Source organism: Rana temporaria, chromosome 2, assembly GCF_905171775.1.
Source record: "Rana temporaria chromosome 2, aRanTem1.1, whole genome shotgun sequence".
Taxonomy (NCBI): domain Eukaryota; kingdom Metazoa; phylum Chordata; class Amphibia; order Anura; family Ranidae; genus Rana; species Rana temporaria.
In genome coordinates this window covers 152,508,510-152,580,598 of record NC_053490.1, presented here as the reverse complement: position 1 = coordinate 152,580,598, position 72,089 = coordinate 152,508,510, and positions in this window count along the sequence as shown.

The window sequence follows — 72,089 nt, the reverse complement described above, 5'->3', positions numbered from 1 at the left end:
AAACAAACTTTAAAGCGGTCACAAAATATTTAGCTATCCGGCTATGACTTTTCAGATCGTTATCGTTTACAATTTTTTGGTGAAAACGCAATTTACGTTTGGCGAATTTTGCACAAAAATGCAATCGGTTATAATGTAATCCTATGGAGGGGATTTAGAGTCTGTCATGTGACCTTAACATTGGAGATCTTTGTAATTAAAAATATCTTTAGAAAAAGGGGAAACAAATTGGTCTCACGCCCACAAGATCTACTTTTCATACACAATTTTTATATCAAAACGTAGCTATGCTTGTCTGGTTTATGGCAATGTGATCAATTCTGCGATACGTATTTTAGTTTTAGTTATTGAAGCAACAGCCAGAAATTATGTCTCATAGACTCTCATGTTAAATTATCTAAAAAATGTTGCTGCAGAACTCACAAAGACGCTCTTTTCTAAATCGCAGACATGGCCACATTTTTAAGTTTATCAACATAAATTTCATATCGATGTGTTTACAAGGGCCGTGTATTTCAAACGGTGTAGTCGTTGTATCGATCGCATGTACGGTTGAGGATTTATTAAGCTTTGTTTGGAGGCTTAAATCATGTATTAGATCTGTGAATTAAAAGCGTTTGTAATGTTATTTCTTTCCATAAATAACTTTCCTGACCTCAGTGCAATATTCCTCCTCACTGACCTGGGGGGGAGGGGAAACCTATTGAGGGGGGAGGGGCGACCAGGAAGTCAGCATACTCTATACTTTGCAGATAGAGAAAGAAGCTGTGTGTCCTAAAGATAGTGTAGTGGTTATGGTGAATGTCTTTGGCAAGGGGCTCACCAATTAAGCTATTCAGCATTCCCACTCGCATTTTCCTCAGGAAATGCATTGTCTAGTTATATTATATTTTAATACTCCAGCTGCTGACTCCATGCTGAGTAAAGCTTCATGACCTCTCTGGCACAGCGGATCCACCAACAGCCTCCGCTACAAGCTACCAGACCGGATCTAAACAGCAAGTGTAACTATAACAATGAACCTTATGTTAAACCCTGTTTTGCGGCATTTATACTGCAACCATTGGGCTGTCTGCAAGAGCTCATCTGCATTCTCTCTCTCTTTCTTGCTCTCCCTCTCTCTCTCTTTGTATATATATATATATATTGTTGCTTTTGTTATGTTCATTTTTCAACAGTTTATTTTGTGTTCGTCGTGTCTGTGTCGTGTGCTTTAGTTTGTCCTAGGTTACTGTTAAATAAAATAATAGTATAAAATGTTTTTGCTTATTATGAAGTTAAATGTGTTGATGTTGATTTGTTTGATGTGAAGTTAGATGTGTTGAAAAACCTACAAATCTATCTCAAAAAGAAATGAAACATTTCCAAAAAATACGATTTTTTAATAAAAAAATAAATTCAAATATAACTATCAATGCGTTTCTGAATCCGTTCCAGTTCCGCAATATGTTCGGATTGCTGCTGCTCTAGCAGAGCATTTTGTTGCGTCAGGTAGCGGATCTTGCGTTGGTTTTGCAGGATCCTCTGGTGGGTCTTTTTGATGAGTCTGTTCTGCCTTCTCAGATCTCTTGATGCTGTTAGGATATAATAAAAAAACATTTGGATTTCAAAGAACGTTACCAAATAAATAAAATATTTTTTTTGCTTATTAATCAATCATTATCATGTGTATACACTTGTTATGTGTCTAACACATCCCGGGAGTGCAGAATTATTAGGCAAATGAGTATTTGGACCACATCATCCTCTTTATGCATGTTGTCTTACTCCAAGCTGTATAGGCTCGAAAGCCTACTACCGATTAGGCATATTAGGTAATGTACATCTCTGTAATGAGAAGGTGTGTGGTCTAATGACATCAACACTCTATATCAGGTGTGCATAATTATTAGTCAATTTCCTTTTCTTTGGCAAAATGGGCCAAAAGAAGGACTTGACAGACTCTGAAAAGTCCAAAATAGAGAGATATCTAGCAGAGGGATGCAGCACTCTTAAAATTGCAAAGCTTCTGAAGCGTGATCATCAAACAAAAGAAGCGTGTGGAAAAACAAAGGTGCAAAATAACTGCCCATGAACTGAGAAAAGTTAAGCATGCAGCTGCCAAGATGCCACTTGCCACCAGATTGGCCATATTTCAGAGCTGCAACATCACTGGGGTGCCCAAAAGCACAAGGTGTGCAATACCCAGAGACATGGCCAAGGTAAGAAAGGCTGAAAGACGACGACCACTGAACAAGACACACAAGCTGCAACGTCAAGACTGTGCCAATAAATATCTCAAGAAAGATTTTTCTAAGGTTTTATGGACTGCTGAAATGAGAGTGAGTCTTGATGGGCCAGATGGAAGAGCCCGTGGCTGGATTGGTAAAGGGCAGGGAGCTCCAGTCCGACTCAGACGCCAGCAAGGTGGTGGTGGAGTACTGGTTTGGGCTGGTATCATCAAAGATGAGCTTGTGGGGCCTTTTCGGATTGAGGATGGAGTCAAGCTCAACTCCCAGTCCTACTGCCAGATTATGGAAGAGACCTTCTTCAAGCAGTGGTACAGGAAGAAGTCACCATCCTTCAAGAAAAACATGATTTTCATGCAGGACAATGCTCCATCACACGTGTCAAAGTACTCCACAGCGTGGCTGGCAAGAAAGGGTATTAAATAAAAAAAAGTAATGACATGGCCTCCTTGTTCACCTGATCTGAACCCCATTGAGAACCTGTGGTCCATCATCAAATGTGGGATTTACAAGGTGGGAAAACAGTACACCTCTCTGAACAGTGTCTGGGAGGCTGTGGTTGCTGCTGCACGCAATGTTGATGGTGAACAGATCAAAACACTGACAGAATCCATGGATGTCAGGCTTTTGAGTGTCCTTGCAAAGAAAGGTGGCTATATTGGTCACTGATTTGTTTTTGTTTTGTTTTTAAATGTCAGAAATGTGTATTTGTGAATGTTGAGATGTTATATTGGTTTCACTGTTAAAAATAAATCATTGAAATGGGTATCTATTTATTTTTTTGTTAAGTTGCCTAATAATTCTGCACAGTAATAGTAGTCACCTGCACACACAGATATCCCCCGAAAAATAACTAACATTAAAAACAAACTAAAAACTACTTCCAAAAAAATTCAGCTTTGATATTAATGAGTTTTTGGGGTTCATTGAGAACATGGTTGTTGTTCAATAATAAAATGAATCCTCAAAAATACAACTTGCCTAATAATTATGCACTACCTGTATACTTCTAGCATCAATACCATATTATGGTTCTACAATCTGACAGGTGCACTTTATATGTTGTCCATTTTTATATCTACATTTTATTGTTGAAATGTTATTAATCATTGTGCACATATTTACCTTCCTGAACGAGGCTCACAGGACCGCTGTCTTCCTCCTGCTCTTCTGCTTGAGAAGTTGGGGTTGTGGGGGGGGGAAGCTCCTCAGCTTGCTCCTCAACAGGAGCTGGGGTTGGGGAGTGGGAGGGCCCTGGCTGCTCCTCCTCATCCATCTCCTCCTCTGCTGCATCCTCCTCTGCCGCATCCTCCTCCTCCTCCTCATCGGCCTGGCGCCTTCTGCGCTTGGCGCGCACAACTGGTATTGGAGCACCTATAATAACACAATGTTCATATATTATAAAAATGTTTTCTAATGACGTATGCAAATTCTGTGTACTCTGCTGTATTGTTATATGAATACAAATTGATTTATATAGACAGTTAACCAATGGGACAATGTTATATTAAAGGGTCTTGTGGGCACTACAGGGGACTGAGCGTGAGCTGGGATGCCACCATGTTAAAAAGAGCTGTTTTTGTCTCCTTTGTTTTGTTCAGACGATCTCATGTTAAAAAAAGGGCCTGATGGAGCACACGGGATTACTATAACAACCCCACGCCTAACACAGGAATTTAGTGGGAATCTATATATATAAAACTCAACGTGTGTGTGCATGTATGTATGTATGTATGTATGTTCCAGCATCACGTACAAACGGCTAAAGATATTTACATGAAACTTGGCACACAGGTTACTTATATGTCAGCCACAAACATAGGATAGGTGGTTTAACCCTTACCCACCCCCATTTGCCATGGTCGGGGTTTTTCTTTAAAGTCCCATGCAAAGCAATGGGAAAAGTATGTTCCCACATAACTTCTGTGTTCCTGTCTGCTGTCCCATGTCTTTTTTCAACAGTACTATGAATACCTTGGCTGGTGGTGATATATGTTAGCACAACATGGCATCTTGGTTAACAACATCTGACCTTACATGAATTACATATGACCTTACATAACTGTCACCAAAGGAGCTGCGGTGGCTCCACGCGATTGCCACTGCGCTGACAAGTGATTCACCTCTGCAGCTAGGGGTTCGGATCCCGCTCTCGGCTACATGTGAATTGAGTTTGGTGGTCTCAGCCCCGCCCCCGGTGGGTGTGCTATGCGAGGTTGGGTTGGGAGGACCCCCTCACACCCGCCATTGCCACCCGGGGCATGGAGAAAGATGGCAGATTGCCTCTGGGGGAGGCCTCCCAACTCCTGCAGGCCGGCTCCTCTCTCTTTCGAGTTCACGCACAAAATACACTTTTGAAAAAAAAAACATAACTGTCAACAATAACTTACCTGGATGATATCTATCCCGAAGACGTCTGACCTGATCCATTTGGCGCCTCTTCAGGTCAGACCACTTCTTCACTATTGCCTTGTGGTCGTGTTGGCCGCCAAAGTCAGTGATTAGGGCGCTGACCACAGCCCTTTTCTCTGGCTGCCTGCGGAGCAGGTCGTATCCTGTTTCCAGGAACTTCTGCAAGATGAAGAACAAAGTATATTGTAATACTTCTGTTGACAGCCTTATGGATATATGACGTAAATGTATGCTATTCAACAATTGGAAGCATTCTCGCCTTATTAATCAATGACAGGGGTAACATGACAGATTTTATATCCTGCCATTTCGGTCGCCACCTTTTTTGCATAAATATAGCAGCCATTATCATTTGCATAATTATGAATATATTATTAACAACACAGGATACACGTATAGGGGAGATATGCGTTGCTAACTCTTTTCCCTGTCAGGAGCCTAACGCCCCGGGGGGTCAGAGACGGGACCTTTTCGGAGGACCACTGACGTATGCAACCGTCACAGTTTTTTGTGATGTGACTCTTTAGGTGTGTGCAAATTTTTCCTTGCACCGGGTGTAGTTTTTGGGTTGTGTTTTGCACGCCACAGGCTTTTCAACAGAAAAAAACCAGCTGGAGGCAGAATGGTTGCAAAACACTACGGGTTTGTTACCTAACTCTGGGTTTCAAGACCAGTCCACCTCCAGCTGTTGCAAAACTACTACTCCCATCAGCCACGGTCTGTCAGTGCATGCTAAGAATTTTACTTTTGCTGCATCTAGGGTGCCACAGTTTAGAGACCCGTGCATAAAGGCCTGAAAAATGGGGGCCTGCAGAACTTACAATACTAGAAGTGCCAGCATTCCCAGGCATGCTGGAAGTTGTAGTTCTGCAACATCTAAAGGGCAATATGTATTCGAACGTCCTTGGGCCTTGGGACTGAAGTCAGGACGTTCGCATACGTCCTATGTCCAAAAAAATGTTAAATTCATTATGCTAAATAACAAGGAAAAGTGCCTAAATACACATTTGCCAACCAGGGTGTCTGCAGCTGTCCAGGCATGCTGGGACTTGTAGTTTTTTAAAAGCAGGAGACACATTTTTTGTGAAATACTAATATCTGATCATATATACTAACTTTTAAACTAGACTAAAATGCAGTTGAAGATAATGAAATAACAGTGGTCAAAATACTTACACAAATCAGCATCTTTTCCTCAGATTTAGTGAAATTGCTTCCAACCATGTTGCTCTGTGATTGCGTTGCGATCATAAGTTGGAAACTGGCAAGGCTCCAGGAAATGGTCACGTGTTGTTCGCGCGATTGCGCATGCGCGATCGAAAAATCGCAATCGCAATATGTTTTTTGGTTAAAATATCATAAATATTCGATTTCAGAGTGCTGCTACAGCAGTTTTCGAAATATCTGCAATCAATTTCGCATTCGCATTTTGTGAAATTGCGTTAAAATATCTCGAATATTCGATTTCAGAGTGAGCCAATCAGAGCGCTCCTACAGCATTTCTCGAAATTGCGCAATAAATATCGCATTCGCATGTTGCGATATTTCGATAAAATATCACGAATATTCTGAGCCAATCAGAGCGCTCCTCCAGCATATCTCGAAATTGCGCAATAAATATCGCATTCGCATGTTGCGATATTTCGATAAAATATCACGAATATTCTGAGCCAATCAGAGCGCTCCTACCGCAGTTATTAAAAAAATCGCAATTATTTTCGCATTCGCAATAGCGAAAAATCGCAATCAATTAATTTCGATAAAATATCACGAATATTCGAATTTAGCGAATATATCTCGAATATTCGAATATATATTCGAGATATATCGCGAAATCGAATATGGCATATTCTGCTCAACACTAGTTCTGATGCATGCTCTTTCTTTAAATATCATCCCGGTGCTAAAAGTCATGCTTTTGTGGTTCTTGGCTCCTGACCCACTAAACTAGAAAAAGAGTCCACTGGGCACCTTTTTTAGATTAATTTGAATGTAAGATAAAGGAAACATAGTTATATAAGACATCCCCATTTTTCTAGCTTTTAAAATGAAACTCCAGGCAAACATCTAAATACACAGATAAAATGCATATAGTAGAGTTGTTTTACTTCCCACGGATTTGCATTTTTCTCTCCAGTCCTAAAATGTGCACAGCCCTGCCAGATAGAACATCCAGGGTGGCAAGTTGGCGATGTGACTTTTCTATACTATAATTAAGGTCCAGCTTTAGGCTATTTTTTTTTTTTTTATGTTCCTATTGAAATATAGCTTGTTGCTGCAATACTAACCTTTCAATATCCAGCTGTCCCCCACAGTGCCTTCTTTGACACTCGATGCCTTCAGTACATGTACTGGTTCTCATGGTTCCACCCCTAAACACTGATGTCATCACAGCAGTACTGCTCTATGTACTAATGTTAAACAAACACAAGAGGACCCCTCTATCTGAGGGTATGCTGATTTATTAAAAACAAGATATTAAGGAGCAAGGAGCACATGAAAGGGAAAACGCATGAAAGACAAAAACAAAACATTCCAGTATTCAGTAGCATTAGGACTGCAAGCAATACACATGGTGCCATGAAGAGGCAATGCAGCTTAGTCATGCATTTGCAAATGCATGCAAATTAAACCACTATGTTTAACGCAGACTGTTGGACAGGTTAATTTGGTCAGTTGGCAGACTGGTTGGTGAGTTGAGCTATGGAATGTTCTGTTTTTGTCTTTCATGCGTTTGCCCTTCCATGTGCTCCTTGCTCTGAAGGCCAGTTATAGGTGGGGCCAGGGGCCATTTGTTTGTTACTGATGTAAATATGGTTCGGGGACACACTGGGCACCTTTGCTGCCACTGTGCTGCTGCTGGGTGTCCAGTGTGCTCCTATTCCTTTAAAGGGGGATTGGGCTGGGCAGGGGCCATTTGTTTGTCACTTAAAAGTATGTCCATGTACAGTATAGTATGCACTCAATACTTGGTTAGGGCTCCGTTTGCATGAATTACTGCATCAATGTGGCCTTGCATGGAGGCGATCAGCCTGTGGCACTGTTGAGGTGTTATGGAATCCCAGGTTACTTTGATAGCAGCCTTCAGCTTGTCTGCATTGTTGGGTCTGGTGTCTCTCATCTTCCTCTTGAAAATACCCCACAGATTCTCTATGGGGTTTAGGTAAGGTGAGTTTGCTGGCCAATCAAGCACAGTGATAACATGATAATTAAAGAGGATGTAAACCTGATTCATGAAATTTAACCTAAGCACATATGTCTGTAGTGTTTTCTTATCTCCCTCCAAAGGCCTAAGTCCCATGTCTCGCTGCTGATCCATTCTTCTGTTATCAGCATGATTACTTCTGACAAGTTCTCCAACAATCAAGATAAAAGCAGTGTGAAATTTGTGTCAGGGAGGGTGCTATTAATAGATTGGCAGAGAGCTTGTCTTGTCACAGCAATAGCTCTGCACACCCCTTCCTTCCTTTACCTATGTGAAGGTGGGTGTTGGCCTGTTCTCCAATCAGATGTCACTCAGTGTATGCCAAGAATTCACACCCAGTGGTGAACAGGAAGAAAAAATCTCTAATACGATGTGCACATTCTAAAGAATATAGCAAGCTGAAGACAACAGATATGCATGTAAAATTTATGTAGGGAGATTTGTTTCATTCGTGTGTATCATCTGAGGCTGCTCACTTCACTGGGTATAGGAGAGGGTTTACATCCACTTTAAACCAGGTACTTTTGGCAGTGTGGGCAGGTGCCGACTACTGCTGGAAAATGAAATCAGCATCCCAATAAAGCTGGTCAGCAGAGGGAAGCATGAAGTGCTTTAGAATTTCTTGGTAGAGGGTTGCATTGACTTTGGACTTAATAAAACAGAGTGAACCAACACCAGCAGATTACATGGCTCCCCAAATCATCACTGACGGTGGTAAATTTACACTGGACCTCATGCAACTTGGATTCTGTGCCTCTCCACTCTTCCTCCAGACTCTGGGACCTTGATTTCCAAATGAAATGCAAAATTTTCCACAGTCTGTGAAGATTTGGGTAGACATGTCATCTGCTTGTGTTGGTCCACTGTGTTTTATCAAGACCAAAACCAATGCAACCCTCTACCAGGAAATTCTAAAGCACTTCATGATTCCCTCTGCTGAGTGCTAACCAGCTTTATAGAGATGCTGATTTAATTTTCCAGCAGGACTTGCCCACACTGCCTAAAGTACCAATACCTGGTTTAATGATCACAATATCACGATAACCATTGTATGATGTTGTGGGTGGGGTGTGTCATTGTCCATTTGATTACAACAGTATTCTTTTTGGTGTATATAAGAGCCTGCTTCCTCAAAAAAGATTGTCTATTCGTTTTGAACCAGAGAACAGAGCTGTGTGTCTCGTTTCTGGGGGAAATGCATATGGGTCCTGTTCGCCGGATTGTGGAGTGTCGATAAGCTGTCTTGGGTTCGGAATGGAATATCTTAAACAGCGTTAACCCCTGTCCCATTTGGGGTTCCGTTACATTGGGCATATCTGTTCTGCACTGGGCTACTTGCAAACTGATACACAGGTGCAGAGAAGTGCAACTGAGGCCCCATACACATGATAGAATTTATCCGCAGATACGGTTCAGCGGACCGTATCCGCGGATAAATCCTCTCTAAGATTTCAGAGGATTTCAATGCGATGGCGTGTACACACCATCGCATTGAAATCCGCGCTGAAATCCTCTGCCGATGACGTGTCGCGCCGTCGCCGCTATTATGACGCGGCGACGGGCGCGACGCTGTCATATAAGGAATTCCACGCATGCGTCTATTCATTACGGCGCGTGCGGGGAATCCCTTTGGACGGATGGATCCGGTAAGTCTGTACAGACGAGCGGATCCATCCGTTGGAATGGATTCCAGCAGATAGATATTCTGTGCATGTCGACAAATATTTATCTGCTGGAAATCCATTCCAGGGGAGATTTATTTGCGGATAAATATCCGTTGGCGTGTACACACCATAGGATCTATCCGCAGAAACCCATTTGATGGGATTTATCTGCGGATAGATTCTATGGTGTGTATGGGGCCTGAGGGTTACCTGCACTGAGCCATAGACTAGTACCTGCGAGTTTGGTGTGCTGAGAGTAGAGTGGGCTCTATAGAGCCAAGTGGGCTGCCATACATCCGCTCGGCTCAATGTGGCCCGCGACCGGTTACCAATCCGCTTAAGTGACCCTTGGTCTTCAAAAAATTGGGCACCCCTGCTGTACATAGACATACTTTTCAGTAAGCCAACATTTTTGTATTAAAAATCCTTTTTTTTTATTGGTCTTATATATTATTCTAATTGTCTGAGATATTGAATTTGGGGTTTTCACTAGCTGTAAGCCATAATCATTAAAATGAAAAAGAAGAAATGCTTGAAATGTATCACTCTGTGTGTAACACATCTATACAAAATATATGAGCCCCACTTTTTGAATTGAATTACTGAAATAAATATTTATGATTTTCTAATTTTATGAGATGCACCTGTATGTACCGTCCAAGACCACTCACCAATAATGAAGGGAACCCAGCACATCCGGTGACCAGAAGACATTAGAAAAAGAAATAAAAAAAAAAGCATGCAATACCTTTGAGGGGAGAACGTAGCTCACAATTTTGCACATAACAATATGCAAAGCAACATATTTTAAACTGAATGAGTTGTTTTATAAGGTGATCATTCACAATCACTTTAACCTAGATTTGTTCAATGAGTTGTAGGATATTTTGTAGCTTACCAAGCCACTTCTGGTTTGGAACTGAAGAAGTGGCTTATTAAGCTACAAAATGTCTTCAGTATTACAGAACAAGTTCAATTGAATGTGACTAACTACTACTAGGTATACCATGGCCTAAATTATTGAGAACCTTCACAGAAATCCAATGTTCAAATTGCTATATTAAAGCTATGTGAAATAAAAAGAAAGTTGAACTGAGTCTGAAATTGCTGATGTCTTCTAAAACTGTTGATTGTCTTTAATGCTGGTGACATAAATGCTGTTGTGACACTGATCTACAACAAGCATGCAAATCAGGACATTTAGGCTGCTTTCACACTGATCAATTTGTGTTAATTTGTTTAGAAAAGCAGAAACAAACTGCATCCCTTTAAATCCTATGTAGCTCTTCACACTGGACCATTGCGTTTCAATTGAAGCTTGGTCCAGTAAAAAAAAAAGCACCAAAAACACATACCTCCATTGAAATTAATGGAAATCACATTAAAAATGCAACGCACCTGTGAGAAGTTCTCAAGCCTGGGTTCACAGAATCTCATGACAAGGGAAATTACATTATACTCAATGGTGCCCTTCTAACTAACTTAGCACAGTGCAATTTTGGAAAAGATTCCTGGTGAAGTTCAGTGTGATTTCAGCCTCATAGACTTCTATGTTATCTCACAGAAGTTAAATTAGCATACACAAGAAGCATTCCTATGTGACTCTCATCCCTTTCCTTACTCTATTACTTTGATTGTTATATCCTTCCTTCAATCAAAAGATCAATCAAAATAAGGATCGAACAATCGAAAGAAAAATGGATCAATAAAAGGAAGGAAGGATTGAACGATTGATCGAAGCAAGGACCAAAACTGCTTCAGAGTGAATCTAGCCTTTAGTAAAGGGTTAAGAAAAAAACACTGATCCATCAAAGTTGCAATGGAATGCTTCTTATCTATGCGTATGTGACTGTGAGATAAAGTTTATTGTTTTGAAATTGCACTGAATTTGGAATATAACGTGATTTCCCTAAAGTCGCATCAAAGTTGCATCAATAGTCACACTGGAAATCACATGAAAATCACATTAGAATATGCATTCCATTACATTTAACTCGAAGCAGCGAAAAAGTGTGAAAGTAGCCCTAGGGCTTGTATACAATTGCTTGACTAACACTGTTTCCTTCAACATGCTTTTTTTATGTGTTTTTGATGCTTCTGGGATGCTTTGTGATGCTTTTTTAAAGCGTTAATGAAGCTTGGCAAATGACCTGTGTGTGTTACCCATGACTAAGTCATGTGTCTAGTGACGTTACGCGTGGGGGAGAAGCCTGAATGACGGGGTTGATGGGTCCTATGTCCGTATGAGGAGATCATCAACCTGAGCGGCTTTTAGGAGTGATATTTGGTGCCCTTTTTTTCCTGGGGATTCGTGAGTTTGCAATCATTATCAGCTGTAGTCTGTTGTAATCATGGTTCAGCAGCATTGCACCATGAGTCTTTGTTTTTTCTCTCTGTCTTGTATGAGCTGTGCTGCATAGAGGATCTGACATATGTGCATGTGAAAGCTGCCAGAATCACAGAAGGTTAATTCCACAGAGAAATCTCAAGTCTTCACCAGCAATTGTTTTTTCCTCTCCACAGAGGGTGTGCTTCACTGGGACAATTGAATTGAATTGTTTTTATTTGTGCTTCACATATATGTGTAATGTCCTATCTGGACTAGTATTACACTCTTTGCTATACACGATTTCACTACTTAAAGTGGAGGTTCACCCGAAAAGTAAATTTTTAACCTTAGATTGATGCTCATTTTGTCAAGGGGAATCAGGTAGTTTTTTTTTAAATCAAAGCCGTACTTACCGTTTTAGAGAGTGATCTTCTCCGCCGCTTCTGGGTATGGGCTGCGGGACTGGGCATTCCTATTTGATTGACAGGCTTCCGACAGGCTTCCGGCGGTCACATCTATCCCGTCACGATTTTTCGAAAGTAGCCGAACGTCGGTGCGCAGGCGCTGTATAGAGCCGCACCGACGTTCGGCTTCTTTCGGCTACTCGTGACGCGATGTATGTGACCGTCGGAAGCCTGTCAGAAGCCTGTCAATCAAATAGGAACGCCCAGTCCCGAAGACCATACCCGGAAGCGGCGGAGAAGATTGCTCTCTAAAACAGTAAGTACGGCTTTGATTTAAAAAAAACTACCCGATTCCCCTTGACAAAATGAGCATCAATCTAAGGTTAACATTTTTTTTTCGGGTGAACTTCCGCTTTAAGTTAATTTTTAGCGCATATTATTCATATATATTCTTCACATGTTTGTGTTAATGTTCTATTTCTTTTAAAGGGACCAGTAGAACCACAGCTCATTAGGACCCCTGTTCAGCAAGTCCCCAGTTTATTAGTACCCTCATTCGGCAGATCCCCTGCTCAGCAATGCCCCTGCTCTAACAATATAAAAAAGCCGCGCCCAATATCAAAACAAATAACTATGTAACATTGGACAGTCCATAGATAATGAGAGTGGTAATGGATTTCAACCAATCATCCAGCAAATAGTATCAGTAAAATGATCAGAGGCCGATTTGCATGTAGGAACATTAGCTTGTCAGATTTTCAATGCACCTGGTGACATGCATACAATCTGTGTTATCCCACCACCAGAAACATATATCAGCTTACCAGATGGCAAGCCTTTGGTGCAGTTGGCTATAGCCCAGCCACGGCCTTTTGATCCCCTGGACTAGGATACTCCGAGATTGCCAGCCAAATAGCAGCCTTAGTATGGAAAGTGATGAGTGTTTGCGGTTTAGGACGCAAACACAACCCGTCAGCAAAACAGCAGTGATAAACCAGTCCGATTCGCATGTAGCGGGAAAACAGAGAGGGACGCAATAGCGTGATACCGTAGGTATAACAAATTTATTTAAAACAGTAGTGTACTTACACTTAAGAAGTTTAAAAACAGCATGTAACAGGTAAAAAGCCGGCCGGCTTGAGGAGCCCTCCTCCTAGGCGTGGTGACGTCACTGATGCTGCCTCCAGACGCGTTTCGTCCTATTGGACGTTATCAATGGGGGTAGGGCTAGCAGCAGTGAGGCACCATAAATAGCGGCCACTCAATGTAAAGGGTGGTCCATGGAAACAGACCTCGCCATCTTTATTGAGGGAAAACTTGCCCATACAGCCGCGCGTGACTAGCGCGGCCAGGGGTAAGAATACACAGCATCCACCATTGTTTTTATAACGAAGATGGAGCTTTATTCTCTACGAGTTGGTAACAAAAATACAAATTAATGTGTTAATTGTATATAAATGAGATCCTACAACAAACAGGAGAACCAAGGGAAAAATCTATATATCCGGCACAGGATAGAAATCCCCTTGACTCAGTGTGACCATCTTGTGGATATTGTTAAAACCTCTTTTTGTATAAGAGGTAAAGTCATTTCAAACATTATAAGGCTAAGGAGAACCGAAGCCTCCAGCCTGCTCTGCTGATGCCCGACTCAGTAGTAACCCCCAGCTCTGCTGATCCCCCACTCATCTTTTGGTTTACAAATCCTCCTCTCTCTCTGGTCCCCACTCACCTCCCTCTATATTGCTCCCACGCATGTCACCATGTGTGACATCTGCTAGTTTCTCCTGCCCTGGTCCCCCAGGTTTGTTGATCCTTTGCTGCTCAGTCCTCTCACTTTAGGTCCCCACTCACCTTATGCTAAAAAATGTCCCATTTTTTTAAACCACAAGAGTAGTAATTGATCCTTTTTCCTGAAAATCCTGAAACATTTTGTATATTGCAGTACATGCCATGCAACTTCATTGTAAGCTTAATTCGCCACCAGAACAAAGCTAAATGTTTCTATTAAAAAGTTGTCAGCGGTATATGCATTAAGCTTCAAAACCATGTTTGACTCTGTCTATTACTTTTTGTTGTAATAATATATATGTGTAGGTATGTATGGCACAATATATTGTATTACATTACCGTATTGACCAGGAATTCAGTTGACCTGTCCAAGCCAGCTGAATTCTAACATATCAAAAGGTACAGAAGACCCTTAGATGTGTTAATCTTATGCAAGACTACCTAGGTGTGTGTGAGGTATGACCTGTTAACCTCAAAGGGTAAATTGTTTACATACATAAGGACGTATTTATTGATGGTAATTAGACTTGAGGGGGTATTCATTCATGAGAAACATTTGGTTGGGGTCATTATCTGTCACTCTGAAAGACAAGATGTAGATCAAAGACGGCCAATCAAGTTGCTCAGCTATTCGGTGGATAGGGAATATAATTCTGGAGATCAATCTTGTTAGTCAGAATATTCTCTGTGTATTCTCTGGGCATGGCACAGGTCTAGAGCTGATCTAGTCAGATGGGACTTTGAATTACTCTGTTGGATTTGTATCATCTGTGGAATTTGGACTTTATTCTGTATTGGAAGTCAAATAAATGCACTCTCTGTAGAGCCTGGTGTGTTGCTGCGGAACATAATTTATAGTCATCATACTAACACCTAAATATCAATTATCTAACCAGACTCCACTATATATGACTTCACTACACTTTTTAGTATTAAAGTGGTATTAAGCCCAAAAACAATGTTAAATGTGGTGGTTGTATTAGTTTTATGTTCTGTCTTAGGATTTCTCTTCTATCTATAGAGGAGCATTGAGGTCAACAGCAGCAATGTCTGAAAGGGGTAGGGTTAAATGGACCAGTAGATATAGATGTACTTAACAAAAACAGCATACAAATTAAATGATTGTAAACCCTCACCATGTAAAACAATTCATTCAGTTTAAAATTGACAAAACATTTGTGTATAGATAAACAAATAAATACATACACTGTACTTTTTTTTTTCGTTTTTTTTTATACGTTTTCACATTCCCTCTGTTCTCAGCTGGGGGGAGGAGAAGCAACAGTACACTGATCTTTCCAGTGAAAGGCTGTATGGGGGGCAGTGTTTTAGGACAAGTTTGATCATTGGAGGAGAACAGGCTGAGTTCCCAGCATAGCTAGAGAACTGACAGTGGTGTTTTATCCTGCTTAGTGTGGTTAGTTTTAATAGGAAAGCTAGGCGACTGGCAAGAGCACCTGGAATTTCACACAAAGGAAGCAATACAAATATAACAGGATACTTATTCATAGAAGTACATAGTACAGCAGGCACATATTCGGAGTATGAAATGATGGGGTAACAAAAACTTTAACGTCTAACTCCAGATAGCATTATAGATTATAAAATCATATTTTTTTCCCTTTTTACAGTAGATAAAGATGTTAACTAAATGAATTAACAATAACAATTGTAATCACCCCTTTCAGTGTCAACTGGTTTGTCTCAGTCCTTAAAGTGGTTGTAAACCCATGCCCAAGAGGGTAGACAACGGCGCAGGCTCACTTTAGAAATGGCATTGTGCCATTTCTAAAGGAGGATGTGCCGTGATTGGTGACTCCTTCGAGCATGCGCAGGAGTGGCGTCATCGCGGCTTCGGCAAATCACAGTGCCAGGGCCACTATACCCGGAACTCACTCCGGGAGAGATGGCGGCGACAGAGGAGGGCAACGAGGACTGCTGCGGGGGCTTCAATTTCAGGTAAGTAATTCATAATGAGCTAGTATGCTATGCATACTAGCTCATTATGCCTTTGTCTTGCAGGGTGTTTTATTTTTTAATTTTTTTTAGCAGAGGGTTTACTTCCTCTTTAACTTCCACTCTTACTGCACAGTTTGGTCTGTTGAAAGAAATTTGAACAATGCCAGCAGGATCAATAGGTAAAACAATAAGTTACAGTGGGGAATTGGAAAAACAAAAACTGCCCTGGTAATGCTAGTAACTAACTGCATCATATGTATGTGATTTGTGTTTTTTCCTTTGGTTTCCCTTTAGGTAATATGTGGTGTTTTTGAAATAGCAATAATCAAACTTAGAGCAATAATCAAACTTAGACACAGAAAGATCATTAAAGGCAATTAACATTTTCTTCTATTAGTGTTATCAGTTTTATTTGTTCAAGAAATGCCTAGTAAGGTATATATTTTCACAACTGGGTAACACAGTTTTTATATGGGTCAGTTTGCTAGACTTTTCAAATAAAATGTTAAGTTAAAAGCTAAGTTGTTTTGCTAATTTGTAAAACTTTCAAAACTGTAAAGGAACACAGCTAATTAAATCAAATGTTTGCAAAGAGCTAAAAAAAAATACTGACTGTTTTTTACATTTCTGAAAATATACAGTATATAGATATACAATATATATATATATATATATATATATATATATATATATATATATATATATATATATATTATATATATATATATGTATATATATATATATAATATATACACACAGTAACTCACAATAGTGAGTACACCCCTCACATTTTTGTAAATATTTTATTATATCTTTTCATGCGACAACACTGAAGAAATTACACTTTGCTACAATGTAAAGTAGTGAGTGTACAGCTTGTATAACAGTGTAAATTTTCTGTCCCCTTAAAATAACTCAACATACAGCCATTAATGCCTAAACCGCTGGCAACAAAAGTGAGTACACCCCTAAGTGAAAATGTCTAAATTGGGGCCAAAGTTTCAATATTTGTGTGGCCCCGCCGTTTTCCCAGCACTGCCTTAACCCTCTTGGGCATGAAGTTTACCACTGGAGTCCTCTTCCACTCCTTCATGACGACATTACAGAGCTGGTGGATGTTAGAGACCTTACGCTCCTCCACCTTCTGTTTGAGGATGCCCAGAAGATGCTCAATAGGGTTTAGGACTGGAGACATGCTTGGCCAGTCCATCACCTTTACCCTCAGCTCCTTTAGAAAGGCAGTGTTCATCTTGGAGGTGTGTTAGGGGTCGTTATCATGTTGTAATACTGCTCTGGAATTTGATCTCCTAAGGGAGGGGATCATGCTCTTATTCAGTACATGTTGGCATTCATGGTTCCCTCAATGAACTGTAGCTCCCCAGTTTCAGCAGCACTCATGCAGCCCCAGACCATGGCACTCCCACCACAATGCTTGACTGTAGGCAAGACACACTTGTATTTGTACTCCTCACCTGGTTGCTGCCACACATGCTTGACACCATCTGAACCTAATAAGTTTAACTTGGTCTCATCAGACCACAGGACATGGTTCCAGTAATCCATGTCCTTAGTATGCTTGTCTTCAGCTTCCTTCTGGGATGACAGCCATGCAGACCAATTTGATGCAGTGTGTGGCATATGGTCTGAGCACTGACAGGCTGACCCTCCACCCATTCAACCCCTGCAGCAATGCTGGCAGTACTCATACATCTATTTCCCAAAGACAACTGGTTATGACACTGAGCATGTGCACTTAACTTCTTTCGTCGACCATGGCGAGGCCTGTTCTGAGTGGGACCTGTGCTGTTAAACCGCTGCAGCTTAGTTTAAGGGTCTTGGCAATCTTCGTATAGCCTATGCCATCTTTATGTAGAGAAACAATATTTTTTTTCAGATTCTCAGAGAGTTCTTTGCCATGAGGTGCCATTTTGAACTTCCAGTGACCAGTATATGAGAGTAAGAGTGATAACACCAATTTCTTTACACACCTGCTCCTCATTCACACATGTGACCTTGTAGCACTGAGGAGTCACATGCCACCGGGTAGGGGAATGGTTAATTGGGCCCAATTTGGGCATTTTCACTTAGGAGGGGGAACTCACTGTTGTTGCCAGTGGTTTAGACATTAATGGCTGTGTGTTGAGTTATTTTAAGGGGACAGCAAATGTACATTGGTATACAAGCTGTACACTCACTACTTTACATTGTAGCAAAGTGTAATTTCTTCAGTGTTGTCACGTGACAAAATATAATAAAATATTTGAAAAAATGGGAGAGGTGTACTCACTTTTGTGATATATATATATTAGATAGATAGATAGATAGATAGATAGATAGATAGATAGATAGATAGATAGATAGATAGATAGATAGATAGATAGATAGATAGATAGATAGCCACAGTGCACACACATACATTTTTGTTTAAATGTTATTTTTCTCTAATCCATTCATGACTTGGGCAGCTTTACTGTATGAAATATAGAGGAGTGATATCCTTTTTTCTTTGCCCTTTACCCTAAACAAAATCTGTTAGCCATTACTGGAAAATTGATGGATGATATAAAATACTGCAAGATTACTCTACAGTTCTGCTGAGATGAGGATGTTTTATATGTTATCTGTTCAAGTGATTTAGATCCCACTGGATGAAAGGGGAAATGTATACTTATACTAGATGAATATTGGATATGGGCTGCTATAGTTTGTTTAAATTATATATATATATATATATATATATATATATATATATATATATATATATATATATATATTGATATATTGATATATTGATATACATATATTTTCCTTATTTTTTTATGGGCATGGATAAAATAATAACTTTTTAAATTATTTTTACTTTTTTAAATATTTGTTATATCCTTTATTTTAGCTGTCGGTTGTGCTAAAATAAGTTAATTGTTTACAGAACTCAAGTAAATCATCAGAGAATCATTGAAGCATTGTTTAGTAAGTGGACTGCTGGATAGACACGTGGTCTAAGAATTTTTTTAGTATTTGACAATAATTTGCTATCTGTGCAAGAGAATCATTTTAAAGGATTAGAGGATTTTCCTGTGTTTTTTTTTTTTTAAGATTATGGGGTTGATTTATTAAATGCAAACAGACTATGCACTATGAAAATGCAGCTGCACTCGTTTTTCTTAGAGCTTAGTGAATGTGGTGAAGCCCCTCTTTGAAAAGAATACCCAATTAGGTGCAAGGAAAATAAAAAAGGAACATGATTGGATTATGGAAATCAGCAGAGCTTTACAACATTCACTAAGCTCTAGGGAAAATGAGTGCAACTGCCTTTAGTAAATAAATCCCTATGTGTCTTTGAATAAAGGCTGATGCCGCACACACACGACCGTTTTTAATGTCATGGAAAAAACAACTTTTTTCTCGACGTGATTCTTGTCAAGCTTGCCTTGCATACACACGATCATGAAAAAAAAAATGCTTGACCAAAGCACAGTGATGTACAACACGTATGACGGCACTATAACAGGAAAGTTCCATTAGATTGGCGATACCCTTTGGGTTGATTATGCAAATTTCCCTTTTCATAACCTGCTTCTGAGCATGCACGTTTTTTCCCCGTCATTAAAGCCTACACACAACCGTTTTTCACGGCGTGAAAAACGACGACGTGAAAAATGACGCGACAAAATAGAGCATTTTCTAAATTTTTAATGCCCATTTTTCACGTAGATAAAAATGCTCGTTTTTAATGACCAATTTAAAAAATAGAATTTTTCTCGCCATGAAAAACGTTAATGTGTACGCGGCATAAGACAGCTAACGATTGGTCACTGTCTACCCCAGGGGGGTTGACCCCTGATAGTTCTGAAGCAGAAAATGTCTCCAGGGTAAAAGAGACCTGGGCGATGTCTGCCATGAGGCTGATAGGAGACACCTTAGACTAGAATAGATTAACCACTTCAGCCCCGGAGGATTTGGCTGCCAAATGACCGGGCCACTTTTTGCGATTCAGGACTGCGTTGATTTAACTGACAATTGCATACCTTTAATGGTTGGAGGATTTAATACTAAAATGTCATAAGGTAGTAGATCCAGCCCATGTGTGGAACTTCAAGTGAGCTTTGAAGTCATTGTTGAGGATAATGATGTCTTACTTACTCCGCTTCATAATGATTCCAGTTTGTAATTTGTCTGTAATGGAGGTTCCCATGCATTGTTAGAATAACTAAGGACTTTACTTACATTTTGTATTTCTTTGTAAAAAATTCAATAAAAACATTGAAACTAACTGACAATTGCATGGTCGTGCCACGTGGCTCTTAAACAAAATTTATATCCTTTTTTTCCCCACAAATAGAGCTTTCTTTTGGTGGTATTTGATCACCTCTGCGTTTTTTATTTTTTGCGCTATAAACAAAAATGCAGCGCCAATTTAAAAAAAAGCAATATTTTTTACATTTTGGTATATTAAATATCCCCAAAAGATATATTTAAAAAAAATCATTTTCCTTAGTTTAGGCTGATATGTATTCTTCTACATATTTCTGGTAAAAAAAATTACAATAAGCGTATATTAATTGGTTTGCGCAAAAGTTATAAAGTCTACAAAATAGGGGGTAGTTTATGGCCTTTTTTATTATTAGTTTTTTTTACTAGTTATGGCGGCGATCTGTGATTTTTATCGTGACTGCGACATTATGGTTGACACATCGGACACTTTTGATGCTATTTTGAGACCATTCAAATTTATACAGCGATTAGTGCTATAAAAATGCACTGATTACTGTATACATATGACTGGTAGGGAAGGGGTTACCCAGTAGGGGGCGGGGAAGGGGTTAAATGTGTCCTATGGATGTTTTATAACTGTGAGGGGGTGGGGCTTACTGTGACATGACACTGATCACTGCTCTCGATGAGAGGGAGCAGGCAGTGTCCTGTCACTAGGCAGAACAGGAAGATGCCTTGTTTACATCAAGTCTGCAGGTCCCATGGGCACGCGCGCGCCGCCGCTAGGCGGAAGATCCAAAGCAACGTGTATATATATGTCGCTTTGCCTGCCCTTGCCATTCTGCTGCCGATAAGTGCATGAGGCAGTCAGCAAGCGGTTAAAGGGTACTTGCAAAATTTAAATATGTATCTGTCCCTAATCATCTGTCTTGGCCAGTTTTCCCCCAAAAATGAATTCCCATGTGAAAGTGCCCTAAAACTGGACAAGGTGGCCTAAAGCTGACCATACACTAGTAGAAGTGTAGTTGAAAATTTTAATTTTCTGTTTGAATATTTTATTATGTTTTCATAAAGCATAGCAAAGGTCATAAGAATAATACCATTCATATTAGTACACTACAATATAAAATGCAAAACAGCAGTTATAACTATGCTTCTCTCATGAAGTATATAGAACCAAATGTAAGGAGTATTCCTTAAGCCTCGTACACATGATCGGACTTTCATTGGACTTTTCCGTGGATTTCTGTTCGAAGGGCGTTGTTCGTGAACTTGGTATGCATATACACGGCAGGACTTTTTCAGCCAACTTTCATCAGATCACGTGATTTTTCAGCTCTTTACCGCCCCCCTCTGGGCAACTTCTGCTATTGTTGGCTGATCTTTAGCATTGGTTCTGAGCATGCATGCTTGTACTTTGGACGTAAGTCTGATGGACTTGTGTACACACGATCGTATTATCCTCCATCGGACATTTGTTGCCGAGTTTGTCTGTTTCCACAGCGAACATTTGTCTGATGAAAAAGCGAAAACATTTGTCTGTTGAAGCGTACACACGGTCAGATTGTCCGATCAAACAGGTCCGTCGGACATTTGTTGTCAAAAAATCTGATCGTGTGTATGGGCCTTAAGTGTAACATTTCAGATATCATAACAATTTAGTGATCAATAACAATCAATAACAATCATATATCATCAAGATATGATAATATAAAAGGTAATATTTAGTTATAGCAAAAATGGAATTTGCTCGATATAGAGGGTCAAAATGACCTAAAATAGTTAGGAGAAATTTATGAGCTATTCCAGGGCCAAGTTCCTGCTAAATGGCTGGGCGTTATCTGGAGATTAAGTTATATTCCTAACTATCTCAGATGACCCTTGTTTTGATTGGTTAAACTTGTTTGTAAGAAAAATAAAGTAAAACTAAACCAGTTTGAGGTAAGGGAGTGGAGAATGAGGAATATTTCCAGAGAGGATATTTATAGGGCAAACTCCCTCATAGAGACAACAATGTTTTATCAAAAACCCAGAGGTAGGAAATGCTCAAACCACGGTCTCCACAAGACTTCATATTTGGATATATTGTCAAGAAAGATTGCTTCTGTTTTTGCATGAATCATGGATTGAGTAATCCTGTTTTTGGCTAATAAAATACATAGTAAATCAGATTTCAAAGTGTGGCAATAGTCTGCTTTGCTGCTGTGGTTACAAAGAGCATTAGTTTAAATTGATAATGTGATAGGGTGTGGGGTTTACTGTTCAGGAGTGCCGTATCTGGATCAGGCAGTAGAATACTGTTGAACATCGTGTTAAGGATTTGAAACACTTCTGATCAAAATGATTTGACTATTTTGCATTCCCACCATACATGCATTTGTGTACCAGGGGTAAGGCAGCCTCGGAAGCAGTGGGAAGAATTTTGTGGAGAGAATTTTGAAATTCTGGCAGGAACCAGGTACCACGTAGTGAGCACTTTGTAGTTTGTTTCAAGAGCCACTATATTCGGTGAAGCTGATTTGGGTCCAATTTATATCATCTGGTTGTAATTGAAGGTCTCTTTCCCAATTGTTGGTATAGGTTAGGGGAGAGGAAATGGTGTGTGAAAGTAATTGGTTATAGAAATCAGAAATTAGTCCACGCCTATGAGGATCAGTTTTACAGGCTTGTTCAAAGGTAGTGAGATTTGGGGATGTCGTGTCTGATGGTGCATTATTTTTAAAAAGTTTTCAAATTGCAGATACCTAAAGGTTTCCGTAATAGGAATATCATATTTTTCTTGTAAGGTTGGAAATTAAGTAATAGATGTAGATGTATAAAAATGATGTGCACAAGCCAATCCTCTCTTTGACCAAGCTGAAAAGGAGGCTGGGGAGGACCAGACTGGATAGAATGATGGGTTATGAAGAAAGGAATGTAGAGGATTGTGGCGAGATTGCAGGCAAAATCGCGTTTTCAATCTGTCCCAAATAGACAGGCTATGTTTGGTTATGGGGTTGTTCACCATCTTAGGAGTAGGAGAGAACCATAAAAGATTTGCAGTAGAGAGAGGGTCACAATCAACTGATTCTAATGCCACCCATAGTTGGGTTTCAGTCGTTGCATGATATTTAGGTAATAATGACACTTAGGCTGCATAGTAATATTTGGTGAAGTCCGGTACTCCCAGACCTCCCCGGATTCTAGGAGAATATAAAGTAGGTTTAGGTAATCTGGTTTTCTTCTTACCCCATATATATTGTAAAGTTTTCTTTTGTAGTATTCATAAGAAGTGTGATGGTATCGTGACTGGAAGAACTCTAAAAAAGTATAGGCCTGGTTTTAACAGACAGCAGGCGCACATTACGCCGCCGCAGCGCATCCCCCTGTGCGCTACGCCGACGCAGCGCAGAGAGGCAAGCACCGCATTCAGCAAGCTCTTGCTCCCCACGCTGCATCGGCGTGGCGTAGGTTTTGAAGGCGCAGGCCGGCGTAGGTGGAAGTGGGTGTGACCCCATGCAAATGATGGTCCGAGCGTGGTGCAGTGTTTTATGCCTGGCGTATCATGAACGGCGCATGCGCCAAGATGCGGACGTATGCCCAGCACCCCTATGCGCATGCTCACAACTACGCCGGTGCAACTGCCTAAGATACGCTGGCCCACCGGCTTACCCCAAGCACATAAATACGCCCAGCCATACGCCTGTCCAGCGCAAAAGTACACCAGCTTGTCTTCCGCTTGGTGCAGAGTACTTTTGTTGTCTGAGCCATGTCAGATAGTGAGGTGGACAGGGAGAGGAGAAAGAAAAATTTCTCATTTGAAGAGAGGGCGATCCTGACCTCAGCAATCGCCAAGTATGATGCCTACCTCCATGGCACACAGAGCGCCAGGACCAGCAAGGCCAGGAAACAGGAGATCCTCCAGAAGATCACCCTGGAGATCAATCCCCTTGGGCATGAATCCAGGACCTGCAAAGATATTCAGAAAAAGATTAACGATATGCATCGGCGTGTCAGGGAGAAGCTGGCCAAGTTTAGAAGGCACCTTAGGGGCACGGGAGGTGGACCAGCTTCTTCTGTCAAGTTGACATCTGAGGAGGAGGTGATTGCCAGCTGTCTGTAGCAGGAGCAGGTGGAGGGCCTGGAGGGCTTTGACTCCAGTGACCAGGACTTGAGGAGAGGTAAGTGTGTTTTATCCCCCATCCTGCATGTGAGGGGGTGGAAGGGAACATGTGACAAGTGTGTGAGTCCACCAACATGTGAATGCTTTGTGTCATCCACAGATGTGCTGGAGGGAGCTGGGCCATCTTCTGTCTGTGTCCGACCCATGCCATCCCCGGAACATCAGCCTCAGCCTGACCCCCTGGGAAGCCATGAAAGATCAGTGGAGGGGAGTGCCCACACCTCTGCTCTAGAGGTAGTTCTTGAGGAGCAGGTGGATCTCCATGTGGAGGAATGCCTCTACCTTGAGGAGGCTTCCATCTTCCTCGGACCCTCTGAGACCTCCACGCCCATCCAGGGGAACGCCCTCAAGGGCTACCCCATCCAGGGGAACGCCCTCAAGGGCTACCCCATCCAGGGGAACCCCCTGAAGGGCTACCCCGTCCAGACGGACACAAGCCTCTCCATCTCCACGGAAGGCTCTGAGGAAGACCTGTGGTGTAGCCGGATCCCTACAAGAAGGGCTGGAGAGAGAGCAGGCACGGCAGACACGGCACATGGCCAATATTGCATGTGACCTTCACCATGTGGCTGACAGCCTGGCCTCATTTGTTGGGTCCTCGGCGGAGACCCAGGCTGCATGTACAGTGGCTGTGCAGGGCAACGCAGCCGCTATGCAGCAGTGCCTCAGCCAACAGGCTGAGCATGCCAGCTCCATCACCGACTCCCTGCAGGAGGTAAACTGTGCAGCCATGGCCACATGCCTATGTGACCAATCGGAGACCCTTGAAGCCATGCGTCACCACATGTTAACAGGGGGTCCCTCCACATCTGGGGACCAGGCATCTGATGTGAAGGCCAGCCTAGATCGGAACACCATGGCTATGGGGGAGCTGCAGGCCACAGCAGCAGGCATTGTGGCGGAGGTTAAGAGCCTGGATGTGGTCGTGCAGGCCAACACTGCCGCTATCCAGATGGAGGGTTGCCAGAACAGGTGCACCCAGCGGCAGAACAACGCCCGGCAGTGTCAGTTGCAGGCCGATACCAACAGCATGCTGACACGCATTGCACTTGCCTTAGAAGGGATGCAGGCATCATCCGCCACAACCTCCAGGAGCGTCAGCCCAGGTGATGCCCCACCCGAGTCGTCAACACGACAGCTCCGGAGCCAAAGCCTTGGCACAAGGCCTGGCCCGCGAGAGGGCAAATGACTGGCCTGATGAAAAGTGCTGCTCAGAGTTTGAGCTTTTATTTTTATTTTTGGTGCCGTGCACCTGTAAGGGCATGCCATGGCTGTTAATGGCATGATGCCTTTTTTTTCCTTTCACGGATGTCACAGCACTATGCACACGGTGAGGAGTGCAGAATTAGTGCCTGGACACCGTTTTGCAGGGGCAGGGTTTGCCTGGTGAGGTCATTGCGTCCGTGTGACTGGTGTGTGAGTGTGTGTATGTGTGTGTGACATTCCTGCCAGCAAGGCATGTCACCTTGGATCGTCGGGGAGAGGTTATCCCCACGACCGTGTGAATGTGGTATAAATGGACAGCAACATCAAAGTCCCATGCGGTGGACTTGGGCTAAACCAATGTGAGGTGGATGTGGTGTGTGTGAGTTAGGGACCACAGTGGTGTGCATGCGTGCATTGTCCATGTGCCATGATGAATGTGTGTGTTTAACGTGCAAAGATACGTTTCAACGAGGCAACTCCTGACTGCTGTTCCTTCAGCAGATGGGGTAGCCTCGGGCAGGGGGGACTGTGTCCAGGCATCCAGGCATCGGAAACGGGACTTCAGGATGCCAAATGTGCGCTCTACCACTGCACGGGTGCGTATGTGTGCAGCATTGTATCTTCTCTCGCCTCTGGTTTGGGGATTCCGGTATGGAGTCAGGAGATGGGGCCCAAGTGCATATGCCGAGTCACCTGGAAGGGAAAAGACAGGAAGATGTTAGTCGTGCATGTGCCCTTCGTGATGTCTGCATCATGGGGTCGGACAGTCATGCCTGACTCTCATGTCACTCACCAACCAGCCAGCTGTCCCTGTACAGGTTCTGTTCGAATTCCGTTGGGATGTTGCTTTTATGGTATATGTAGCTGTCATGGCTGGCCCGGGGTGTTTGGCACGGACGTGCCATATGAGGCAATGGGCATCGGCTATCACCTGTACGTTGATGGAATGCCACTGCTTACCATTGCGGTATATGTGCTCTGTGGCACGGGGGGCCGTAGTGCTACATGTGTGCAATCAATGGCCCCCACGGTGCGTGGGAATCCGGCAATTCTGTAGAAATCCTGCATTGCCTTCTGCCGCAGATGCTCATGGGTGGGTTTGATGATGTGGTGGGACATGCGTGTGAGGATTGCGGGGACAACCTGGTGCACGCATCTGTTCATGGTGGATTGTGACATCCCAGACACGACTCCACTTGTACGTTGGAAAGATCCACTGGCGAGGAAATGGAGTGTTGCCAGTACCTTGACCAGTGGCTGCACTGCATGTGAGCATTTTGTCTGGCTGGTGATTTCATCATGCAGGGCTGTGGCTAATTCCAGGATGGCATCAGGGCTGAATCTGAAGATGCGATACACCTCCGATTTCCCCATGCCAAAGACGTTCATGCGCGTTTGGTATATCCTCTCCTGTGCCCTCCTCTGTGCCTGGGGATGCAGTAGTGCTATGACCATGGCTGCCCCTGGCATTTTGGCATATAGATGTCTTGTCCTGCAAGTGTGGTTGCTCAGCTCGTCCGTAACGGTGCTGCTGCTGCAGCTGTTCTCCAGCTGACCTGTGCATGTCTGTTGCTGAGTTACACCTCCTTTATGGGGAATAACTTTACGCCGGACGTACAACTTATGCGCACCGCGCGTAGCCTGCGCCGGGCGCAAGTACATTTGTGAATCGGTGTATTTACCTCATTTGCATATTTGAATGCCTAATCAATGGGAGAAGCAACATGCGTCCAGCCCATATTTGCACCCACGCTACGCCGGCGTGTGCAAGATACGTCGGTGTAGGATGGCCTGGTTTTAGGCGTATGTTGGTTTGTAGGTCTGGCGCACACATACGCCGAGCGCACATTTTCACTACGTAGGCGTAAAGTGATTTACGGCGGCGTAAGTGCTTTGTGAATCCGGGCCATAGTATTTTCGGGAGGATAGACATTTTTATTGCTGCAATTCTGCCCATCCACACTAGAGGTAAGGTTGACCAATTTGTGAAAAGTTTATTAAGTTGTGTTAGCATTGGTGGATAATTTGTTGCATAAAGCTCTGTAGGATTAGCCGTAAGATTAATTCCTAGATATTTGGAAAGGGGAGAGTATGGCCTCTTTTAAAGTAATACTATAAAGAGTAAGATGTGATCCCATTTAGTATATAAACAGTGGAATCAAGTTATAAAGATGCCGGTGGCTGCTTGAAACCAGCGGCATCCAAACTCAAAATTCAAGGGGAATGGGGGGAAGACAAGGGGATATTTGGTTTGGGATTTTCACGGCACTGATAAAGGACAAGGTAGTAAAAAATGACAATGTTTATTTAACATAAAATGAATACAATATAAAAACATTTTGGGACAGGCCCCACACTGCACATCAGAAAACAGAACCAACTGTGTCTTAGTGAAGGGAGCCAGTGACCTCAACCGGTTTTGCGGTGATACCGCTTCTTCAGGAGGGTCTAGAGGGTGTTTATAAAATACAGAATAAGCAAGCAAAAAGATACAATATATGTAAACATTACAATAGGAACACATCAGCATGTTACTTGAGGGAGCAAACACTCACCTAGATTGGTCACAAGGATCAAGCACGGGGCCTGGTAATGCCTTCTTTGGCGCAAGGAGGGGGATATTTAACAGAACGGATTCTAATAAGGTGAAAGGTATAATCAATGGGGTAATACAAATTAGTTGGTAGGGTCAAACACCCGATGTGCAATGTGGGGCCTGTCCCAAAATGTTTTTATATTGTATTCATTTTATGTTAAATAAACATTGTCATTTTTTACTACCTCGTCCTTTATCAGTGCCGTGAAAATCCCAAACCAAATATCCCCTTGTCTTCCCCCCATTCCCCTTGAATTTTGAGTTTGGATGCCGCTGGTTTCAAGCAGCCACTGGCATCTTTATAACTTGATTCCACTGTTTATATAATTCCTAGATATGTAATATATCTCTGTATATAGAGTATTCCTGTGCTACTATGGACAGAAACTAAAAATTCTAAAGGGTGCCACAAACACCCTGAGGGTCAAACACTACCCGCAAAAGAATCAAAAGAAAATCAAACAGTGGTGTTGCTCTCCCACACTAAATAACATATAAATATATGTAAATAGATAACAATATGCAGAGAGGATCAAATATATATTTGAATATATAAAGTGCTGATGTGCTGTAATCAGGTGACTTTGAGTGGAGCAATGATAATAAAACAATAAGGGCCAGATTCTTGTAGGAGCGCGTAACTTTGTGCGGGCGTAACGTATCTGATTTACGTTACGCCTCCGCAAATTAGACGGGCAAGTGCGGTATTCTCAAAGCACTTGCTCTGTAAGTCGCGGCGGCGTAGCGTAAATCGGCCAGCGTAAGCCCGCCTAATTCAAATGTGGGACAGGGGGGCGTGTTTTATGTTAATGCTATGTGACCCGACGTGATTGACGTTTTTCACGAACGGCACATACGCCGTCCATGGAAATCTCCCAGTGTACATTGCTCCTAGTACAACGCAAGGACGTATTGGTTTTGACGTGAACGTAAATTACGTTCAGTCCCATTCACGGACGAGTTACGCAAACAATGTAAAATTTTCAAAATTTGCCGCGGTAACGACGGCCAACATTGGTACGCCACACTTACGCCACCATATAGCAGGGGTAACTTAATGCCGGGAAAAGCCTAACGTAAACGGCGTAACTGTACTGCGTCGGCTGGGTGTACGTTCGTGAATTTGCATATCTAGCTGATTTACATATTTTGACACGTAAATCAGCGTACACGCCCCTAGCAGCCAGCGTAAATATGCAGTTACGACTTACGCCTGTCGGATCTAAGGGAATCTATGCGTAACTGATTCTAAGAATCAGGCGCATAGATACGACGGCGCAACTCAGAGATACGACGGCGTATCTGGAGATACGCCGTCGTATCTCTTTTGAGAATCTGGCCCTAAGTGTTCAAAATATATAGGAAAAAACAATGGGCCGGATTCAGTAGGAATTTACGCCGCCGTATCTATAGATACGCCGCGTAAATTCAAAGATGCACCGGCGTATCTTCTTTCTGTATTCAGAAAGCAAGATACGCTGAAATTAGGCTAAGATCCGACTGGCGTAAGTCTCTTACGCCGTCGTATCTTAGGGTGCATATTTACGCTGGCCGCTAGGTGTTGCTTCCGTCGTTTTCGGCGTAGAATATGCAAATGACCTAGATACGCCGATTCACAAATGTACGTGCACCCGACGGAATTTTTTTACGTTGTTTGCGTAAGGCTTTTCCGGCGTAACATTGCTCCTGCTTCTATGAGGCGTACACAATGTTAAGTATGGACGTCGTTCCCGCGTAAAATTTTGAATTTTTTACGTCATTTGCGTAAGTCGTTTGCGAATAGGACTGGACGTAATTTACGTTCATGTCAAAACCAATACGTCCTTGCGGCGTATTTTGGAGCAATGCACACTGGAATATGTACACGGACGGCGCATGCGCCATTCGTAAAAAACGTCAATCACGTTGGGTCACCACCCATTTACATAAAACACGCCCCCCTCATCCTCATTTGAATTAGGCGCGCTTAAGCTGGCCCCATTTACGCTACGCCGCCGTAACTTAGGAGGCAAGTGCTTTGTGAATACAGCACTTGCCTCTCTGATTTACGGTGGCGTAGCGTAAATACGATATGCTACGCCGCCGTAACAATGCACCCGGCTACCTGAATCCGGCCCAATGGGTGTAGAAATTATAAGATGAATGGAAATAAAGTCCATTATAAGTGTAGCAAAAGGTGCTGTGAGTGCTGGCGAATCTCAGAAGGGGAAAGGGGAATTCCCCTGGATCCAAAGTGCAGAGTGCAGTATACAGGTTCTCTGTAACAGTAACAGGTGGCACTGTGACTTCCGTAATAGGTGGCTCATTGGTGTAAGTAACACACGTAGGTGTACTACCTTCTTACCTTACTGCTGTAAGGTAAGCAGCATTAAAAGATATGGTGGAATGCTAGGTCATTCAAGTTGGGGATGGGGGTTACTTCCTTCTCCAGTGTTCCCAGTATTGTGTGGATGAGAGATGGGGGGGCGCTCGGGGGGGGGGGGGGCGCTCGGGGAGCCGAGTATAGATGGAGAGATAAGAGAATACAGAGCCTCTTGGTGTAGTGCATTTGGTTTTAAAATATTCACAATTTAGTAACAGCAGTAAGGTAAGAAGGTAGTATGGAATATATTCATATATATATTTTATCCTCTCTGCATATTGTTATTTATTTACATAGGTTTATATGGTATTTAGTGTGGGAGCGCAACACCACTGTTTGATTTGCTTTTGATGTAATATATGTCGTTGTCCATGTAAATAGTAAGGAATTAACTAATTGGGTTTGGATATCGAATGGTAGGGATACATTAAGGGCTTTGGATTTGTAACAAATCATTTTAAGGCCAGATACTTCTTCAAATTTAAAGAGGATATCTAGAAGAGTTGGTAATGATTTTTAGGGATGGGCTATACAGATAAAAGTAATTGAAAAAAATGGAACCAAAATGTAAAAAAAAAGCGTGGGAGTCCCCCCCAAATTCCATATCAGGCACTTCAGGTCTGGTATGGATATTAAGGGGAACCCTACTCCATTTAAAAAAATGGCATAAGGTTCGCCCCCAAAAATCCATACCAGACCCTTTAATGTCTGGTATGAATTTTAAGGGGAACCCTGCTCCAAGATTTAAAAAAAATTCATAGCAGACCCTTGTCCGAGCACGCAACCTGGCAGGCCACAGGAAAAGAGAGGGGTGAGAGAGCTCCCTCCTCCTGTACCGTACCAGGCCACATGCCCTCAAGATGTGGAAGATGTACCCATGTTGATGGGGACAAGAGCCTCGTCCCCACAACCCTTGCCCACGGTTTTGGGGGTCTGCGGGCGGTGGAGTTTATCGGAATCTGGAAGCTCCCTTTAACAAAGGGGAACTCCAGATCCCAGCCCTCTCCCTATGTAAATTGGTAATGGCAACGCTACAAAGGAGACGCCCGGACAAATGACTCTCATTTGGTGTAAGGTGTGATTGCTCGAGGCAGGATTATATCATTGGAACCTTTTTTTTTATTTATTTTTTTTAATAAAGGACTTGTCCCAAACTGTCTCCTGTGGTTTTTAAAATGTTGACACTTTTTTGTGAAATGGTAGGGGTACAACGTACCCTGTACCAATTCACATGGGGGGACGGCATCTGGAGTTCCCCTTTGTTAAAGGGGGCTTCCAGATTCCGATAAGCCCCCCATCCACAGACCCCCAAAACCACAGGGCAGGGGGGGGCTTCCAGATTCCAATAAGCCCCCATTCACAGACCCCCACAACCACAGGGCAAGGGTTGTGGGGATGAGGCCCTTGTCCCATGTTGAGGGCATGTGGCCTGGTATGGTTCAGGGGGGGCGCTCTCTTGTCCCCCCTCTTTTCCTGCGGCCTGCCAGGTTGCGTGCTTGGATAAGGGGCTGGTATGGATTTTTGGGGGAAACCCCACGCCATTTTTTTATTTTGGTGCGGGGTTTACCTTAATAGTCATACCAGACCCAAAGGGCATGGTAATGGACTAAGGGGGGAACCCATGCTGTTTTTTTAATTATTTTTATCTGTATTGCCGGGACCCGGCAATTTATTATCGCCACGAGTAGTTTTAAATTACTTTTTTTCCTTTAGAAATTTCATTTTGTGCAGGGACTTTTCTAAGCACGGGAAACATGCACTACTTTACAGGCATACTATAGACACCCCCCAGGTAAGACATTTCAAGGAATATTTATTGTTTCACTTTAAGCATTATTAAAATCACTGCTCCCAAAAAAACTGACTTTTTTTGCATTGATACATGTTCCCTTGGGCAGGACCCGGGTCCTCAAACACTTTTTATGACAATAACTTGCATATTAGCCTTTAAAACTAGCACTTTTGATTTTTCATGTTGGCTGTGTTTGCGTGTTCGAACAATTTTTTTGCCTGTTCGCATATTCTGCTGCGAACCAAACCAGTGGGTGTTCGGCCCATCCCTACTGATGTTATAGGTGAAGTAAGGAATAGTAGGACATCGTCTGCAAACATGCATAGCTTATGATAACAACCACCTAATTCAAATCCACTTATGTTTGGATTGGATTTAATGAGTTGGGCAAAGGGTTCAATTGCTAAATCAAAGAGGAGAAGGGAAAGGGGACAGCCTTGTTTAGTACCTCTTTCAATGTTAAATTTGTCAGATTTAAATCCCAAGTAGGTTATATATGTCTTAGGATGCTGATATAGAGTAGTGATCCTTCTCAGGAAATGAGGATCGAACCCACATCTACTAAGGATAGAGAGTAGGTAAGGCCATGACAATGAATCAAACACCTTTCGTATGTCCAATGAAAGGAAATATGCTCAAATTTGGCGAGTACGAGCCACATGAGCTAAAAATGTAGCTCAGTGTATATTGTCACCAGCCTGTCTTAAAGGAATAAATCCAGTTTTATCTTTGTGAATTAGAGAGTAGGGATGAGCTTCGTATTCGAGTTGAACTCATGTTCGACTCGAACATCGTATGTTCGATCGTTCGTCGAATTACAAAAGTTTTGGGCCGTTAGCGCTGAATTCGAGTTACGTTTCACAGACCATAATTCACTGCGGTATCGCAATGCATTGCTGGCTGATGATTGGCCAAGCATGCACTATGACCCGCATGCTTGGCCAATCACAGCTTGCAAAAAACGGAGAGCCATAATTGGCCAAAGCCAGGGTGGCTTTGGCCAATTATGGCTCAGGGAGTTTAGTACACGCCCCACACTATAAAAGGCCGCCTGCAGGTCAGCCTTGTGTAGTGTGTTGTGGTGGTTAAGAGAGAACAGAGAGAGATAGAGAGAGTGTAATTTTTTGCAGGTAGATAGAGCAAGCAGGCAGGCAGGCTAGTCAGTTAATGTTACAGTGTGTAGAGCATATATATACATCCCAGGTGTTGTACATATATTTATACACTGTATAGTTTAGCTACTTGGTGTGTACTGGCCGCGTGCTCTGTAGTTTGCACCTAAAGCTACGTGGTGTGTGTACTGTCTGTGTCTGTGCTATTTTTCTCAATGATTTTCATCCATATTGCAGGGACCAGACATTACATTAAAGCCGCAAGCAGTTTTAAATTACTTTTTTCTTATAATAATCTCATTTTGTGCAGAGACAGTTCTAAACACGTGCCACTTCACAGGCATACTATAGACGCCCAGCAGGTACAATATTTAAAGGAATTTTCATTTTTTTTTTATTTAAGCATCAATAAAATCACTGCTCCTGGAGCAGTGATTTTTTAATGATGCTTAAATAAAAAAAAAATATGAAAAATTCCTTTAAATATTGTACCTGCTGGGTGTCTATAGTATGCCGGTGAAAACATCTTTGAGAACCCGGGTCTTGCCCCAGGGAACATGTATCAATGGAAAAAAAGTTTTAAAAACGGTCGTTTTTTCTGGAGTCCTGAAAAAACTACAGTTTTTAAAACTTTTTTGTTCATTTATACATGTTCTCTGGGGCAAGGCCCGGGTTCTCAAAGACGTTTTCACAGGCATACTATAGACACCCAGCAGGTACAATATTTAAAAGGAATTTTTTTTTATTTTTTATTTTTTATTTAAGCATCATTAAAATCACTGCTCCTGAAAAAACAACCGTTTTTAAAACTTTTTATTCCATTGATACATGTTCCCTGGGGCAAGACCCGGGTTTTCAAAGACGTTTTACGACAATAACTTGCATATTAGGCTTTAAAATGAGCACTTTTGAATTCGAACGTTCGAGTCCCATATACGTCAATGGGGTTTTAAATGTTCGCGCAAACGTTCGGTCCATTCGAAGGTTCTGGTGCGAACCGTATGGGGGGGTGTTCGGCTCATCCCTTTTAGAGAGCCTATAATGGGGTTAAATCTGGAAGCGAGAATAATATCTTGATTTCTACATTAGGATTGATATTGGTCTATAATTAGACCAAGATGTATCATCTGTGTTAGGTTTGGGGATCATAGAAATAGAGGCAGTGAGTAATTCAGTTCGGAAATGGAGGCCATTAAGGAAGGAGTTAAATACTTCAATCATGAGAGGAGATAGTAGGGGCATGAAAAGTTTATAGTAAGTGGCTGAGAGGACTTCAATACCTGGTTGTTTTCGTAGCTTGAGTGATTTTATAGCGGCTTGCAGTTCTATTTTAGTGACAGGATTGTTTTAGAGTTTCCTGTTGAGATGGGGACAGTGAAGGAAGATGAATTGTGGATAAAAGTGTAGTCAGATGAGATTGATCGAATGTATTAGTATTCTTGTATAGTTCAGAAAGTTTTTTTATGGAATACATTAAGAATTTATAATGGACTACTAGTATAGACATCTTAAGTTATTTTTAAACAGGTTTTGGGGTATAATTGGTCTTTCTCAATGCCAAGGCCAAAAAGGTGTCTGTTAGCTTTCATATAGAAAGTATGTTTAGATCTACAAAGCGTTTTTTCAGCTGATTCCGATAGAAATATGTCAAGTTCCAATCAAGTTTCGTCATAAATAAGTTTATTTGATGGTGAAGGTATAGTCTGAAATGGTTCAGAAGCTTTATAAAATGCTTCCTCCAGACATTTGTGTATGTGTTGTTTTTTTTTTTGCGATGATGGGATTCATGACTGATACAAACCCCACTAATATAGGGTTTGAGAGCTTCCCACCGAGTTATGGGGTCTGTATCAGTAGCATTGTTGTGGATAAGATAATCCTAACAGCACTTTTCCAAAAACTGGCTCCATCTTTCCCAATTGAACATCTAGAAATGGACAGAATCCACAAGATCCTAACCTCATGTAAAGAAGAGGGCCCATCTAGAGATATGATACTGAAGATGCACCATTTTCGACTAAAGAACAATTAAAGTGGATGTAAACCCCAAAAAAATTTAAATGTTGATGTCACAATGTATGGTATAATATTTTCTATCATCTGTGCCCAGTCTTGCCACACAGAGTTAATTCAGCTCTGAGCAATCCTCTTTTATTGTTCAGTGAAAAAAAACAGACTTACAGAGAAAAACCTTAGTCCGTTCTGCCCCTTTGCTGTGAGTGACAGGTTAGTTACATATCTCATGCACTAGCCTGAGACAGAGGCACATCCTGTGTAAAAAGTTCACAATTTACATCCCTTTCCCCTCTACTCCTCTCCCTTCCAGCTCCCCCATGATTGGCTGCATTTACTGTGGTTTTACTGGATGTATCTCATCATGGGGTGTGATCCACAGTTCAGTTTGACGAGGAAATACATGTTAATTGCAGTGAAAACACAGAACAGAAAGCAGAATATACACAGTCAAGTGATCTGATTTAAGGTAGATGTATCTAGTGAGAGCTGGGCAGAGGAGAAACTTGAGTGATCTGATTGTTATATTGCAGTGTGTGTCTGAGGTCACCTGATCACAGTTGCAACATCAGGTTATTTACATATCTCATGCACTAGCCTGGAGACAGGCATTATTTTTTAATTCCCACCCCCACTCCTTTTCTGAAGTCATGTGGTTACTTTTCTGGATTTTGACTGGATGTTAGGAATCATAGCAGAATTTAGTGTAAGGAATACACAAGAGAAAATGCATGTTGATAAGGGGAGTGTAGAGGAGGGCGGGGAGTCTACTCACACCACGACTCCACCCACAGAGCTCCAGACAACAGACCCACCCACAGAATCTGCAGTTTTTCGGGTCTCATAACAGACAGAGGGGAGACATTTGACAGGTAAGGACACATGCAGGAGGCATGCATATCCTTATAGATCAGCACTATGGCAGTAGTTTAGAAAGGATGAGAGTGGGCTTACATCCACTTTAATGGAAACAGCAAGAAATAAAGAATCCCTGATTTTTCAAAGACACAAATATCAATTTGTTTAAGATTTATCTCAATTCACACTAATTAAATGCAAAGAGATGAAACCGCACCTGCAAGTTCTCAAATACCATCTTATATCATATTGATGTGGGTTCCCCTTCTCCCTGCGCTTCTCTTATAAGGGAACTTACTATACCTGCAAATAGACAAATTAACCTTTTGCCACCATTAGAGAACTCTGCCTGTCAGCACCCACAACTACAATAGATGGGCCTAAATATGGAAATAATTCTTCATCTGTATATATATATATATATATATATATATATATATATATATATATATTTTTTTTTTTTTTTTCAATTTTTACTATTTTATATATTCAATTCAAAGTTTCTTAAATTATAAGGGCTCCTTCAAGCAGTTTCATTAATGGGGCCTACTATTATTGATATTTGGACTCTTACTAGATATACCATATACAGTAAGAATAGCTTTAAAGTCTAGAAAAGTTATTCTACTTTTTTAACAGGAACTAAGTTGATTACCATTGATGAGTTGATTTGATATATGGCTTTATCTATAAATTGTTACAATATCAAATCTACTCAAAGGTTTAATTTTATAATGTTGTTTTTTATACTTTTAATTATTTTTTTTATTCATAATTATATAACTACTAGTTGGATTGTAATAGCGTTGTTCGATACTAATTGTACTTTCTAGCCACTTAAGGACCCGCTCATGTATATGTACGTCCTGTTTTTAAAGATGGATATCTCGGTAATTGCAGCAGCTGCTGCCACAACCGAGATATCCATCTTTTCAGTGAGCGGTCCTGTAAAAGATAACAGTGGACTTTGCAGCGGATTCGCCGCAAGATCACCGTTATCGGAGGCGGGAGAGGGGAAAAACATCACTTCCGCCCATGCTTCTTAAAGCAATATTTTCTTGTTGTCATTTTTTTTGCATTTAAGTCTAAATATGAGATCTGAGGTCTTTTTGACCCCAGATCTCATATTGAAGAGGACCTGTCATGCTTTTTTCTATTGCAAGGGATGTTTACATTATAGGAATAAAAGTGATCCATTTTTGTTTTCAGTGTAAAAATTAATAAAAAAAATAAAAAAAATACGAAAACAATTTTTTTTAAAGTGCCCGTCCTGACGAGCTTGCGCGCAGAAGCAAACGCATACGTGAGTATGAAAATGGTGTTTAAACCACACTAATTGCATTCTACGGGACAACACCATTTACCCCAAAAACATAACTCAAAGACCCTGAAGGTAGATACCTGATTCTATCTGGATTACTAATGAATAGTGAAATTACCAGGGCTTTTTTTCAGGGGGAACTTGGGGGAACTCAGTTCCACCACCTCTGGCTCAGACCCTTTTGTGCCTGCTCACCACAATCACTTGTAAACACAGAAGGCTAGTTTCTGTGTTTACAAGTGACAGCTCTGCATTCTGTGTGTAACCCATTGAACTCTGCACTCTGTATGTAATGCAATCCTGGTATTTAATTCCCCTTAAAGACCCTTCTACTGTTTTTGAAATCTGAACGGGGTCGTGGTTGAGTTCTTGCACCTATTTTCTGAGAAAAAAAGCTCTGGAAATTACGATTGTCTTTTATTATGCCCCTAACAAAAATCCGGTATAATTTCCTTCCCATCTATTTTCAGCTATCAGAAAACATAAAATATGTACTCTCGTAATTGGTGCTTACTCAAACAAAGTATTATACCCATTCCTTGACAAATCTCCAACCCCACTTAATGCACCTAAAAATTCTTAGCTTATAAACCAATATATTCTTCTTGATACTTGGCAAGAACATAACCCTGCAAAACAACAATACACTCATTATTCTTATCCTTGTAAATTACTTTACCGCATAGATCATCTTTTTGTTCCTGTTAGTACCTCAGCTCTCATTCTAGACTCACAAATTATTCCATGCACTTGGTCAGATCATAATGCGGTAATAACAACCCTTTCTTCCTTGCTTCCAAAGCCCAATCACCGAACTTGGTACATCAATGATAGTTTGCCAGCAAATTCTTCATATTAATTGAAGTTAGAGAAAGCCATAAAGGGTTGACTGTAAGCCTTCAATTTCTTCCAGTCGGTTTTGCAGAATAAAATAATCATCTTTAAGGGTTTCCAGTTCTTCTGTATGTGTTGATGTAGTTGATGTAGTAATGCACAGTTAGCATATTAGGCATTTCAAATTTGATTCTTCCTTTTTCCTCTCTCTTTTTCCAATGTTTTGCATATTTTTTCACTAGGTATCTGTGTTTTAAATGTTCTGCTTGGCCCGAGGGGGCGGACCCTCCCTTTCCAGCACAGTCAGATCCCATTAGGGGTGCTTGGGAGGTGGGTTTATCCCCACTACCGAAGATGGTTTTATCAGAATGGACCCACTGCGGGCACATATAATGTCTCTATTTTAGATATGCTTTCTGTTATATTCTGTACTACTTTGGTAAATGTTCCACAACGGTTTTACCTGTATTCATGTCAATATTCATGTGTTGATATTTCAATAAAAACTATCGAAAGAAAGTGCAAATGAGCAGGGTAGAAACTTTTTCTCAAATGAACAAACTTCTAACAGTGAATGCAGTTTTCATTTAAGGAAACACCATTTACTGTAAAATAGAATGTTAAAAGCAAATATTTTTAAAGTACTTTCAAATGACATTCATCATGACATCAAATGTACTGAGGAGAATTTGTGACTGAATGTTCCACAAAGATTCATACAAACACTCATTTGAATATCTGTTGTTACCCTAAAAAAAAGGATCATGTTCCTTTACAGTATAAATAACAGCACAGTGCTTGTATTTGCCCCCTGTATCACCTGAAATACCTGTCTGATCCTGCATGGTTCTCCCCTCCCCCCTGTAAACTGACTATAGTTTATGATGGCTTCTGAGCCCTGACACTGTGGTCAGTTTCCGTGCCTCTGTCATCTACAGCTATCTGCAGCTTTCCGCTGTCCTCTGTCCCCACTCCCCTCCCTGCCTGTCAGTTCAAGTCAGGGCCCATCCCTCCCCTCCTGCTTCTGAAATAACTTAGTAATTGTCAGGCAATCCTTTGTCTTCCATAATACTAAGTTCTCTGTATATGTGCCTTATTAAAAAATGCCATTCTATACCTTATTTCCTAGCGCCACTCAGTGCTCATGTTACTGGCCCGCCTTGCTCCTCCTCTCCTCCAGATCAATAGTAGAGGGGAAAGGTAGCCAGTCATGTGAGCACCAAATGGCACTAGGAAATAAGGTATAGATTTTTTTTTTAATAAGGCACATATACAGGGCACTTGGCAGAAGAACTTGGAAGACAGGAGACACGTGATTGCCTTATAATAACAAAGGGGTTTACAACCACTTTGAGAGAGAGATATGCTGGTGACCGCCTGTCAATGAGCTCTTTATGATTGGGTTATTTCTGACAAGTTGAAGAAAAGCCTTGAACGTGGGGACAAATATTAATGGGGAAAAGGGAAAGTCCATTAGTACCATTTTAACTGGAAAATGTTTGGGTGCTTTGTTAAGCTTTACCATGGCCCAAGGAGTAGAATAGAGAGGTTTTATCCAAGTATGCATATGCCTCTATTTTATTCCTTTTTATTTACAATTAAATTATCACATTTAGTTTTGCATATTTCAAGATTTTTTTATCTCTTCCTGTGACACTTTTAATAACACTACATAAAATATTAGAGAAGTTGCAGATTTAGTTTTTATTCCAATGACATAGTGCAGGATTGTTATTCAATGTCAAAGTGCACAGTAACAATAAATAATGGAGGAATTCATGCACTGTTGGTATCTTTAGTGTGTGCAGGTCTGCTAAAGGCATTTTCCTTTATTCTATGAAAGTGCAGAAGCCTACTACAATAGCGCTGTCAGACTACAAATACAGAAGCTTGTTGTAGAAAGTCTCCACGATCACTTAGACACTTTTTCAGGGGTACAAACTTAGCTGAACTTTGCACATGGATTTAGTATGCTTCAAAAGGTGTATCTAACTTGTACTCTTTCACAAAATACATATGACAGCTACCATCGCTCTTTGATGATTAAAGTCCGCCGTATGTGTTTTAAAGTCTGCAAGAATATGTTATCACTTAACAGACAATACTTTCAACTTCCTGACATTAAGTATGTAAGCAGAATATGAAATAAATCTTTTTTCAAGACATGCATTTAAATCTAAAGAAAATTGAATCACTACAGTTGCAATAAAAAGTATGTGAATCCTCTTGGAATGATATGGATTTCTGCACAAATTGGTCATAACATGTGATCTGATCTTCATCTAAGTCACAACAATAGACAATCACAGTCTGCTTAAACTAATAACACACACAGAATTAAATGTTACCATGTTTTTTATTGAACACACCATGTAAACATTCACAGTGCAGGTGAAAAAATTATGTGAACTCTTGGATTTAATAACTGGTTGAACCTCCTTTGGCAGCAATAACTTCAACCAAACATTTCCTGTAGTTGCAGATCAGATGTGCACAACGGTCAGGAGTAATTCTTGACCATTCCTCTTTACAGAATCGTTTCAGTTTAGCAATATTCTTGGGATGTCTGGTGTGAATCGCTTTCTTGAGGTCATGCCACAGCATCTGAATCGGGTTGAGGTCAGGACTCTGACTGGGCCACTCCAGAAGGTGTATTTTCTTCTGTTTAAGCCATTCTGTCGTTGATTTACTTCTATGCTTTGGGTCGTTGTCCCGTTGCAACACCCATCTTCTGTTGAGCTTCAGCTGGTGGACAGATGGCTTTAAGTTCTCCTGCAAAATGTCTTGATACACTTGGGAATTCATTTTTCCTTCGATGATAGCAAACCATCCAGGCCCTGGCGCAGCAAAGCATCCCTAAACCATGATGCCACCACCACCATACTTCACAGTTGGGAGGAGGTTTTGATGTTGGTGTGCTTTGCCTCTTTTTCTCCACACATAGTGTTGTGTGGTTATTCCAAACAACTCAATCTTGGTTTCATCTGTCCACAGAATATTTTTCCAGTACTGCTGTGGAACATCCAGGTGCTCTTATGTAAACATGCAGCAATGTTTTTTTTGGACAGCAGTGGTATCCTGTGGTATCCTCCCATGAAATCTATTCTTGTTTAGTGTTTTACGTATCATAGATTCTTTATCAGGGATGTTAGCATATGCCAGAGACTTTTGTAAGTCTTTAGCTGACACTCTAGGATTCTTCTTCACCTCATTAAACAGTCTGCACTGTTTAATGAGGCCACTCCTAGGGAGAGTAGCAGCAGTGCTGAACTTTCTCCATTTATAGACAATTTGTCTTACCGTGGACTGATGAATAGCAAGGCTTTTGGAGATACTTTTATAACCCTTTCCAGCTTTGTGCAAGTCAACAATTCTTAATCGTAGGTCTTTTGAGAGCTCTTTTGTGCGAGGCATCATTCACATCAGGCAATGCTTCTTGTGAAAAGCAAACCCTGAACTGGTGTGTGTTTTTTATAGGGCAGCTGTAACCAACACCTCCAATCTCATCTCATTGATTGGACTCCAGTTGGCTGACACCTCACTCCAACTAGATCTTGGAGATGTCATTAGTCTAGGGATTCACATACTTTTTCCACCTGCACTGTGAATGCTTACATGGTGTGTTCAATACAAACATGGTAACATTTAATTATTTGTGTGTTATTAGTTTAAGCAGACTGTGATTGTCTATTGTTGTGACTTAGATCAAGATCAGGTGACATTTTATGTCCAATTTGTGCAGAAATCCATATCATTCCAAAACGGTTCACATACTTTTTATTGCAACTGTACATGTTAGAGTATAAAAGTACATTAAATTAGTTTGCATGATGAATATTTGTTTATTACACACATTATCTCACATGAGCGTTATGTTTATAAAAATAAAACAATTTTCACAGGTAATCTCCTTGTAAAACCTTCTACTATAGTAGTTTAAACAACTATAAAACATTGTAGCCAGTAGGAGGGAAACGTTATTAAAGAAAATAATGCTATAGATCTTGAAGTGGAACTCCAATAATTATCATTATTGCCAACTTACATTGGTGGAGCTTGGCATGATGTAATTATCCATAACTTATATCTGGAAGCTTGTGAGGAATGTTGAAAAGCACTGTAGTAGCCTGTGATGCATACAGTAATATCTGCAATCTTCTGAGTCCCATTCAAGCTGCTGCCCCTCTGCCCACTAAACATAGAGGGTTGCTCAATCAGCACACTTCAGAAAATGCCTTGTATTATTTGTTTCCAATTATTACAAGCCATTTTTGATTGGATCAGGGTAGCTCATGGTGTGTCATCACTGTTTCAGATAATGGCATACATTATGCATATATTGGCAACATTAAAAATAAAAAACAAGCCCCCAAGTGTTGATTTTATTATTATACTCTCTCTGATTAGCACAATGGACGGAACATAACTTTGTGATTGTAACTGTTAATTTTAGGGGTTAGCTGCTTAAAATTAACAGATAGATTAGCATGTGATATTGCTTATCTTTGCCCATATTCAGATGCATGCAAATCATGAACTTAAAAATTTACCCTAAAGAGTTGTTGCAAGAAAAGGAGGTGAGGAGAAATTGTCAAAAAAGGCAAACCTGTTCTGGTAACAACTGTCTAAGAGGGAACATCCCTTTACTCATAAAATATTTCCTCCCATTTTCTGCTATGCTCTTGGAACAAGAAGTAAAAGAAAATATCCCCAATCAGACACACATATAGCAAAATAAATACCTGTTAGTAACTTAACCCCTCTCTCTGCTACCTAAAACGTAACCCCTCTGCATTGCTTTTGTCTCCCTTCAGCAACAGTAAATCTTAATGCTGTCAGCTGATCAACCTTTAGTGGCTCTGATTTTAGGAACAGTGCCAAGAGTAGAGAGCAACTAGGCATGTGCAGAGCAGGCTGAGACAGCGCATTACTGGATTTTAAAAAGTATGGGCACTTATTTTTAATTGTCTACATAGCTCTACCTGCAAATTTTACCAGCCTGAATTATGTTCCATTTTAAAGTTAGGTGTTCAGACCATTTTTGCAATTTTTCCCCCCCAAAAAAAATATTTTTCACTTATAGCTTTTATAGTTCGTAAAAGATCAAGGGGCAGATCCACAAAGAAATTACGCCGGCGTATCTATTGATACGCCGGCGTAATTTCAAAATTCCCACGTCGTATCTTTGTTTTGAATCCTCAAAACAAGATATGACAGCATCTCGGTTTGATCCGACAGGCGTACGTCTTTGTACGCCTTCGGATCTTAGATGCAATTTTTCGGCAGCCGTTAGGTGGCGTTTCCGTCGTAATCCGCGTTGAGTATGCAAATTAGCTATTTATGGCGATCCACGAACGTACGTCGGCCCGGCACATTTTTTTCCGTTGTTTGCGTTTGGCTTTTTCCGGTGTATAGTTAAAGCTGCTATGTGGTGGCGTACTCAATGTTAAGTATGGCCGTCCTTCCCGCGTATAATTTTGAATTTTTTGCGTCATTTGCGTAAGTCGTTCGCGAATAGGAATTTGTGTAGAATGACATCACCGTCATAAGCATTGGCTGGTTCCGGTTTAATTTCGAGCATGCGCACTGGGATACCCCCAGGGACGGCGCATGCGCAGTTAAAAAAAAAACGTAGATTACGTTGGGTCACGATGTACTAACATAAAACACGCCCCCATCACAGCCATTTGAATTCCGCGCCCTTACGCTGCGAGAGATACAGTACGCTGCCGTAACTTATGGCACAAATTCGTTGGGGATTCAAACCAACTAAAAGTAAGTTACATCGGCGTAGCGTATCTTAGATACGCTGTGCTTGGCGCAGATGTATGTGGATCTGGCCCCAAGTGATTATGCGTGGTCTATAAGTTTCTTTTGGGTTTCACATGTGATGAGTTGAAGATATATGGGAAGCAAGGGCAAAAAAAGGATAAAACACACAGTTGGTGATTTTGACAGTTTATTGGATCCATTTGGCATACGTGGATTGGAAATCTGGTGAGAGGCTTGGAAAATAATCTACAGGATAATACTCACCTTGTATAATTGTTTCTGAAACACTGAACATTCTCTTGATTTTTTTTTTCTGTAGGACCATATGCCATATGGACATAGCAGCTAAAGGGTTAATATGAACTAAAAGCAATGCGAACAGAGATACAATTGTAGCAGAGGGTGTAAGTAGCTCCATGTGGGGAATGGCATTAGATATAGTATCCTAGGTAATAGGGAGTTTTAGAAGGAACTATAGCAGAGGAAAATCCCAGGAGGTGATGCCATCTCTACAGATGAATTAAAAGGGGGCAATTCCTTTGAGACATAATTTGTAAACTTTTAATGTACTGTAAAGAATTGTAAATATCTACACAATTCACACATTTGAATTGGTGTTTGTGATTTGCACTTTGCTGTCTCCTGTACACCCCTTTGCAGGACAAAGTGTCACAGTGCTTTAGAATAGATCTCCCATTCATCCTCCAGACTCCATAGATCACAATGTTCACAGTGCTTTGCTCCTCACCTATACACAGACCAGTGGCAGTACCAATCTCTCTCTTCGCGATGTTGACAGTCCGGGCCGGTGGGATCAGCGTTGCTGTTGAGATGACGTCATATGGTGCATGCGCTCAGCGGCAGCTTTCTCTGACTTTGAGGGATTCAGACTGAGCTTTAGGTTCAGAGTGAGCACACATCACACTTAGGAGTTGGGATAATGGGCATGGGACTAGTTCTGTGTCCCTCTAGATATTCAACAATGGGCGACCGCCCCAGCTGCTCCTTCCCCCCTCATGCTACGCCACTGTTTGCACTGTTACTAAACTTGTTTATCTCTAAGCTACACTGAACCTTCATTACTAGGTACGTTGATTTATTTTTATAAATACTATAATCTTCTTTAGAAGTTTCCGTCCTCTACTAGTAACCTAATTAAAACCTAATAAAAATCAGTAGCATATGTTGAATAATCTCGCTTAAAAGCACACATAATTAATTCAGCGCAGTATGAAAATCCAAAAGGTATATTAATATAAACCTCCATACACAATGAAATAAAAGCAACTCAAATACATGATGTACGGTACATAATTTCTTCTTCCAACTGGATGTATAAGCCTCCGCCTGTAACCAAAAAAAAAATTACTGGGAACATCAGTACATCTACTTCTACAGTAAGCACACAATGCAGCTTACCAAAGCGTACCACCTCACATATGAAGGACATACAGCGCTTGTGATTGTAATCATCAAGGGGACTCTGCGGTATCTCCCCAGAAGTTATCCACTTTGATCCAGTCTGCTTTTCACCAGTTTCCATCTCAAGACAAAAGAAACATTGCACTTGTGATTAATCACCCCCTGAGGAGAACAAGAAATTAGCACTTCAATTGTGCAGATTATTACTACTTTTAATAGCAGCAACACATTAAAATATCACCTCCTAAATTGGATGCTTTAGCTCAGATATAGCCCCAATTACATTACAGCTGCTCCTTCCCCCCTCATGCTACGCCACTGTTTGCACTGTTACTAAACTTGTTTATCTCTAAGCTACACTGAACCTTCATTACTAGGTACGTTGATTTATTTTTATAAATACTATAATCTTCTTTAGAAGTTTCCGTCCTCTACTAGTAACCTAATTAAAACCTAATAAAAATCAGTAGCATATGTTGAATAATCTCGCTTAAAAGCACACATAATTAATTCAGCGCAGTATGAAAATCCAAAAGGTATATTAATATAAACCTCCATACACAATGAAATAAAAGCAACTCAAATACATGATGTACGGTACATAATTTCTTCTTCCAACTGGATGTATAAGCCTCCGCCTGTAACCAAAAAAAAAATTACTGGGAACATCAGTACATCTACTTCTACAGTAAGCACACAATGCAGCTTACCAAAGCGTACCACCTCACATATGAAGGACATACAGCGCTTGTGATTGTAATCATCAAGGGGACTCTGCGGTATCTCCCCAGAAGTTATCCACTTTGATCCAGTCTGCTTTTCACCAGTTTCCATCTCAAGACAAAAGAAACATTGCACTTGTGATTAATCACCCCCTGAGGAGAACAAGAAATTAGCACTTCAATTGTGCAGATTATTACTACTTTTAATAGCAGCAACACATTAAAATATCACCTCCTAAATTGGATGCTTTAGCTCAGATATAGCCCCAATTACATTACAACAGCATTTAATGTCACTTCTGACTCCTCCCAATGCATATTAGCCAATCCGTCTTCCAAAATTATATTATTATACTTGCTAAACAAAAACTAATAGCTGTTGCTTTGTGCATTACTGTTTTATGATAAAAGTTGTCATACAAAAGTTAAACCTTGTACTCGTCAACAAGTATTTTGACTGAACATAATCAATTATTTTTTCCTGTGGTGTCTCAGATAAACTGAAATGCAAAACATTTGATTTGTTTTTTTGTGAAAGCATTTCCTGCCTTAATTACACTGTTCTATCCCACTGCCTGCATTTCAATACATGACAATTTTCTAAGGCACACTTGTCTACTTAAATTAAAATATAGCAACTTTAAACTAAAGTTTACTATAGTTGTTCTGCATAACATACCACCTTTAGTGTTATTTAATTACTAAAAAATGTCTTTCTGCCATGAAGTTAAAATGTTTTATTCTATATATATATATTTAATGTCAACTGCATCCATAGTTTAAAATAGATTTGGAAAGGGTTAGAACTTTTTTTAAGGAATTTATTGCTTTTGAAAGTAGGTTTGAAGTAGTTTCCCTCCGCTACTTAAAGTGGTTGTAAACCTTACATATACCCAGTGAAGTGGCTGCCCTCAGATAAAACACAGAGATCAAACAATATGTACCTGTTTATCTGCAGCCATCTCTTTTCTACATTCATATAAATTCCAGAAGATGCACAGCTTTTCTGAACTTCCCTAGGCAGGGAGCAGGGATCTGACATCATACACTGCATAGCTTAGACTGAGTGTAATCTGAGACCTAAATGGAGGGAAGGTATTTTTGTGGTGCTTCAATCAAAATATGCATATACTGTATATATATATATATATATATATATATATATATATATATATATATATATACACACACACACACACACACACATATATACACACACACACACACATATATACACACACATATAAACATATACACATATACACTGTATATATTAAAAACTGATCAAGGTAACTTCCCTTTTTAGTACACAAATATTCTGTATGTAAAGCATAATTTGTTTGAGAAAAATCACATCAGACACCACAAGCACATTGGTTCAAAAGTGCATGTGATGTGTATAAGAAGGTACATTACTGCTTTAACTCTTTTAGTTTTATAAATTAAATAAATTATACAGTGCTTCATAATACATAAAGGCAGAGATTTTCTAAAACTAGTGCACACAGAGTGGGGCGTGGCTTGCGCGCGCACGGAGATGGCCGCTTGAGCAGTGAGCTCCGCCATCCAGACCGGACTACAGCGACGAAATAGGGTGAATCCACCGCAGCACACAGCCACTACCTGCCCGATCATTCCCCTGACACTCCGCAGCAACGATGTCCCGCAAACGGATCCAGGACAGGTGCCTAAAACGGCTGGAGGCTTTCTCCTTTCAGCCTTGCCGCAGGGACCAAGATGGTGCCGCGGGAGCGGCGGTGAGACATTCACTGACCTTCTGTGAGCCTCCGGGAGCCCATCCACAGAGCTCATTCTCTGGAATGCCACCTCATATGCCCCAGGATGATTCCTCAGCAACCCCGGTGTCCCAGAGAGCCCGGCGAAATCAAGGATGCGGATGGATCCATCGGACCAGGCCTCAGACACAGTGAGTACAGGCCTGCACAATGCCTCTGCTATTTCCTCACTACAGTATTCTATAGCACAATCCAACCTCTGGGCAACCGGTGCTGGACACCACTATGAAAGATATGCTCCTATCACTGCAATCGTCCCTCCTGACTAACCTGTCCTCACTGATTAATAGATTTTCATTGGAAATGAAACACATGGACAACAGGGTGCAGTTTATGGAAACCAAAATGGAGGAATGTACTGAAACTGTAAATTATTTAGTGGATGCGTGCAATGACTAAAAAGAGGACTCTCTCTGGATCAAGGCGAAACTCACAGACCGCTCTAGGTGCAATAACATTAAAATACGCTGGATCCCTGAATCCATCCAACCCAAAGAGCTGCACAACTTTGCTACCACACTGTTTTCTACCATGCTCCATGAGCTCTCCCCAATTAAGCTTACGATTGATCGCATACATAGACTGCCCAAATCGCGCCATTTTGAGTTGCCCCGCGATGTGCTTCTGCGTGTCCTTCCAGGCAAAGGAACATATCCTTATGAAAGCCAGAGAGTTGTCTCCACTCCCAGCGCCATACTCTGATATTCAAACTTTATGCGGACATTTATTGGGGCATCCTGCCTGATCCCTCGCACAATCAACTGGATCCCAATGCCTCTCCTAATCCATTTACCTTCGGCACTGACCGAGGGAAACACAAGGGCAAACACCGCTGACCACCGAGCCCTAACATTACTACTCTGATTATATGACCCGGTCCGGTCTGGATGTGCGCTTGAACACCTGCTTACTGAACTTTCCCTGTTACTGGTCAGCTGCTCATTGGAGCGATTCCCATTGACACACCTGTGCTTGTTTTGTTTTCCTTTGTTCCTTTGTTAAAAACACATTTTTTTTCTTCTCGATTGCATATTTCTGCCAAGTTTGTGTAGTCACCTGCTCCAGGTGACATTAGTGAGCAGACACAGCACTTTGTTGAAACTCTGTTATAACTTGATATGTACCCCTATAAAACCAGGGGTATCTGATCCGTGGAGGAACCAACTCCAGAGTGTTCATCTACAACGACCGACCTCTTGAATTCTACTGCACCTACCACCCGCAACTGTGAGTAATTGCAACCACCCTACACCACATCACCACTTATCATGGGGATCACCATACTTTCTCTCAACGCAAAAGGGCTAAATCACCCCATGAAACGTTCCTCTTTATGGAAATCAGCACTTGACCATAACTGTGACGTGCTCTGCGTCCAGGAGACACACTTCGCTTTGGAAGCTTTTCCTAAATGCCAACATAGGCAATTCCCACATACCTTCCAGTCATCCTTTTCTAAAAAACAACGAGGAGTTCTGATCGCTATCAGGAATACTGTTGTCTTCAAACTGCTGAACTCTGTTACTGACCCGGATGGGCGGTATATTATCCTGGTATGTACGCTCAACAATGTACTTTACACCCTGGTCTCCATCTATGCCCCAAACCATGGTCAAATGACTTTTCTTAAGAAAACTCTGCGAGAAGCCCAACAAGGCCAATTATTGGTGTGTGGTGACTTTAATAAGGTCCCAAGCAATGCAAAGGACTCCACAGCAGGAACTAAAAAAGGTGCTTCTCCTCTAGAAGCATTTATCAATGCCAATGACTTGTTTGACGTGTGGAGGTGCTGTCATGCGAGTGAGAGAGATTTCACATTTCTATCGCTGCGTCATAACGCCTACTGATGTATTGATTTATTTTTAGCTGACAATCGGTTGTTACATAAGATCTCAAACTCTTCTATTCATGCCACCACCTGGTCAGACCATGCCCCTATTAGTTATTAGGCCGCGTACACACGGTCGGTCCAAACCAATGAAAACGGACTGAAGTTCAGTTTCATTGGTCCAAACAAGGTGAAATATGACAATAAAAACCTATAAATTAAAAAAAATTCAATAAATGGTGCGCACAGAATCTGGTGCAGATGTGCATAGTAACCTATCAGCTTCTAACTTAAGCTTGTCCAATTAAGCTTTGACAATAACACCTGGAAACTGATTGGTTACTGTGCACAGTTGCACCAGATTTTGTGTGCACTAGTTTTAGTAAAGTGTGTAAGTGTGTTCCAGTTTCTGAACAATTTACACACTGGGCCAGATTCACAAAGAGATACGACGGTGTATCTCCTGATACGCCGTCGTATCTCTGACTTAAACTGGTCGTATCTATGCGCCTGATTCATAGAATCAGTTACGCATAGATATGGCTAAGATCCGACAGTGTTACACTGTGTTACACCGTTGGATCTTATTTTCAATTTGAAAATGGCACGGGGGCGTTCCCGCTGATTTACACTGAATAATATGTAAATCAGCGAGATACGCGAATTCACGAACGTACGCGGACCCGACGCAGTTTCTTACGACGTTTCCGTAGCGGTTTTCCTGGCGTATACTTACCCCTGCTTCTATGAGGCGCAGCCAATGTTAGGTATAGCCGTCGTTCCCGCGTCGAGTTTGAATTTTTTTACGTAGTTTGCATACGCCGATTCAGAAACCCGCGCGACGCAAGTTACACTCACGTCGAAACCACTGACGTCCTAGTGACGTCAGTGGGAGCAATGCACGCCGGGAAATTTCACGGACGGCGCATGCTCATTTAAATCGGCGCGGGAACGTGCCTGATTTAAATAGTACACTCCCCCTAGCCGCGGAATTTGATTTCCGCTGGGGGTTTTACGATCCGCCGCCGCAAGTTTGGAGGTAAGTGGTTTGTGAATTACCCACTTGCCTCTCAAACTTGCGGCAGCGTATCTTAAATCAGATAGATCGAGCGGATCTAAAGATCCGCTGATCTACGTGAATCTGGCCCTTTGTCTCCAGCACAGATATGGGCATATCTGGGTGAACATATTGTAATTTGTCAGTGCCACTAATCAGTTCCACTCCAGTTATATGATGATGTTGAACTGCACTGGTGTCCAAAAAAATAACGAATTTTTTCCCACCAATTGTGACAAAAAAATACAACTTTAAAAAACTCAACCATGCCTCTTACTATATACATTTGACTGTGTACTGTCCTCGTATTTTCGGGTCTCAAAAAATTAGGTTGTCAGTACATCAGGATTGTGTGACGAATGTCCCGTCTACCACAACATAATTGGTCAGACACTATAGCTGGCTACTCTGCACTTCACCTATATCAGCACTCTTTCCCTTAAGGCAAGCAGGCCTACCGGTACTTGGTTGCCCCAGGCCTTAAACACAATGCTATAGTGTCTGACCAGCCCAGCCGGGCAGATGCGAACAGAGCAAACAGGTTACTTGCAGTTAGAAGATAGCGTGGTTCAAATCCAATCAGGTCCAATCAGGTCAAACACAGGGGATCCAACAACAAACAAGGCAGACTAACAGGGGCTTGGTCTAGAACAATACAGGTAGATGTGTCTCTATCACAAGCGAGGGATAGAGTGTTCCGTTTGCTTATATCAGGTAACTGACCAGATCAGTCAACAGGTGAACACAGACAGGGAGAATTCAAGAGCCAACACCCGGCTGCTGGAATGAGGAACAGGGGCACTAAGTGATCATGACAGATTGAAAATGTTCATATACACACACACACACACACACACACACATACACACACACATATATATATATATATATATATATATATATATATATATATATATATATATATATATATATATATATATATATATATACCAAAGAAAAGTAACTGCCTATAAAGCTGTGGGCTAAATTTACAAATAAAGATTATTTATTTGCAACATTTTATAACAGACACAAAGAATATTTTTTTTCAAAAATTTCTATATTTTTTCATTTATTTAGCAAAAAAATTAAAAAAACAGTGGTGCTTAACCACTTCATCACCGGCCCATAGTCATAGGACGTCCACAGAGGGGATCTCCCATCCCGGGTGGACGTCATATGACATCCACCCGTGCCATCAGGAGCCCGGAGAAAGAATCTTCCGGCGCCGGCTGGGAAGCATAGAGATGACTGGTGACCAGAGATGACTGGTGACCACATTTTGGGCTGAAATCTAACCTGAAACGCACCCAAAAAGAAACACAATTTTCCGTCACACCGCACCAGACCCGCTGCAGAGATATGTGAACCGGCTCCATAGAGAGCCAGTCAAATTCTCCTGCTATGCAAATTGAATGTGGAGAAATATGCATTCAATTCGCATAGGTGTGAACCCGGCCTGAAGATCGGGGTTACCCTAAATCTACAATCTCTAGAGCCTTCAGTTGATCATGGACAAGGATCAAAATAGGAGCACTAATAGAAGAATGTTCCCATTAAATGCCAGCACCCCTGTATTTTCAACCCCTTACCCCAACAGAATTAGGAACACTGTTAGCAGATACCTCCCTGTGTTGTTTAATGACCCCACATATGCTCAGATTTTGACAGGCGGCATCAAAACAGGGTCTCATCGGGCTCCCACATTGGGGAGATATTTATCCCCCAGTTTATATGCCATTACCAGTTAAAGCTCTCATTGGCTGCTGTTCAAAGGCACTTTTAAATGTGGGAGTAAAACGTGCGCCTATTGTCCTTATATAAAGAAAGGTGATGTCGTTTATTCAGGCACCACCAGTGTTTTTCATAGTTTTGACATTTGGGCAGAGTTCCCCTTTTGACGCCATTTGGCGAGCTTGACTACATATACATATATGCATATATGTTTTTTAGATTTCCACTTATTTTTTAAAGATGCATTTATGTTTATGTGCACATATATATATATATATATATATATATATATATATATATATATATATATCTCACAAAATATTTGTATTAAGTGTTTTGTTGGATATATAGGCATGCTGTGTTGTATTTTGGCATATAGTTGCATTGTATGTAATTTGAAGTGGGTTGGTAAGCGATCTTTTGTAGCTTACTTATTGGAACCTAGATTTATGAAGTATCTTTAATTTTTTCTCTTCTTTTTATGGGTTAATTTTCTAAACAAATTGTGTATATGTATAAAAAACAGATTGGGTCGGTGGTCCTACAGCTATGATTAATCACCACTAACAGTGCGAAACCCATTGGCTATTATCTGTACCTGTGCCTCTGTTGGTGTATGGATCAGTTTTTATCAATAAAGGTATTATATTGGAGTGCAGCCGTCCAATTTTGTTTCTTCTGCTAATAGAAGCTGATTGGTTGCCATGCACAGCTGTTCCAGATTCTGACTGCTCCAGTTTCGATAAATTCTCCTCACTGTGTTTTACACATATGTTAATCCAGACTACAGCATTCTAAGTACAGCACATTCTTTGTTAAAGTGTCTGTAAAGGCACAAGGTTTTTTTAAACTTCAAGCATTCTAAAAAACCTTCTGTGTGCAGCAGACCCCCCCCCCCCCAGCCCCACCTAATACTTACCTGAGCCCCCTCTCAATCCTGCGATGTCCACAAGAGCCTTGGTTGTCCGGGGACTCGCACTTCTGATTGGCTTTTGGCAGCAGCCATTGGCTCACACTGTTGTCAATCAAAGCCAGTGAGTCAGAAGATGGAGGGGGCAGAGGCAATGGCTCTGTGTGTGAATGGACACACAGAGCCGCAGCTCAGAAGTGCGCCTGCTTGGGTGTCCCATAGCAATCTGCATAAAGAGGGAGAGGCCTGGGATACCAGTGCCAGTGAGCCAGTGAGGGAAGAGGAGGATCCAAGCTGCTCTGTGCAAAACCACTGAATACAGTATAACATGTCTATATTTTAGGGAAAAAAACAGCAAAAAACAATACTTTAATATCACTTTAAGGTTAGCTATGTATAGTAAATGATGCAACAGAACAGTTTTATTTTAAATGAGCATACTGAGGTTTGTACTGTCTGTTACACACTTGTTTGTGGCACAGTCATTAAAGCATACAGCCCTTTAAGCCCCTCCCATTGTTGATGTAACCTGACCACAACCATAGTTTTGGCACGGCGCTGCTATATAAGCTGAAAATTGGCCTGGTCAGTGGTCAGGAAGGGGATGAATGTGTTTTACATTGAAGTCATTAATTGGGTACTTTAGTGACCATTAGCAGCTATCTTATTGCCCCAATCAGATCAATCTGTTGGGTATGTCACCAGCATTCCCTCCTAGCAATATAAAAGGCACTTTTATGGATCACATTGTCAATGTGCCATCACAAGGGTCTCTTTATCAGAAAATGAAGAAACATTATTTTATTAATACTAACAATAAAATGGTTTATTATTTGTTTTGCGAAAATGGAGTGCCAGTGACATACACAATAGATTGTACACATACAATGAGCACAAACACCAAATTGTTATATTGTTACATCTACTATATCTGGGGATTGAATTCCAACTGTAATTGACCAGCAATGACAGACAGCTCATTTGAAGTAAGGTGATCATTGGCTGAGTATGACTAAAATGATATAATGTGCACCAATTATCCAAACTTTGAATAAACAATTTAGCACATGTTGAAGAATATAAGTAAATTCCTACATTTGCTCAGTGGGATCAATGGAGTTCACACTTCTATTGTGGCTTTAAAATCTTCTTACAATTGCCAGTCTTCACTTGAAATAACACTTAAATAAAACTATTGTACTTCACAGAATTCTTTACTGCAATTAAAAATCAACATTCACACTTTGTCAGCTAAACTAAAAAAATGACAAAGACTAGCATAAAGTATCTAAAAAATGGGAGAAGGGGCGGAAGATAGCAAGCAGGAGAGAACTTTGCTATAAAAAGGAAAATGATTGTGGGAACAGAAGAGAATGTGTATAGTATAGTGTATGTGTCTTTACTAACGGCGGATCCAGGGGGGGGGGGGGGCAACAGGGCAATTCCCCCCCGAGACAATCATGTCACATTGGCTTTAAAAAAAAATGTTATCATTTTTTTTAAAACTGCTTTGCGGTGCCTGCAGCTGCCGCTTCCGAGTCTCTCACTCTCTCGCTCATCACCAGGGTTGGACTGGCCCAGCCCGGTAGGCTGCCTGTCCTGAGGCTGCTTTGAACTGTAGCTGACTGCAGCGCCCCTCTCTCCTGCGTGTATGACACCGGGCATCTCTCGCTGTGTGTGAGAGCTGGGTCTGTGTTCGGCTGTGCTGCCTGTGCTAGACCTGCTCGTGTGATAGTAGATGGAGATGGAACACTGATTGAATCAGTGTTTTGTCTATCACACAAGCCCGTCTAGGGGGGACCTTTCTAGAGCACACTGCCCTGCCGAACACAGACCTACAGCTCCTGTTTGTTCCATGACACACGTCGGGAGAGGAGATACCTGCTGTGTGTGATCGAGGCAATGCCATGGTGAGTGCCATGCACAGTGGGGCTTCATTCATATACAAAAGTGGGGCTGTATTTATATACAAAAGTGGGACTGCATTTATATACAAAAGTGGGACTGAATTTATCTACAAAAGTGGGACTGAATTTATATACAAAAGTGGGACTGCATTTATATACAAAGTGGGGCTGCATTAATATACAAAGTGGGGCTGCATTCATAGACAAAAGTGGGACTGCATTCATAGACAAAGTGGGACTGCATTCATATACAAAAGTGGGGCTGCATTCATATACAAAAGTGGGGCTGCATTTATATATACAGCAGGGCTGCATTCATATACAAAAGTGGGACTGCATTAATATACAAAAGTGGGACTGAATTTATATACAAAAGTGGGACTGCATTTATATACAAAAGTGGGGTTGCATTCATATACAAAAGTGGGGCTGCATTCATATACAAAAGTGGGGCTGCATTAATATACAAAAGTGGTACTGCATTAATAAACAAGTGGGGCTGCATTCATATACAAAGTGGGCTGCATTAATATACAAAGTGGGGCTGCATTCATATACAAAGTGGGGCTGCATTAATATACAAAGTGGGGCTGCATTCATAGACAAAAGTGGGGCTGCATTCATAGACAAATGTGGGACTGCATTCATGTACAAAAGTGGGGCTGCATTTATATACAAAAGTGGGGCTGCATTCATATACAAAAGTAGGACTGCATTCATATACAAAAGTGGGACTGCATTCATATACAAAAGTGGGGCTGTATTTATATATACAGTGGGACTGAATGTATATACAAAAGTGGGACTGAATTTATATACAAAAGTGGGACTGCATTTATATACAAAAGTGGGGCTGCATTAATATACACAAGTGTGGCTGCATTCATATACAAAATTGGGGCTGCATTTATATGCAACAGTGGGCTGCATTAATATACAAAAGTGGGACTGCATTTATATACAAAAGTGGGACTGCATTTATATACAAAAGTGGGGCTGTATTTATATACAAAAGTGGGACTGCATTTATATACAAAAGTGGGACAGAATTTATCTACAAAAGTGGGACTGCATTTATATACAAAAGTGGGACTGCATTTATATACAAAGTGGGGCTGCATTAATATACAAAGTGGGGCTGCATTCATAGACAAAAGTGGGACTGCATTCATAGACAAAAGTGGGACTGAATTTATATACAAAAGTGGGACTGCATTTATATACAAAAGTGGGACTGCATTTATATACAAAAGTGGGACTGAATTTATATACAAAGTGGGACTGCATTTATATACAAAAGTGGGGCTGCATTAATATACAAAAGTGGGGCTGCATTCATATACAAAAGTGGGGCTGCATTAATATACAAAAGTGGGGCTGCATTAATAAACAAGTGGGGCTGCATTCATATACAAAGTGGGCTGCATTAATATACAAAGTGGGGCTGCATTCATATACAAAGTGGGGCTGCATTAATATACAACGTGGGGCTGCATTCATAGACAAAAGTGGGGCTGCATTCATAGACAAAAGTGGGACTGCATTCATGTACAAAAGTGGGACTGCATTCATATACAAAAGTGGGGCTGCATTTATATACAAAAGTGGGGCTGCATTTATATACAAAAGTGGGACTACATTAATATACAAATGTGGGGCTGCATTTATATACAAAAGTGGGGCTGCATTTATATACACAAGTGGGACTGCATTTATATACAAAAGTGGGGCTGCATTCATATACAAAAGTGGGACTGCATTCATATACAAAAGTGGGACTGCATTCATATACAAAAGTGGGGCTGTATTTATATATACAGTGGGGCTGCATTTATATACAAAAGTGGGACTGCATTTATATACAAAAGTGGGACTGAATTTATATACAAAAGTGGGACTAAATTTATATACAAAAGTGGGACTGCATTTATATACAAAAGTGGGGCTGCAATAATATACAAAAGTGGGGCTGCATTCATATACAAAAGTGGGGCTGCATTTATATACAAAAGTGGGGCTGCATTAATATACAAAAGTGGGACTGCATTCATATACAAAAGTGGGACTGCATTTATATACAAAAGTGGGGCTGTATTTATATACAAAAGTGGGACTGCATTTATATACAAAAGTGGGACTGAATTTATATACAAAAGTGGGACTGCATTTATATACAAAAGTGGGACTGCATTTATATACAAAAGTGGGACTACATTTATATACAAAAGTAGGACTGGATGTATATACAAAAGTGGGACTGCATTTATATACAAAAGTGGGACTGAATTTATATATACAGTGGGACTGAATTTATATACAAAAGTGGGACTGCATTTATATACAAAAGTGGGACTGAATTTATATACAAAAGTGGGACTGAATTTATATACAAAAGTGGGACTGCATTTATATACAAAAGTGGGGCTGCATTAATATACAAAAGTGGGGCTGCGTTCATATATACAGTGGGGCTGCATTCATATGTACAGTGAGGCTGCAATGATGGACACTGATGAGGCTGCATTGATCTCTTGTACCATGTCTCCAGTCTCTGACCATCCCTTGAACCATGACCATCCCTTGTACCACGTCTGCAGTCTCTGACCATCCCTTGTACCATGTCTGCAGTCTCTGACCATCTCTTGTAACATGTCTTCAGTCTCTGACCATCCCTTGTACCATGTATGCAGTCTCTGACCATCTCTTGTACCATGTCTGCAGTCTCTGACCATCTCTTGTTCCATGTCTACAGTCTCTTACCATCCCTTGTACCATGTCTGCAGTCTCTGACCATCTCTTGTACCATGTCTGCAGTCTCTGACCATCTCTTGTACCATGTCTGCAGTCTCTGACCATCTCTTGTACCATGTCTGCAGTCTCTGACCATCTCTTGTACCATGTCTGCAGTCTCTGACCATCCCTTGTACCACGTCTGCAGTCTCTGACCATCTCCTGTATCATGTCTGCATTCTCTGACCATCTCTTGTACCACGTCTGCAGTCTTTGACCATCTCTTGTACCACGTCTGCAGTCTCTGACCATCTCTTGTACCATGTCTGCAGTCCCTGACAATCGTCTACAAACTATGGGATATATTTATGGCATTTATATTTAAATATTTTTTACTAGTAATGGCGGTGATCATTCATTTTTTAGCGGTACTGCAACATTGCAGCAGACACACCGGACATCTAATTGAGTTCTGTAAGCAACACCTTATTTTCTGGCAGTGCCCCTCCCGAGACTAGACTCTGGATCCGCCCTTGGTCTTTACTAGGAGAGATGAGCAAAATAAGAGCAGAAACTGATTTACAAAAATACATATACTATATGTTTGGTGCTGTACAACATTTCCCCTCTGCTTATCACAACCAAAGCAGATAAAAAACATTAACCCCTTTGCGAATAAGGGTAAAACAAATCTAAATGCCTAAGCGCAATTTAGAAATTTTGACATGTGTTAGTAAAACTATACATATCAGGACAAATGCTTTGTGCATCCAGGTAAATTATAACTCGTTTTTTTTTTTTGTTTTTTTTTTAGCCCAAATTGGGCTTTCTTTTGGTGGTAAATGATGTAGTAATATGGACTATAATTGCCAAGAACAGCTATTTACTGCTCTACCCTATACCATATTATCTCTCTAGCTCCCAGCGTTATCAATCTAACATCATATTTGTGAGCCCAACCAAAGGGATTGTGGGATTGGTAGTTCCAACAGACAGCTGTTACTGTGTTTTCTGAAAGCGCACCAAAGATTCAGTATAGAGACTATATATCCCAGGGATATTTGCAACCACCAGGGAGATTGCTGGTAACAACTATAAAAGTAACCAAAGACCCACCTCATGCTCTCTTCTTCCGGGGCCTCATGTGTGAAGGACCTCTCCACGCAGGAAGAGTGAGGTCGCAGCCTACCACGCGGTCCACAGCATTCCTACCTGACCCGACTGAGCAGGGATCCAGCGCTGCCTGCTGTTTATCAGACTTCTGATCAGCGGCGCCCGAACGTCCATTCATGAGTCGCTAGCTGTAAGGCATTGAATCGGCCTGGTCTTTGGTGAGAGGGCCATTGCCCATCTTTGCAAACCTTTCCTGTGTTTCATTGGGACACTGTGCACAGACAGCTTTACCTTGAGAGCACTTCACTGCACCTTCATTTGTACACTTTGCATACTGCACACTTCATTTGTACACTGTACATAGTTCTCTTTAGCTACAGTCATCACAATATATACTACCACTCTGTTACTATACCCTACTGCAGTGATGGCGAACCTTGGCACCCCAGATGTTTTGGAACTACATTTCCCATGATGCTCCACTACACTGCAGAGTGCATGAGCATCATGGGAAATGTAGTTCCAAAACATCTGGAGTGCCAAGGTTCGCCATCACTGCCCTACTGGATACAATTAAGAAGCTCAGATTTCTGGTGAAGTCCGTCAGATCTGCATCGGGGACATTCTGTCATTGCTACTTAAAGGGCACTCTAAACATCCATGTTTAGCTGCATCTCTCATTAGGGTCAGAGGTTAAACAGGCCGGCCTGAGCTCTTTCTAGAAGTACTATTGAATATTGCTGCTTAGCTCGTTTATCCTTTCAGGTTATGTCCAAGTGGTATTCTACTCTACATACGTGTCATGGGCGTCCGCTGATTTTTTTTTAGGGGGGGTGGGGGGTGCTTCGGCAGCGGCAATACACAGTCACATTTAACCCTTTCTTCGACCGCTAGTGGGGGTTAAAAGCGCACCCCCCACGTTAAAATGTAAAAACACCTGACTGTGCCCCCTGCATCTTTCAATATCTCTTTGTCACTACTGTGTACCCCCTCTCCACAACTGAACCTCTGGACCCCTTTACATTACACAGCACCCCACAGCTCTGGACCCCTTTACATTACACAGCACCCCACAGATCTGCACCCTTTTGCATTACACATCCCCCTGCACCTCTGGACCCCTTTACAGTACACAGCACCCCACAGCTCTGGACCCTTTTACATTACACAACCCCCTGCACCTCCTGGACTCCTTTACATTACACGACACCCTGCACCTCTTTCTGCCTTTACATTACACAGCATCCTGAAGCCTTTGGATTTACGCTGTTGCCCTGGAGTTTGTTGCAGTGCTGGGGTATATGCAGTTTTTCAGCAGTTTTAGCTGCAGTCCCACAGACGTCTTTTAGCTTGTGTAATTTTACTGTGTTTTCTGAAAGTGCACCAAACATTCAGTATAGAGAACATCTGGTGCGCTTTCAGAAAATGTTGCAAAAATATGTAATCTAATAGAAGTCTGTGGGACTGTAGTGAAAATGGAGGTAAATGCAGGAAACATTTGTATACACCAGCACTGTAACTGAACCACAGTGCATCAGTGTGATCCCACTTGAGTCCTGGTTCACATATATGCGATGCAAGAATCAGTGCGATTCCAGTGCGGATTCCTGCATTGCATGTTGCTTGTCGGACATTCACGCTGCCCATTGCAAACTGTTATGATTCAATGTAAAATTAATGACACCCCCAGATAAGTGAGAACTGTGAAATGGTACAGGAATCGGATTGCATAGGTGTAAACACCCATCCACTCTGATTCCAGCGCAAACCAAAAAAAGGGTCCTGCACCGTTTTGGTGCAAACGTGATTTCAGCCATACAGTTTGTATGGCTGAATTTGCATCGCACAGACATCCCATGTGATTTACACAGCAATGCGGTGTGATTCACATGCAATGTCTATGATCACACATTAGTGAAACCTGGCTAAATGATGGGGCCAACTATCAGCATATAGTTAATGACAGACTCTGCTGGAGGACAACAGAGGAAAGAGGGGGACTTGGGAGTGAAATATTTGGGAGCGAGAGAGAGGGCAGAGTACACAGTGACAACGCTGATAACTCACTTGATGCTCACAGTCTCACATAGTAGTTCAGTCGGCGGCTTAGCTGTCGGCTACTTGTTTAAATGTTCCCGCCCACACATTCCTTTCAGACACAGCACACATGTCCAGAGGTGTCCAGCACAGAGCATGGACGACAGTACACAAAAACAGAGGGGAGGGAGTTGCAGCCTCTTTCATTTCTGTGGAAGGGGGGAGGTGTACTCACTGGGACGTTGAGAGTAAGACACACAGCATTGTGACAATGGGTCAGTCCACCTGAGCTCTCCCTGCACTGTCAGCAGGTCACATCGCCGCTGCACTACCAGTCCCGTCCCGCTCTCTCACTGTTTCACACAGGGGAGGATGGGGGCACTCACCCTCCCTTGTCCTATGGAGCGGACACCCATGATACGTATATATAATATTCTGATTTTGCCTTCTGTCTCAACTGACATTTCTTAAGTAGTCATTCGACTGAGTTTGTGTTGCTATCTCAAACTCAGTTGAACCATTACCTCTTTGTACAAGCAGACCTTAACTGAAGTATTCCAGTATTATTACTAAAGGTATTGCAATAATGTTTGAATCCAGAGTGTCAGGTGGGTTAGAAGGATTACAGGGTCATGCTGATGCGGATGACTAGGTAAATCCAAGCAGTCCCCTAGGGGGCCATGCTACAATGGTAATGGATATCTCTTGATTTTATTTTATTTTTATTATCAAAGGAAAACTAGACCCAAAATAGTAAAAAAAAACATATATTTCTTGCTACTACCATAACCTTCCACTAAAGAACAACCCAAATGAGGTTATTGTTTGTACACATAGTACAGTCCAAAAACAATAATTCCCACTTATGCTGTTATCATACCTAAAACTCACTGAAACTAATTGGTACTGATACAAAAAAATTGTGTAAAAAAATAATACTGACCCTGACCTTTGACCCTGGCCTTTGACCCAAACACTAACTCTTGCACTGACCTAGATCAAGCCTTGATCTAGGTATTTTTATGTATTTTTTTATTTTATTTTTATGTTGATGGGGACAAGGGTGAGAGTGCTTATCTGGAAGCCCCCTTTAACAAAGGGCTTACATCGGGATTTAATCGCTGGACAGACATCGAGAGACTGGATTACATCGCTGGAATTTATTTTTTATTTTACATTTTTTTAATAAAGGACTTGTCTTAAACCGTCTCCTGTGATCTGGGGGTCGCCTTTGTTAAAGGGGACTTCCAGATTCTGATAAGCCCCCCGCCCGCAGACCCCCACAACCACCGGGCAAGGGTTGTGGGGATGAGACCCTTGTCCCCATCAACATGGGGACATCCTCCCCATGTTGAGGGCATGTGGCCTGGTACGGTTCAGGAGAGGGGGCGCTTTCCCGTCCCCCCTCTTTTCCTGTGGCCTGCCAGGTTGCGTGGTCAGATAAGGGTCTGGTATGGATTTTTGGGGGGACCCCACACCATTTTTGTTTTTATTTTGGTGCAGGGTTCCCCTTAAAATCCATACCAGACCTGAAGGGTCTGGTAAGGATTTTTGGAAGGAACTCCACGCCATTTAAAAAAAAAAGGTGCAGGGTTCCCCTTAATATCCATAACAGACCTGAAGGGCCTGATATGGAATTTGGGAGGACCCCCACGCTTTTTTTTGGTTTGGGGTTCCCCTTAATATTCATACCAGACCCAAATGGCCTGGTAATGGACTGGGGGGGAACCCCTGATGTTTTTTCAATGACTTTGGTCTGTATTGCCGGGACCCGACAATTCATGAATAGCCACGACTTTTTTTCCTTTCAAAATTACATTTTGTGCAGGTACAGTTCTAAACACGGGAAACATGAGCTATTTTACAGGCATACTATAGACGGCCCCCAGGTACGAAATTTAAAGGAATATTGATATTGTTTCACTTTAAACATTATTCAAATCACTGCTCCCGAAAAAACTGCAGTTTCTAAAACTTGTTTTTGCATTGATACATGTCCCCTGGGGCAGGACCCAGGTCCTCAAACACTTTTTATGACAATAACTTGCATATTAACCTTTAAAATTAACTCTTTTGATTTCTCCAATAGACTTTTAAAGGATGTTCTGCAGCTTTTCGAATTTGCCACGAACACCACAAATTGTTCGCTGTTTGCCGAACGGGCGAACAGCCAATGTTCGAGTCGAACTCATGTTTGACTCGAACATAAAGCTCATCCCTAACAGTGAAATGAGGAGAAGATTACTAAGTTAATTTCTTTACTTAGGAAAGTAGGGTAAGGCCGCATACACACGATCGGTCCATCCGATGAAAACGGTCTGATGGACCGTTTTCATCGGTTAACCGATGAAGCTGACTGATGGTCAGTCGTGCCTACACACAATCGGTTAAAAAAACTATTGTGTCAGAACATGGTGGCATAAAACACAACGGCGTGCTGAAAAAAAATAAGTTCAAGGCTTCCAAGCATGCTTCGACTCGATTCTGAGCATGCATGGATCTTTAAGCGATGCACGTGCCTACAAACAATCGTTTTTTTTTCTATCGGTTAGGTATCCATCGGTTAAATTTAAAACAAGATTGCTTTTTTCTAACCTATGGATAAATAACCGATGGGGCCTACACACGATCGGTTTGGTCCGATGAAAACGGTCCATCAGACCGTTCTCATCGGTTTGACCGATCGTGTGTACGTGGCATAACGGTGCTTTCAGTTTGAATATTCGAGTTTCATTCATTGTTGTTATCATCCAGTGATATAGTGATGGTTTAACTATGGAGAATCTGAATATTGGGCTGGCAGCTTCTACACATTCAAAGATTTCCATGACCACCTTCGTTTGTAATGAGGATGAGCAGGTCTAGAATTTAAGCAGCACAATATAATATTCTAGTCCAGATACTAGTATATAGTTTACTAAGCCAGCGTAATGCAGTTTCATTTATTTTAAATGCTGAATAAGGGGTGTAATACAGTCCCAAAAAGCATTATTACTGTAAATAATTTGCTTTAAGAATAGATTTGTATCCTGACTTGAATATTATGGTGTTCAGTTCTAGACATACTCAAGCACATTGCTATGTCACCCTGCTGTCTCCTCTAATCATTGCCCTCTTTGCACTGCAGCACAAATGATTGACCCCTTGTGCTGATTCTCTCTCTCCCAGTTTAAGGACCGTAAAAAGACTTAGCAATTCAAATTCAGGTATTTATACTGCTTGTCTTCAATACCAAATATATTTAAGGATGTTTTTATTAAAAACAGAGCTAAAGTAATTTGTATATTTTATATCTGCCCAGAGTTCAGCTTTAGTCTTCACTCTATTCTTATTTTTAAGGAAAAAAAAAATACTTTAGGAAATGAGAATAATTTTGCACATCAGCCCTCTTTGGCTCCCAAAATATTTTTTTAAATAAATTGATATGGCACTTGTTATAGTTGTTTTAATGTCAGTATTACAATTTTTTTCATATTTTTTTTTTTTATATGCATTTATCCTTGCAGGGACACATATCTACAATGTAGGACCCTAGTGTTGTTTGATAGCAATAGTCTTCTACTTACCCTCTTGGGGGTAGCTACCTGTTCAAATAAATAATTTGCAAGCTAACAATGTGCTTCTATTGATTGAACCTCTTGGCATAAATGATTGATTTCTAAGCATGTTAATGAGAGATTTACGCTTACCAATTCTGCCAGTGTTGGTTCTTAAAGGGTATTTTAGGATTTCTGTATAAAATCTAATTTACTCTGCAGTTTTCAATTCCTTAGTATGTTGTCTTAGTGATATTTAGCAAAAAGCATCATTTGAATTCAATAAACACTATTAGGTGGATTCAGGTAGGCGGGCGCATAGTTGCGGCGGCGTAGCGTATGGCATTTACACCACGCCGCCGTAAGTTAGCGAGGCAAGTACATGATTCACAAAGTACTTGCCTGCTAAGTTACGGCGTCGTAGCGTAAATCGGGCGGGCGTAAGCGCGCATAATTCAAATTTGGCTGTTTTTTGCTAATGGGGGGGTGACCTTACGTGATTGACGTATTTTACGAATGGCGCATGCGCCGTCCGCCTACATATCCCAGTGTGCATTGCGGCAAAGTACGCCGCACGGGCCTATTGGTTTTGACGTGGACGTAAATGATGTAAATCCCTATTCACGGATGACTTACGCAAACGACGTAAAAGTTTTGAATTTCGACGCGGGAACGACGGCCATACTTAACATTACTATTCCAGCTATTTGATGGAATAACTTTAGGCCTGATAATGCGTTACGTAAACGGCGTATCTGTACTGCGTCGGCCAGGTGTACATTCGTGAATAGGCGTATCTAGTGATTTACATATTCTATGCCGACCGCAATGAAAGTGCCACCTAGCGGTCAGCCTAAAAATTACACTTTAGGATACGACGGTGTAAGACACTTACGCCGCTCGTATCTGAGCCTAATTTAAGCGTATCTGGTTACCAGAATACGCTTAAATTTGCGTCGGCGCAGATTCAGACTTAGGCTGGCGTATCTACTGATACGCCAGCCTAAGTCTTTCTGAATCTAGCTAATTGCCCACAATTGTAACTATTTAAGTCTGAATAATATTTTTGTTTTCATTATTTATTGGCGTTATGTAGTGTACTTTCTCTAGCACACAACTCAAGTTCCTTTTTTTTTTATTTCCTGTAGAACACGAAGAGTGATATATGGAATAGAGCTGCAGTTTCTCATTACTCTGTATTATATGACCTTGATTGCTGTTAATAATATAACTTACATTTATATTCCATGCCAAACACAGGAAGGCAATAGATTTTCTTGTAAATTAATATATTTGTATTGAAAAGGCTGAATTGTGATTAATGAAGTCGTTCTTACCACAATATAACTGCAACAAGATAAAAAAAAGAAAAACACATGATCAAAACTGTAATGCCTAAACACTTATAAATGAATGGGATAATGCTAGAACCTGATTAAATATCATCTAAACATGCTATTTATAGAGATAAGCAAACCACATTTAATGAATCAATATTTTATCCAGTGTGACTGATTAACATGCTTGCAGACTTGAGGTCTACAAATTTTTTAAAGTTTGGTTATTTGCACTTATAGTTGCTGATTAAAAAAATGTCTTTGCCATTATATATTACCTGATTTTTAAGGGGAGCCCCACGTGTAACAGATCTTTCTCATTTAAATCCCAATAAAATAATTCTCTTTAACCATCCTTGGTGGTATGATTATGTCAGGTTTTTGATGCTGAAAGCGATACAATTGTTTTGCATGGAAATTTGGAGCTTTATATTGTAGGCCTGTAATTCTTAGAAATAACTCACTTAAATCTGTCCAAACCAGAGTCTAGTAGACATCCCGGTATTGATAAAGTTTGAAACACAAAATAATTAATTATTATATAATAAATAACTTTAAGACCCCTCCAATACCAAGGACATAGAGAACTCCCTAAAGGAATATTTCCTTCTTAATAATGTAGAGGATGTTTCCCCGGAAGTTCTCTGGGTGGCCCATAAAGTAGCAATTAGGAGCAAAATAATCGGAATTGCAACCTGTCTCAAAAGAGAGAGGCTACTAGACATCAAAAACCTAGAAAATAAATATACAACCTTGAAAACCCAACACAAGAAGTCCCCTTTCAAAGACCATGTCGATCGATTAGATGCCACCAGGTTAGAACTCAACCTATTTCTAACAGCAAAAGCGGAGAAGGATATCTGTTGGAGCGGGGCAAAATTCTACTGCCAAAAGGACAAAATTGGATCCATGTTAGCTTCCAAGTTAACCCCATGAATCCGATCCCATTCCTTTCCCAAAATCAGGGTTGCAGGCCAGACCCTCTCAGCCAACCCCAATAGGATCCTTAAGGCCTTCCAAAAGTTATATTCCAAGCTGTACAGCTCGACCCACGTGGACAAAAGCTTGGGGGTCTCTAGCTTCCTCCGGGACCTTTGCATCCCAGTACTCACAACTAATCATAAGGATATCCTAGAGGCGGACTTTCAGTTGAAGAGATAGTAGAGGTCATAAGGAACCTTAAGACAGGTTCAGCTCCTGGACCGGATGGTCGCCATATTACAGAGCTTTTTCAGACACTTTAGCACCTCATATGGCAAAATGTTTTAATACGAAAGCCAAAGGAACTCCTCTAGATCCTCATCTCAACACCACCTACATTACTGCAATTCCTAAACCCAATAAGAACCCAGAGGAGGTGGAGAACTACAGGCCCATTTCCCTTATTAATAACGACCTAAAGATACTAACAAAAATTCTAGCCAACCGCTTGGCCTCCTTCATAGGTAGATACATTCATAAGGACCAAGTAGGGTTCATCCCGGGTCATCAGGGCCCGGATCAAATAAGGAGGGCCATTGATGTTGTATCCCTTTTGCAGTCAAACTGGGTCGGAGGCCCCAAACAAGAAGGAATGCTTTTGTCATGGATCTGCCACTTAAGGGTTAATGGTGCAGACTGATTTCAGTGATTAACAGCAGGCTGCCCTATTTAAACACTTCAGCAGCACAGGGTCTTTGCTGCCTGATCTGCAGTTCTGACGTGGATCCTATCTGAGACCTGTTTGCTATCTGAAACCTGATTTGAACACTGAACTTGGCTTGTTTTGACTACTCTACCTGAAACCTGATTTGAACACTGAACCCGGCTTGTCTGACTCCTCTCATCTCTCCTATCCTGACCCGGCTCCGTTTGACCATCCGCCTGCTTGACTTCACTGCTGCCAGATCCACCTGCTTGTTTACCGACCATTCTTCAGTCATCTTTCTGCACGATCACCTGTTATGACCCGGCTTGTTTGACCCTGCTTTCCCGGTATACCTGAACTATTACTAACTTGTGCCGCTGTAGTCGCAGCTTCTGTGCGGGTCGCTGACCCATCCTACCTGAACTGTTACCAACTTGTGCTGCTGTAGTCGCAGCTTCTGTGCGAGTCGCTGACCCATCCTCCGCTGTACGTTCAGCATCTACTTGCCAGAGGTATTCGTCCACCTGCTTCTACACATCACCACCCGGCACTCCTACCCCTCTGTGCTCCGAGCCCGCTGTCCCATATCCAGTGGCTCGCGAACCAGAGTCGTAAGAGAGGCTACCCTGCATCAGACTCTGGAAACCAGGTACGTAACAGCTTTTATCTATTGATTTGCATAAGGCGTTCGACTCCATAGAATGGCCCTACTTATTTTCTCTTATGGAACAAAGGGGGTTTGGTCACAAATTCCTAGGTGTTCTTCATTCCCTATATTCTACCCCAAAAGCGATCATTCACCTCCAAGGACATTACTCCTCACTATTCAATATTTCCAGGGGGACCAGACAGGGATGTCCCCTCTCCCCCTTGATTTTTGCCATTGAGACGCTGGCGATTGCTATACGCTTCAATCCCAACATCCAAGGCGTCTCCTGTGGAACCCAGACCCACCCATAAGTGTGGTCTCTTTTTGCAGACGATATGTTACTTTTCTTAACCTCCCCCATCACTTCTCTCCCCAACCTCTGCAAAACACTAAAAGATTTCTCTAAAGCTTCTGGTCTTAATGTAAACTATGCGAAATCCCACGCTCTTAATATCTCATTACCTCCAGACACAGTAACAACATTAAGGAGTGACTTTGATTTTAGATGGAAGGACACCTATTTAGAATACCTAGGGATTAATCTCACCCCTAAAATAGAACAACTATACTCAGCAAACTTCCCCCCCACTTACAAGAAACTCGATTCAGATCTGAAACATTGGGCTAAAGGAGATCTCTCCTGGCTAGGTAGAATTCATTCCATAAAAATGACCCTCCTCCCCCGACTTTTATATTTATTTATAGCAGGGATATGCAATTAGCAGACCTCCAGCTGCTGCAAAACTATAAGTCCCATCATGCCTCTGCCTCTGGGTGTCATGCTTGTGGCTGTCAGAGTCTTGCTATGCATGATGGGACTTGTAGTTCTGCAACAGCTGGAGGTCCGCTTATTGTATTTCCCTGATTTAGAGCAATCCCAATTAACATCAGGAAAGACCACCTGCAATCCCTACAGAGGAAAGTAAACCAGTTTGTTTGGGGAGGAACACCCTCTTCAGACCTAAAAAGATCGGGTAAATGGACCTGCCAAGACTGTTCTGGTATTTTCAGGCGGCGGGACTGGCCCAGCTCTCCGCGGTCTATTCCAAATTTGAAAAACCAGACTGGATTCAGATAGAGAGACCAACTGCCCCTTCATACACTTTAGACTTCTTACTTTGCATCCCCTCCAGGGATCGTTCACCCATACTCTCCCCTATCCTATAACAATCCCTATCTCTTTGGGACAGGCTAAAATCAGATACTTCCCTAACTTCGGAATGTCGACCGATTGCTCACATTTTCAACAATCCAGACTTTATCCCAGGCCGGGATATCAATTCTTTCAAGTGGTGGCTGGATAAGGGGTTGTACCAAATCGGACATTTCTTTTTGGCCTCGGGACCTATGACTCTAAAATGTTGCAATCGACAACTTGAGCTCCCGACATCAGAACTCTTTAGGTTTGGTCAGATACAACACTTTCTCCACACAATTTGGAAGGGGAAACACATTCCTCTGCACTTCACCGCTTACGAGCTGTGGTGTGGAAGGGCAGAAGAACAGAGGGGTGGAATCGTTGTCATATATCAATCACTAGCCCAGCAAGGCAGTAAAGCCACTTTTATGTCGGCTTTGGAAAACATAGTCTGGCTCTATCCCCTCTTCCCATCCCCCGTTTCTACTCTGTCTCCTCTCCCTCTCTTTTCTCCTTTTTCTTTCCCTTCTTTTTGTTATTGTTATATCCTTCTTACCACAAGTTTGCAACGAGACCTCCATTTTTCAATAGTTGCTAGTCCATGATCTGGAGGCCCAGGGTTACTCAGACCCAAGGGCTTCTTCTAGAGGTTTATAAGTTTGGTGCCCACGGTTCCCTCTTTTTGCTACAGTTTTGGGATAGCCCAAGTTGTTGGTTACTTTTAGAGGGCCTAGTGGTGGTTGTCCTGGCACAGTAAGTTCTTTTTAGGGGTGCTAGGACGGTCCTACCGGGATCCTAGACCGGTTGTTATGGCTACCTGAGATATTTGTGTTTATTTGCACTTTTATGTCCTCAGTTTTGTTGTCATACCTGATTGTCAGTATTTGTCAGTCGACATCTTGAACAATGTATACCTCTTGTATGTTCTTTTTGACATAAAGGGACACTTTTTGGTTGCTATGGACCATCTACAGTTTCCAGGCAGAAAGAACAGTATTTATAATATAAAAGTGCATGCAGGTCACTGGACAGACCACTAAAGACAAAGGGGATGTGAAATTATTATTATCACACAGCGGGGAGACATCACAGGATCCAGGGGACAAGGTAAGTAAACTCCGCCTGGATACTGCGATGCGATCCCGAGTCTGGCTCGGGGATACCGCTAATGGTACTGGATTTCCACCCCGAGACAGACTCGGGATTACCGCCAGGGAGGTTAAAGAAGATAATAAATAATTACCTCTTCTGCTGTCAATAAACATTTGGGCTTAGGTCTCTTATGAAACTAACACTTCTGGGAGTGTCCTGGTCCCCAATATGCTCAGTGATTATTCCTGTGGACCACTGCATCACAACAATTACCTGTGATGACACAGGTAATTGTTGGGAAGAACCACTAATTGTGGGAAGAACCACTAAGCACAGTGATGAAACTGGAGATCAACAACTTTAAGAGATGATTTGTACGCATTATATAGGTATACAGTATTAAAGTGATTGTAAACCCTCACCTTGTAAAACAACCTATTCAGTTTAAAATAGAAATGAAAGGAAAAACATTTGTGTATAGAAGTGCACTGAAAAAGGGAAGGGCGGGAGGGTGTCGAATGCGATTGAATGCGCAGACTCACGGACATGAGGTGAGCTGGGAAGAGTCGGCCCAGTGACGTGTAGTACCGCACACTGAACCGACAAAGAGCATGTGTGAGTGGGCTGCTTAAATACCCTCCGGGCTCCTCCCATAAACTCAGGCCACCATAATGGCCTTCTTATTTATGGTTGTTACCCTCTAAGAGAGAGATGCGGATGACATAAACACGCGACAAGACTTACAACATAAATAGACCTGAAGTGTGCCTTGGTGGTCTGGTCAGTATGCCAAGAAAAGGGGGCAAAAGACTCAGATAGGGAAATAGTTTATATTGATTTCTTGTATTTATTGAGCCAGCTTGGTAAAGGCTTGTGCCATTCCTTCATGAGGATTTGGGATGTATGTGGCAAAACAAGGAGACTTCCATCAGCCTGGTATCTTGATTACGTAGTCTGGTACTCCCTGTTGGGAGGCAACTGAGGCTGCTCCAAAGAATGTCCAGAGAACTGACTGGGGTTTGAAGCCCAAGTTACTTAGGAGGATTCTGACATGCTTGACACACTGGCTGACACTCAGGGAGCTGGTTTAGAAAGGGTAGCCACGAGCTACCATCAGATTGGCTGGGTAGATGGAGCAGTAGTGGGTCGAGCACCGTCACTGGGCGTCAGGCGTTGTCAGTCTGAAACAGGTTGATGTCAACCCCAGGGGCTGGTTTGT